Source organism: Rhinolophus hipposideros, assembly GCF_964194185.1.
Source record: "Rhinolophus hipposideros genome assembly, chromosome: 7".
Taxonomy (NCBI): Eukaryota; Metazoa; Chordata; class Mammalia; order Chiroptera; family Rhinolophidae; genus Rhinolophus; species Rhinolophus hipposideros.
Window position 1 is genome coordinate 79402488 of NC_138053.1, and position 60948 is coordinate 79463435.

The 60948-nt window shown below is 40.7% G+C and overlaps 1 protein-coding gene and 1 pseudogene across 5 annotated transcripts; one reads left to right on the top strand and one right to left on the bottom strand.

Moving 5' to 3' along the window:
* Nucleotides 1-31881: 31881 nt before the first annotated feature.
* Nucleotides 31882-48321, bottom strand: SUB1 (SUB1 regulator of transcription). 4 transcript variants are annotated; one of them, XM_081054261.1, is made up of 6 exons: nt 48233-48279; nt 47359-47550; nt 45573-45645; nt 42889-43011; nt 36560-36668; nt 31882-34884 (listed from the first exon to the last, which is right to left on the bottom strand). In XM_081054261.1, the coding sequence occupies exons 3-6, from the start codon at nt 45642-45644 to the stop codon at nt 34805-34807; spliced, it is 384 nt and encodes a 127-aa protein (XP_080910387.1). In that variant the 5' UTR covers nt 45645; nt 47359-47550; nt 48233-48279; the 3' UTR covers nt 31882-34804. The 4 variants fall into 4 exon arrangements, with proteins under 4 accessions (XP_080910387.1, XP_080910386.1, XP_080910385.1 ...); XM_081054260.1 differs by lacking the exon at nt 47359-47550 and having other exon boundaries at nt 48233-48321; XM_081054259.1 differs by lacking the exons at nt 47359-47550; nt 48233-48279 and having other exon boundaries at nt 42889-43005; nt 45573-45789.
* On the top strand, nt 37025-37472 carry LOC308500096 (enhancer of rudimentary homolog; annotated as a pseudogene). Its single transcript has one exon. The product of its transcript is annotated as an enhancer of rudimentary homolog (transcript).
* Nucleotides 48322-60948: the final 12627 nt, after the last annotated feature.

A 60948-nucleotide genomic window follows, 5' to 3' on the forward strand; every position in this document is an offset into this window, starting at 1 on the left:
CCCAAATGTCTTCAAGCCATGCCTCACATCCCACTCCAGCCCTACCAGTGCCCTTACCCTTAGGTCAGAACCCCAGCAGGTTTATGCTTTAATTGGCGAGATAACTCTTCACCCTTTACCCCTCAGCTGTATCAATGCTGCAATTACAAAAGATCCTTCAAAGCTGTCTTTGGTTCCATAGGTGTATTCTTAAGTCTACGTTCATAGCTTTTCACTTCTCTTGTATCATCTAGGGTTCTCAGAAGAAGCCAGGTGACTCCACAATCTTTACAAACACTTGGTCACTACAGAGACCAAGTCCCACAGCTACTTGATCTCCCCAGGCCTTGCCCTCCACCTGCACTTCTTGATATCCTTCGGTGATAATTTGAGTGGTCACAATGCCGCCATAGGTCATGCATTACCCACGTCCCATTCTCCCCTCCTCCTGTCAAGGAAGTAATTTCTGTGTTTCTTCAACATGTGCACAACCCAATCCCCAAATCCTGTTTCAAGCATCTGTTTTCTGAGTATAAAGTGAACTAATATACGTCATAACTGGGTGTTGTCCTTTTGTCAATAAACCCACAGAGAATGCCCGAAATAAAATACAGATTACAACTGTTCCCTCATTTTACATAAACTGGATCAGATTACATCACTTTTCACTCTAAAATCTCCAGTCTGTCTTTGGCTGATTTCTCTTCTCTTCCCATCCTTACTGGACTACTAATTAAGCATTACCTTGGGGGCGCTTCATTCCTTGCTTTCCACCTAAAACAGAACATCAACATACTTCTTCAAAGTCAATGTTTTTTATAAGAACAATATGGGTGGATTTAATTTCTTTTCTCTCGTTATTTTTGCATACCCAGCATGTAGCTCAATGACTGTCACACAGAACACATCAAAATTATAATAACAAAAATAATACTTTATATTTTGAATGTTTCTGTACATTTTATGACGTATCTCACTTAATCTTCACAACAATATATTATTATTATTTCTATTATTATTATTACTATTACTACCACTATTATTCCCAATTTACCTGTGAGGAAGCTGAGACTTAGAGAGTTTAAGTAACATGCTCAAGGTTACACACAGCTGGTAAGTGAGAGAACCAGCCCTATGTGACTCTAAATCCCCTAGACTCCAAGGCTTCTTTCAATAAATGTTTATAGAATGAAGAGCCAGACGAGGAGCCCCAATAAATCCTACACATATGACTTCATTCCCACATTATTTTTTTTAATTAAAGTTTATTGGGGTGACTATTCCCAAATCATTTTGTTGACTCCACACAAAACTTCCTGTCGTTATCAATAACCAGACTTCACTCTTATGACTGCATCAGTGGTTGCATGTAACAGAAACCAACTCTGACTATATTAATCAAAAAACAAAGGGATTTGTTGAAAGATAAAGGTTAGCCCATAGAATTAAAACAACAACTAGTTGACACATCTGGGAAAAGACAGAATCCAGGTAACAACCAGGAAATAAAGTAGCAGGAACTAATAGACAGCCTCTTTGGGCCTCCACAATTGGCATGAATCAGCTTCAACTATTTTCAGTCCTTGTGTCACACTGCTTCAAGCTTCAAATTCCAGTGAGAGTCTGACTGACATCGTTTGGATCCCCTGTCCAGCCCTAGGCCAGTGAATAAGGGTGGAGGAGGGATGGGACACAGTTCCACCAGGACTGCATTCAAGAAAGAAAAACAGAGGGACAGTAATCAAAAGTCAGCTTCATGGCTGATAGTCAGGGAAATAAAAAGCATCTGCTGCAATGACTTGAACACATTCGTGATCAGAGGAGAAAGATTATACTATTGAAAATACTCAAGGAAGCCCACTGTAGAGGCAGTTTCTAAAGAAAAGTTCCAAAATGTTTAAAGCTGTTTAATTAATAGGATCTGTTTCTTAATAGAATCGCTTTTAATTTTAAAAAATAACAAAAGATTTTAGAAGAAAAGCTCTCACAAACCATCTAGTGTTATCTTAGATTATTTTTTACCACAACTTTACTTAGATGTGTACAAACATAAAATTAGGGGTGGAAAACCTTTGGGATTTATAGCATTTATAAAATTATAAAGCCACAACAAATTTTAAAATTCAAGTCAAACAAAATGACAAAAGCAATATAATTCAAATTACTTACATAACTTTAACTTGCCAGATGATATTTTTCTGGAACTGAGCTGCTGTTCCCAATGTGACCGCTGTATTACAGGCATTTTGGAGTTCAGCATTGCGGTACAATCGCATTCCTTGTGATGACCCAATTCTCCCACTACTTTTATCCCTTCAATCCACTGGGAAACATTGGGACAGCAGGGCCAGGTCATGACTTGGGCAAGCTTAATCATTTGCACAATTCAAAATGAGTTGATAGATGGGTAACAACAAAAGAAATATTTTTTTAGAGGTTTCTGCATCGTATATCATTTTAAAATATCGCCTTGTCTACCTCATAAGAGGGAAATTAGAAAATTTTAGAAATATCAGAAAATCTGTGGATCATCCCTTGGTTAGTTGTGAGTTGGGGGTGGAGGAAATCTGCAGAAAGTGTCAAGCATATCAGGGTCTTCATTTTCTAACGGGATAAGAGCTAGCTTATGAGAATCACGGGACAGAGTATAATGGGTGGGGCTATGGGCTAAATCTTATGCATGTCCTTAGCCATTCGGAACTTCAGTTTCTCGATCCAGGTAAAAAGGATGATAAGACTTCCATATAGGAGTTGGACTTGGTTTCTTTTCTGGCTGTAATGCAGGGTCTCTAGTCCTGATCCCCGCACAAGAACGCAGGATATGGTGAGGCCAAAAAGGAACAACAGAGCCATGGATTGGGGAGTCATACCACTATCTTCTCGATGGCGGCTGGGTGAGACACAGGAAGTAGGATCTACACAATCCACAATCTGCCATCCACGCTTGCTAGCCGCAATCCGCCGTCTGCTTCTCCGCCAACAAACCAATCCCTTTGCATAGCCATGACAGTTATATTAGTGGCTAATGGCTAACTACTAACAGCTGATGGTCACCAACCAGCCACAGTGAGTGGCCATCTGATTACAGCTGATGGCCATCTAATAACTGAGCCAGCACCTTTCCATGTGAGGCCGAGAGCCTGGAAACTGCCCTCTGGGACTCTGTCCCCACAGTGTGTGTCCAACATCATGGGGGGAAAAGCAAAACATAGAGAATAAATTAAAATGCTACATCTTGTCTTGGATCCCCTCCTTCATCTGCCTTTAGGGCACATGGCCTAGCACACCCCACCACCACAGGAGGTTTCTGAACACCCCCACTTGCCAGCATCCAGGCCTAATGGACCTGAGGCCTCAGAGAAAAAAAGGACTTTCTTCCACCACCTCTTCCCAGGACAAATGGTGGTCAGACTGTATATTCCTTTCAAGGGAAACTCCAGCCTCCACCCCCAGGACTGTAGTATTGTTCTTTAGCCCCAAAAGATATCAGAACACATTACTGTATCAGTATATTTGCCAAGTGAGTTATTCAAGCTTTTATAACACCATGTGGGATCAGCCGTAATCCTATCCTGGTCCCTTTGTCTAAGCAAAGGTCCTTGGCATAGCCTCTCCTCCAGCATAAGGAAGAAGATTGTGGCCTGTGGGTGTTCCAACTCTTGAGGGTCTCTGCTTCTGATATGGGAGCAAGAACACACATAGCTCCAGTGTCAGAAGCAGTGACACACAAACACCACAGCTTGGATGTGGACCTAGCAAAACCTCTGCTAAAGGAAAAATAACAGCAGCAAGGCAGCAGTAATGGCCCTATGTGCAAAACAAACCATTTGCACATATGGTTTGCAATATGTGCTCACGTCTCTCCATTCCAGAAGAGGGCCTTTGCTCCACCTTTCACTACTAAAGGCCTGTCCTGACTAATCCCCCTGGAACAAAGAGCAGCCCACTCAATGAATTAAAAGTCAGGAGACTGAATGACAGTTTTTCTAGTTTCAGCTCATCCAGTGTTCAAACGTTGTAGAGTGTACTATCCATCAGGATCACTTACTGCAATCCAACAAATATACACGGATTGCCTACTATGTGTCAGGAACAATGCCAAGTCACGAAAACAAAAATAATTATGGGGGGGGGGAGCTCCAGCCTTAAGAATAAACATGTATAGAACATCAGTCACAAGTTCCTGATAAACAAATACTAGCAGCAAAGCTTTACTGCTATACGTCTCTTTGGCAAGCCTGAGAATTTTGATTCCAGTAAACCCAAGTCATTCCTGATAGGCATATTTAGAAAAGGAAGAACGAGGGTGGAAGTGGGATTGTTGAAAATAGAAAATGAAGGTAAATCATAGGGTATTTCTGCAATGAAGCCGTAGGAGGATAAGGAAGCTGACAGAAGGCTACTTCCTCAGGATTGTACTCTGCGGTTGCACAGAAGGAAGGAACTAAGACATACATAAGAGGGCTTGACAGCCAAGGCTGAGCAGAGACACAAAGTGCCCTGGGAAGGCCTACAGTGTAGCACGTCTTCAAATCAATGCTATTTTTAAAATGGCTTAGCATTTATTTAGTGGGGTTAGAGGTAGGGGCTTTTTATTGTTAAATAGTACATATAACTTCTCCTCCTTCCACTTCCCTTCCCTTTCCTTCTTGAATAATTCAGGCCTAAAGCAATCAGGTGAGGCAAAACAAGGTGGGCTACTGCACCAGACAGGAAAGAGCCATGGTGGCCACAGCAGGGTGTCAGAGCTCAGTAAGGAGAACAGTGTTCACACATGGGGACCGCCCTGTGGGGCATGTCAGAGCGCTAGCATGAAGAGGAGAGCGTCCCCACAGGGGAGACACCAGGTGGGATATTGGGGCAGGGATGAGAAGGATGTCTTTGTGACAAGGCAGCCCAACAAACAGTGACAGCACCTACGAGTAAGGAGGACATCTAGGCAGGAGAGATGATAGATTGGTTACATACCAGGGGATTGATCAAAGGAGTAAATAAAGTGAAGATAATGGAGCCAGGTTTCTCATGCAGAGAAGATTGGAGAAATAACACAACATGATACTTGCAGAGTAAAGACTGTGCAAAGTACTATGTGACTAGAAAAGAATGGGCAGGAGGACTGGATTAAAGTTCTCAGTGGTGGTTACTTTTAAACATTTATTTATGGCAGAAATGTAGAACTGGTGAAGTTGGATTCTCATATCATTATTTGGATAAAGTTATATTCAGTATTCAGTATTATCATAGTGAAGAGATAATTCTGTATTCATTATAAAAGATTTACCTAGCATATGTTTCCATCTAGCTCCATAGAGAAAATTAATATCTGTTGCACAAGTCCCTGGAGGAAAAAAATTCGGGAACATTGACTTTATCCTGTAAGTTCATGCTGGAATTATCACGTTAGAAGCTTTTAATAAGAATTAGTGCTGGTATTAACGTCCCTTGTCCCCTTTTCAAGTGGAATTATGTTAAAAGGAAAACAAGAGATCACAGTCTCATTGACCATGTTGTTTAAAAAGACAAGGAGGCAAATTACTAATCATGTAATTATTGACAAGCTTGAAGTTTGAATGCTAAATCAATTTTTAGTTTGGGTACAGTGTTGAAAAATTATAACTCATTCATTGGCTCGGTATGTAGTTTGACTCCATAATGGGACTATTTCAAACTTCTTTTTAACATTAAATTATAGAAAACAATTGCTTTTAAAAGTAATCCAATAACTACACTATAGCTTATGCTTAGATTTTTAAATTAATTATTGCTTTATTATTAAATATTTCAAAATATACAGAACAGTATAAAGAATGATATAATAAACACATGGTCTCTACCACTTAGCTATAACAAATACTTCAATGTTGCTATATTCACTTCAGTTCTTTGTTTTTGTTGTTGTTAAATAAGTGGGATTTACCAATGTGGCTGCTGTTCTATGGGGCCTTATCCAATGTCAGTCCCTTTCCTCCAATCCAGAAGTAACATCTACTCTTCTGAAGCTGAAGAGTCCATCCCAAGCATATTTTTATACTTCTATGTCCTATGCATATAAACAATACAATTCAATTGTTTTCACTTTACGTTTTGAATATTTTTCCATATCAACATACATACTTCTAACTCATCCATGGTGATTACCGTAGGGTCTATCAATAATGCATTTATCCATTCTGCTACTGAAGGAAATTTTCGTTCTTTGAAATTTTGCACCATTACAAAAAGACTGTGATGAATATTCTCCTGAATTTTTCCTGGAGCACAGATATGAGAGTTTTTCCAGAAAGATCTATCATCCCATTTACTTTTCCATAAAGTCTGTTTAACTCTCCTCCACAAGGGAGCAGCTCTCATCCTGCAGGTACCCAGGTGGGTGCTTATAAAATCTGGAACAGACCTATGGAAGCACTGTGGAAATGATGTGTGCGTGTGACAAACAGCCACGGCTGCTTGGAGACTCAAAGGTGAATGTGATAGTGATGGTAAGCTGATTAACAGCCCCCCCCCAAAGATTTCCACATCTAATTCTTGAAACTTGCCAATATGTTTCCTCACATAGCAGAAGGAACTTTGCAGGTCTGAGTAAGATAAAAATCTTGAGAAGAGGTGATTATCCTGGATGATCTGGAAGGGGAGTAGGACCCAGTGTAATCACAAGGGTCCTTATAAAAGGGAAAGCAGGAGGATCAGAGTTAGAGAGACACCGGAAGATGCTAGACTGCCACCTTTGAAGATGGAATGCAGGTGGTCTCTAGAAGCTGGAAAGGAAAAAGAAAGGGATCCTCCCCTAGAGCCTCCAAAAGGATCGCAGCCTTTCCCACACCTTGATTTTCGCCCAGTGAAACCCATTTTTGACTTCTGACTTCCAGAACTGTGAGATAATAAATTGGTGTCTTACATCACTGAGTCTGTGGTAATTTGTTACAGCAGCAGTATGAAACTAACAACAAGCATGGTGGATTGGGATCCACCTTGTGGGTCATCACGAAAGAGGAGGCTCACCCCTCCTTGCTGATCCTCCGAACCAAACTGGCTGGTTATGCAGACTGACCTGAAAAAGGCTACCTGGCAGAACTGAATCCATTTACACTACAGTGCTCCACGGCACTATTGGTAGTTTGGTAACCCATTCAGGCAAATAGTCCGAGACGACCTTTAGAAGCGGTGGGTATAGTTGGTTGAAGTAAATCAGTGTGTTGTATGTGTTGACTTGCCCTTCTGGGAAATGGAGGCAATTCTCTCTAGCCTCACTTGGCTCCATAGTCAATCCCTGAGTTTGGAATCGGAGGCACTGTTCCGGGTCCCCCGGGACTACATCTGAGGACTGCTCCCTGACCTGACCTCACCCGGCGGGCATCCTGCACTCCAGCCCCAGTGGATCCATCCAGACCTTGCTTCACGCTGGACCTCCTGCCTGGTTGGACTCCCGCCGGTGTCCCCTCACTTAGATTGGACCTCTGGATGTTGACTCCTAGCCTGTTTCATCTGAGCATGTCTGTTCTGTATGACAGCTTTGTATCATGCTGCTCCGTTCCCTGGACCTCTGACCTGGTCTTGTTTGTCCTCCAGCCTGGCCTGATCTCGGAGACCTAGACCTTGCCCTGACAATCACTTCTTGTTCTAACTCTCTGACGTTTATACAAAGCATACTTCCCAGCTAGTTCTTTCACTGCTTCGTTTAGCATCCCCATTACAAACAGGGTCTTTCTCTTCTGCAACCTGAGCTGGCAGCTCCCCATACACATCCCATTCAATCCTAAAATATCCCAGGGTGTGTCCGAGTATGGAGTATCAGTGCCCGAGGCCTCCTCTGGAAAACACACCTTCTTTCATCCGGAGAAGTGATCCCCATCACCCCCTTCAGACCATGACGATATAGTCGTGCAGCTAATCACTGTTCTCTACTCTCCCAGCCATAGCAGTGGCCGTGAGCCGAGCTGATTAGAATACCCCACCCACCTGCTCACCAAGATTAGGCACGTGACCTCACCTCGGGCTAATCACAGCCCTTCTCCAAATTGTATTTAACAGAACATGAAGAGGGAGGAGCCCTTTCCTAGGAAGAAGGTGAGGGGGCAAGCTAAAAGGTGGAAGCCAGATCTCTAATCCCATAAGGAAGGCTGATTAAAGAGAATAAAAGAGACTCAAGAATCACACGAAGAAAGTAAACTTTGACAGCATTTAAATCCGTGGAGATGCACAATGCATAATGGCATAGAGTCAGACTGCTTATGTAACCTTAGGAAACAATCTCCTTGAACCTGAGTTTCCACTTTTATTAAAAAAAAAAAAAAGAAGGTAATAATAGTACCTAACTCGTGGGGCAGTTGTGAGGATTGAACATGTTGAGCAGTGCCGGGCGCATGGTCATCACACAATAAATACTATTATAAGCCACTCCAGTTGTTCCAGGCTATCCCCGCCCTTGTCCTGACTTTGACTTGGTTGCTCGAGTGAATGGTTTCCTTTTTGCCTAAGCTACGGTTTGGCCTCTATTACTTGCAAGCTGGAGCATCCTAAGGAATACACCGTAGTTTGCCGTGTATAGTGCACTCCCATGTATAATGCACATCCACATTTTTGACCCAAACTTTCAGGGAAACGGAATTAGTACGACCCATGTATAATGTGCATCCTTATTTTTCCCTCAAATTTGGGCAAAAAAGTGCACATTATACATGGCAAAATACGGTAGTCATTATTGCCCTAAAATCCTGAATTCCATGAGATGCTCTAGGAGAAAAAGTTTCCATAGATAAGTTTCAGCAACTCTTGGATATTCATTGTGTTTTAATTTGTATATTGCTTCCCTCTTTGATAGTCTCATTATAGTCTAATATGTTAAAGGCTCTGAATGACCCTACAATTAAAAAGCCAGTTGAACTTTAGTCAGCCTAGCACTTCCCAATCTTACTTAATATCGGTTCCCATTTTCTTTCCTGGTATCTTTTTTTCTATTCTACAAAATTAGCATTCCACAGAATATACTTTGGTGTGATGAACAGAACATAAAGATGAGAAAATTGAAGAATCTCCTGAGTGACAAGTTGAACCCAGATCTATTTGAATCGAAAACGTATGCTCTTTCCACAGTTCCAAACATAATGCATACACAAAACACAAGTATCATTAACCATTTGGAAAGCAAGTGTTAGACATGCTGGTTTTGATTTTGCTTATCCGTTTTCAGGGTTTCTTTCCCAGAGAACAAAGTCTTAAGTGCTTGCTCTTGAAGATTCACATATCCCATATAAAATTAAGTAGAATTAAATCTTTTTAAGGCAATTTTGAATAAAAATTGTCAGAGACACGCAATGGCCTCTTCTTTGAAAAACTACAAGAAAGAAAGTTTTTCTTTTCTGGTTGCCAGCGCCAACTGTGGAAGAAACACTAGCCTGGGAGATGTTTTCACTCTAATTCACACTGTCAGATACCTTTGTCTTCATTTGTAAGATGGCCAAATTATTGCACAAGTACTCACATGTCCCTGGGCCAAATTCTAGCTTCTTGATTATCCAAAGCTGTGTGTCTTGAACTGTAGGTCAAATCTGGGCAATGGATATCATCATCCTCATCAGTAGTAATAGTATAGATTGACATTGATTGTAGGGCCCTACTAATTGTCAGAGGGGACTTTTGGACCATGGGAGAGACTGGTTTTCTCTAGCAGCCTTATAATCTAAATTAGACTGAGTTGTATAACAGTTTTAGGCATCTGATATGAGACTTGCCAAATTTCATGGCTTCAGGCACACGGAATGCACATCTCTGTTCCAGGGAGGCTAAATATTTTTCCAAATCAGTAGATAAAACAAACTCCCTGACCTCAACTTACTTCCTGGCGCCTGGAGTCCTGAGTAGCTGATGAAGAGTGTCTGTCTGCTATCAAGTGACAGGACACATTCAGACTGGCTCCTACGCTCAGGACCATGTGGTACCTGATCCCGTCTCCATCTTCGGAACTAAGATTTTGGCCACAACTTGAAGATCTAAGTCCAGAGGGCAATGGGCCAGGGGTAGATACCATTGAATCAGCCCTGAAGGGCAACTGTGGCTTCTCAGTGTATGAGGCAATGTGCTACAGCTGGAGGCCGGTGAAAGCCAGTGATCACAGACCCTGGGCAAATCATGTCTCGAACGTCATGTCTGAAATGAGAGGTGGCTACAGCACTGTCTGAAGTAAATACTATGCACAGATTTTAGATCTTACAGAGCCAACCAAGGAGGGAGTAAATCCATCAAAGGGAACCTGAAGCTTCTGACCTAAGAGCTTGGCTGAGTGGACACCTTAATTATTCGACAGTGACATCTACTGACTGTGTTACACACTGCCGCTTTACAGGTGAAACAAGAATTAGACAAATTTTGAAGACTCATTGGAATGCTAAATGAGGAGAAAGTTTTCCTATGGATGGACTAATAGCTGAGGAGAGATGGCAGAAATTAAACAGCGTTATAGAGTTTCAAAGACAATCAAAATTAGTTTCATAATATTACAAAGTCCTTTGAGTCTTATCCAGGAGAGGTGCTCTAAATCCACTAAACACTGTATTAGAGCCTTTCTAGCTCCATCAGCCCATTCTGACGGCGCTTACCTTGAGGTTTTCCCTTTCTAGTCAATTCCATTTACTTTTTAGACTCTTCTGCATTTGCACTGATGTACATATGCTTGCTTTTCTCCCCACTTCTCCTCTCTTCCCTTATTCTCTTGAAAAGGAGCCATATTTAATCAAGACAGGGTTCTTATCTCTTCTTTCTACTGAGTGAGTCATCTAAGTAACTTTCTTTCTGACCTCTCCTGCTGAACCTGGGCAACCACACAGCCATAGTCTCCCTCACATCCTACGTCACATAACCATACATCAGCCACGGCTCAGATCCTAAAAGATGTACAACTCCACTTGTTCCAAACTTGTTCTAAACCTTGCAGCCACCCTTCTCCCCATAAAGGCCACCAAGCTGGCCGTGTTACTGAAATGGATTCCTTGAGGGAAATGTTCACCCCACTATAGGTCCTAACTGTATATCCTCTGTTGGCAAGGAGAGCATCACTTCTCACTTCTGCATTTCTCAGGACCTATCTAGTGCACAGCTACACACCAGGTGGCCCTTGATAAATGCTTACTAAGTGAACGCCCAGGTACTCAAAGTTAGAGACAGGGAAATTTAAAATTTTCAAAGCAATACTGAGTCTGTCTTCCTGGTCTTTTCTATCGTTGTCTTTTAAAACAAACACACACACACACACACACCTCCTTTTGAACATGTCTCAACTAAGATCATAGCACTGTGCTCAGTTTCTGTCATTTTCTCTTTGAGGAAGTGGGCTACATCTCTTCAAGGGAATGCTCAAAGGAGAATCCTGTGTGCTGAAGGTCAGGAGCTGAGCTGGGGATAGGCATCATCTCCCAGATCTCAGAATGGGGATCTGCTTTGAAGAATAATGGCAGAACGCTGAGACCTATAGATTCAATTGATTTAGACAAATAAATGAACCCTCTGCTAAAATTCTCCTTTCCTAGATGAAAACATTTCCTATCAATTTTTATTTGCTAGATAAAATGCATGTGTGCAAAATAGTATTTTTTTTGAATGTTGTAACAAAGATTAGATGCTAATGCTTAGGGGTAAATAATAGTGTTTTAGTCCTTTCATTACTGCTGTGTATCTATGGGGGAGTCTATCAGGATTTAGGATCAGTTTTCGTGTTGTGTGAGGTTGTGTACTAATTATGAAAAATCTTTCTGAGCAAGATCTGATGTAATTATTTGGTCCTGTCTCTTTTGACTTCTTCATTGGGGGCACTGGATGTCTGTCATTTGGAAGGAAGAATGGTGCAGGAGTGAATAGATCAAAGTTTAAGGCAGAGGTCATATAGGTCCCAGATAGAAAGATGACATGTGTCATACAAGAGACCTGTTTGCTGCGCCATTTGTCACACGGGGCGGCCTGCGGGGTCTCTGCTCCCATTCCCCACATAAGAAAACAGGATGTGGCTAGGCCAAAAAGGAACACCCATGGAGCCATAGATAGGGGAGTCATACCACTATAGTCTCGCTGGAGGCTGGGTTGGAGACACAGGAGGCAGGAGCCACACTATCTGCAACCTGCTGTCCACTTCTCTGCAATCTGCAACCCACACTCCACCATGCTAACTGCAGGCTACATTTGCCAGTCACCATCTTCTTTCTAGCCCCCATTTGCTGCTAGCATAGCCACAGCAGTTATGTTAGTGGCCAATGGCTCACTGGTTACAGCTGATGGCCAACTAGCCACAGCTGATGGCCATCCAATCACAGTTGATGGCCATTTTCTACCCGAGTGAGCACCTTTGCATGTGACGCAGAGAGCCTGGAAACTGCACTCCTGGCTCTGTCCCCACAACATGTGACCCATTGTTGTGCAGGAGACCCTGCTCTCTGCACCATGTGTCATGCAGGGACTCATGTGGGGTGTCAGGCGGGGTCTCTGGTCTCACTACCCACATAAGAACGCAGGATATGGTGAGGCCTAAAAGGAACACCCACAGAGCCATCGGTGGGGGAGTCATACCAATATATTCTCGCTGGTGACTAGGTTGGAGACACAGGAAACAGGAGCCACACGATCCGCAATCCTCACTCCGCCACTTGCTGGCTCAGCCACCATCTTCTTGCTAGCCCCCATTTTTCTGCTATTGTAGCCACGGCAGTTATATTAGTGGCCAATGGCTCACTGGTTACAGCTGACGGCCAACTAGCCACAGCTGATGGCCATCCAATCACAGTTGATGGCCATTTACTACCCGAGTGAACACCTTTCCACGTGAGGGCGAGAGCCTGGAAACTACACTTCTGCTTCTGTCCCCACACCCATTTATTCCACCCAGGGTGCCTCCCACATCTTGGTGATGAATCTGAGCACTGGGGAGATAAAGGTGACGCACCCTTTAGTCACATCCGAGAACTCCCATGGATGGCTCCCAGCAAAGGGCCGTCCTGTTAGGAACTGTTGTGTTCTGACATGGTTATCATGTTGGGGTTCACCCTCCATGATTTCCTCTGTAGAGGAGGAGTGGTCACTGCTGGGGTAACCAGTTGGGGCAGGGTGGGGGAATGGGAAATAGAAAAAGGAGTTTGGTAATTCTCTCTTGGGACAGAACGTGGAAGGTTTAGGTATCTGTAACACTCCCAGAAACTAGGGAGCAAGACAGCTCACGCCAGTGGACCATAAAGGGAAGATTTGGCCAAAGGGTTAATGTCCTTCCTGTTGCATTCAGTAATTCTCTGCTTTCTGTTGCTTCCTAGCTCTTAGGAAAGCCTCTCTGAAATGATATAACCTTGGCTCAGCTGTGCTACAGGGCATGAGTGGAAGGGTCACATTTCCCTATTGAGGCCAGTTTTGTTAAAAGGGAAATGATACACCCCACTCCCACGCCAACCCCCATCCAGGGTGGAGGTGGTGGCTGGGCTGCATATGAGAGATCTCCGCAGCACTGCGGAACTTGGAGGGCAACCAACAGGGCTCTGGATCCAGCTGCTCCTCCTTTCCAGGAAATTCTCTTTCCAGTGTTAACCTTGAGGAATCTGGTTATTGACTTTTTTATAAAATTGGGGGTGGAGGACAATTACTTATAGGCACCACTGTTTCCTAGACGAAGTGATCTGATATACAAAAGAAGTTGTTGACTGAACTATGTCCCCCCAAAATTCGTGTGTTGAAGCCCCCACTCCTCAATGTGAGTGTATTTGGATATAGGGCCTTTAAGTAGGTAATTAAAGTTAAATGAGGTCACATGGGTGGGGCCTTAATTCTGTAGGACTAATGTTCTTATTAGAAGAGACACCCGAGATCTCTCTCTCCCTTGAGCGCCCAGGGAAGAAGCCATCTGAGGACACAGCCAGAAGACAGCCGTCTACCAGGCCAGGAAGAGAGGGCTCTCCAGAAACCAACCCTGACGGCACCTTGATCTCAAACTTCTAGCCTCCAGAACTGTGAGAAAATAAACGTCTGTTGTTTAAGCCCCCTAGTTATGGGATTTTGTTATCACAGTCCAAGCAGACTACTACAGAAGGCTAAGCCACTGGCTCCTGGAACAGTGTTGCTCCTGGCTGAGGTGCTCTGTAAACTTAATGTATCCATGGGCCAATGCAAGTTTTCCACGGGGAGACAGGCATCTCCACAAACTTGCTAATGGTTTGGACAAAGTACAGTACATGCTCCAAGGCTCCAAGGGGAAAGGGATTCCATGATCAAAAGACAATAGCACCGTTGTGGTTTAACAAAATTTCCTTTTGCAGAAAATATCTGCATTCTGAGAGAGAATTTAATTCTTGTATCTGTAAACACCTTGGTGGCATTGTATGGTCTAACTCAGTAAGCTATGTATTCCTTTTTGCATCCTGTGGGGGACTTGCAAATGCTTGGCATGTTGCCTGGCACACACTAGGCCTTCAGTCATTATTTGTCAACTTCAACTAAACTTCAGAAGAAAATATCAATGACTGCATTTCTGAATTTCAAACTTGCTGAGGGCAAGAATGACAGTGTTGATTTTATCCCTATATCCCAACCTTACAGCACTTATTGGAGGGTATACAACCGTCATTCAATAAATGTTGGCTTATGCAGTGAAACTGAACAAGACAAAAAAAACACAGCCCTGTCACGCAGGGGACCCTGCTCGCTGCGCCATTTGTCCTGCAGGGTCTCCGCTCCCACTCCCCGCCCAAGAACGCAGGACACGGTAAGGCCAAACAGGAACACCCACGGAGCCATAGATAGGGGAGTCAAACCAATATATTCTCGCTGGCGGTTAGGCTGGAGACACAGGAAGCAGGATCTACATAATCTGCCTAACAGTAGTCCGCGCTTGCCAGCCACCATCTTCTTGCTAGCCCCCATTCCTTTCTGCTAGCATAGCCACAGCCGTTATATTAGTGGCCAATGGCTTACGGGTTACAGCTGACGGCCAACTAGCCACAGCTGCTGGCATCTGATCACAGTTGATGGCCATTTACTACCCGAGCCAGCACCTTTCTATGTGAGGCCGAGAGCCTGGAAACTGTTTTTTGGGGTTTTGTCCCCACACTCCACCCCTACAGGGTCTCGCCTCACAATCTACGCGACAAGCGTCTTCTGCGAGGGGCCCTGTGCAAGGAGCCTGGAGGTGAATGCAATATCCTGGACACAGCCAGGCTCTCTGAGTACAGCCAGGGTTTCTCAGGGCACCACCAGTACTTCTGGGCACAGCCAGACATCCTGGGCTTCTTAGGGTACCACCTGTCTCCCCGGGCACAGCCAGGTTTTCTCAGGGGACCACCACAGTACTTCTGGGCACAGCCAGACTTCCTGGGCTTCTTAGGGTACCACCTGTCTCCCCGGGCACAGCCAGGTTTTCTCAGGGGACCACCACAGTACTTCTGGGCACAGCCAGACTTCCTGGGCTTCTTAGGGTACCACCTGTCTCCCCGGGCACAGCCAGAGTTTCTCAGGGCACTGCCACTCTCTCTGGACACAGCCAGACTTCCTGGACTCAGCCAGGGCCTCTCAGGGCATTGCCACTCTCTCTGGACACAGCCAGACTTCCTGGACACAGCCAGGGCCTCAGGGCACTGCCACTCTCTCTGGGCACAGCCAGACTTCCTGGACACAGCCAGGGCCTCTCAGGGCACTGCCACTCTCTCTGGGCACAGCCAGACTTCCTGGACTCAGCCAGGGCTCTCAGGGCACTGCCACTCTCTCTCTGTGCCTCTCGGGGTACTGTGCTGGAACAACAGCGGCTCACATCAAGGTGCTTACATATTATCAATGGCGGCCAGTCAAGACACAAAAGCAAACATCAAACCAGTCCCACTACATGGTGGTATGTTCCCAAACAGTCAAGCGTCCATTAAATCAGGGATAGAAGGCAGTTCCTCATAGTCCATAGTCATTCGCCAGGGCTGTCCTGGGGGTGAGGGATGACCTTGACCTCACCCTCATCTCCCACGGAGGACTCAGCAAGCGTTTCCTCCTGGGACTAGAAGTCCTGCATCCGGGCTGCCTCAGCAAACAGTTCCCAGCCCACAGGGTGGCAACAACCTTCGCTTTCTCCGGCCTCTGCTGGTTGGGGAACCATCCACATCTTTCCACCCCTCCACGGGAATCGAGCTCTCCGGCAGCTGCTCCTCCTGGTCTTCCTCAGACTGAGCTTTCTTACGCACAAACTGCTCCACTGCCCTTCGGAAAGCTTTGGCCAGCACCGTATCCTGCCGACTACGCCATGTGTCACGCAGGGGACCCTGCTCGCTGCGCCATTTGTCCTGCAGGGTCTCCGCTCCCACTCCCCGCCCAAGAACGCAGGACACGGTAAGGCCAAACAGGAACACCCACGGAGCCATAGATAGGGGAGTCAAACCAATATATTCTCGCTGGCGGTTAGGCTGGAGACACAGGAAGCAGGATCTACATAATCTGCCTAACAGTAGTCCGCGCTTGCCAGCCACCATCTTCTTGCTAGCCCCCATTCCTTTCTGCTAGCATAGCCACAGCCGTTATATTAGTGGCCAATGGCTTACGGGTTACAGCTGACGGCCAACTAGCCACAGCTGCTGGCATCTGATCACAGTTGATGGCCATTTACTACCCGAGCCAGCACCTTTCTATGTGAGGCCGAGAGCCTGGAAACTGTTTTTTGGGGTTTTGTCCCCACAAGCCCGTTGAAATATGTGCTGAAAACAGAACTCTTTCTCATTTGGATGAAGTTTGCTCATGTTTGCCTCAGTTTGACTAAGGTTTCTTAGTCTGGTTTGTTTTTGTTTTGTTTGTTTGTTTGCAACATTCCTGGCATCATGTCAGAAAAACATTATAAAACAGTAGTCTTAAGACAATCAGCAGAACATCTGAGTCATAAGACAGGACCCAGGAATTTGAAATGTAAATAAACCACTTTTTTCTTGAAGTATCTGAACCAAAGATAGATAGTACATATAATCTAGTAATACAGATGGTTAGGAAGACTGAAACTTTTATTTCTTTCTTCTTGCAGTGTTGAATTAGTAAAAACAGATACTTTCTGCATGATGCACTTTACTTTTGATCATGTGAAAACTGTCTCTAACCTAAGTGAAAACAATGGGTTGAATTGGATATGCAATAACGTTCATCACAGAACAGCAGGTGAGCTCAATAATCAAATGATTATTCATTAAGGTAACGGAAGTCTCTATAACTAAACTAAATCATTCCCCCCATCCATTCCTTTTATTGAAATGTTTGTATTGTTATTTTGAGGTATATTCCTGTGCTTTAACTTTGGAGTCGTACAATGAAGATTTGTGGGGGCAACTAACAACAGCACGTGCACTGATACATGAAACCACTTTCCCTCTCCTTGCCGGAGATGAGTCGTAGCACTTATGAAATGTTGACCCGATGAAACTTATGATTGGGGAAAATCATTGCCTCTAATTCGGGCTCCTTCACATTTGGGGGCCAGTCCCCACCATTGTTCTCTGTCAGCCTGTGTGTATATTGGAAATGTCTCTGAGTTTTGACACTTTAAAAAAAAAAAAGCAAGATATTGTTTGTTTGTTTTTACTCCTACCATAATCTTCTTTATGTAGTCTGCCCAATTCTAGATGCTCACATCCAAGTTCTGTCCTCTTACAGCCAGCATTCCTACATTCTCTCTCCACCTGGAAGCAGAGGCCACAAAAGCTGTTTCGGGTGCAATGGTTTGGTCCATTTGTAGAATTTGAAATTTGGTGGTTCATGGGCTACATCCAGTTTTCACTGTGTTTAGGTTTGGGGGGATGTTATTGGCTTTTGTTGTTTTCTTATCCTACATAATGTTGAATTTTTAAAATTCATTATCAATATAAAAAACTAAATTTAAAAAAAGAAAGAAAGATCTGGTACCTCTGGGCCTTCATTTCCAAGTGGCAACCATTGGCGGAAGCCGAGTAGCAGACGCTCGTTGGACTTGACACGGTCCCCACTACTCCCATAGCACAACCAGCTCACCGTACTTATTTTCTTTACCTGTCTGGCTCCTGAAGGCCTTCAAGGCTTTGACTTCCTACTGCTTCAAGGTGGTCACGTGAGCACGTGACTGCCTACCCCACATTCGCAGGGTTGCTAATCTAAACCTGCACTGTCCAAAATGGCAGCCACTAAGCACAGGTGGCGACTGAGCACCTGCAATGTGGCCAGTGTGACCATGAACAGATTTTTTAAATTTAATTTTTGATAAATGTTTAAAATGACGGCATAAAGTTCTATCGGACAGTGCTGGTCTAGACCAAGAGAAATGATAGATTGAAAGATTTCATTACCCACATGCGAATGTTGTCTTCTCTTATTTTCCTTAGGATCAGAGCAGGCGTCTCCATCGTAGGTGCTCTTTCACAGGCCCTTCTCTACCACAAGGACTCCACCTCTTCTGAGCAGACAAGTGGATCAGGCCCAATGACTCAAAATCCTCTCGCTTCTACTTCCAATGAGCAGCCCACAAAAAATCACAAGGCTGTCATGTTGAGATTTGAGAGGTGACAGAAGTGACCAAGTCTCAGAGCAGTCCTTTTCTATCTGCTTGCCATTTTGCCTTCAAGTCCCTCACGACTAAGAAAGATATGTGTCGGAAAGCACGGAGGGTAACTGGGAGACAGAATACACTGGCCCCTCCTCACTTGCTGACCTAAACTGTGCTAACATATCTTCTATGGACCAGCTTAGAAAACAAAGTAAACCTTTAAGAGAAATGGACAAGAGGCATTTCTATGAAGGGAGGGAAAAGTTGATCTTAGGACTTTTCCTAGGAGAGTCTGGGGTCTAATCAGGAAGGCAGGGACCCTTGAGGAGCAATAGCAGGAGAGGGGACAGTCCCCAAGATGTAGAGGGGTATTTCAAGAGGAGAGATCAAAGGCAGAAGTGCTTTACAACCCTGCCTGGACAGGACGCTATGGTTTCCTAAAGCTGGTGGCTGCTTGTGCTTCCATCAAAATGCTTGGAACAGAAGCTCTTTCTCTACTGACCCCTTCTGCTCCTAAAATATGTCTCAGACAGATGCCAGCCAACACTGACTTGGCAGACAAGCTGGTGAATACTGGGAATGTGGCTGGTTTGATTACCCACTTGTCTTACTATATTGTTCCAAGCTCCCAGAAGGAGAAAAACAACAGTAATCCTTTAGACTGTATTTACTATACACGCTCATATATGAGAAAACATTCATTTCACTTCCATACTATTACTAATGTCATCTTCTTTCCACACATGAGAAAACTGAGGCTCCAAGAAGTTAAGCAGTTTGATAAAGTCCTCACTCCCTGGTAAGGGGTGGCAGATCTACGTAAGACTGAAATCCAGGTCTCCTCGCCCCAAATCCAATGTTTGTCACAGTGAGGATATTATAAAGAACACACCATACAAGTAAACAAAGCTAAGCATTGGTAAAACATGGAGCCATTTCTGAAAGCAAACGCCATTGAAAGCATTCTAAGGCATTCTGCAACACATTGGCGTTTTGAAAGGCAGGGTTGGTCCACGTCAAGCACCAAGGTGGACGTGTGGCTTCTGCACTAACCACTGAGCCTCCACACTGCATCCGAAACCCCTGGGAGCTAAGTCTCCCATTGCAGACTTCAGGCAGGTCCTGCAGCTCTGAAGCAAAGCATGTGCAGCAACCTGAGTTTCACGTTCAGAGGCTTTCCGCTTCGCCTTAAAACATTCCAATTGCAGGGCTGAGAATTCGCATTTAATGAGTTCATAGATGCAGAGAACATTAATTCTTGGTGCTCTTCAGATCCCACATCCCCACATGCGGAAGAAACTTTGCCCTGTACACAGGCTTGTAAGTGTGCCATGGATTATACCATCTTTGAGGACTTCCACGAAAAATTTCCCGACTCTAAGACTTGTGAGACATTGAAAACTGAGGCTCTGTTGCCAGAGGCATCTGTGGAATTTTGTTCTGTGGAAATAGAATTACAGAATTTTCAGGCGAAAAGAAACCTTCCAAGTCCAGTCCTGCCAAAAGCAGAGCCAAATTTCAATCACCACTGACAGATACTGCATCTATTAACAGGCTGCTCCTTCCCATCTTGTATCTTTCAACTCCCCAAACAGACATGTAAGAAGAAAATACATAAATATTTTCCTTACTCAATTCTCTTCTTCATCTTTTTATTGTATTATTTTTTTCATTTTCGAAACTGCAACTATGCCAATAATGCGTAGGTTTTCTCATTCCCAACATTTTCCTGTTGGAGAAGGTGTTGAATAATGTAATTTGACACCAAATGGCGTGAAAATGTATAGAATGCAGTGAACTTTATTAGTTTACCATTAATTTGACTTTCACTTCCAGCCTCTAAATGCAGTAGAGAGTACTATTAATTGAGTAGAAATTTAGTTTGATAAAGAGCCTTTGACTCTTAAAGAATTTTTTAGTAATCATGCATTTCATCAAACTTAAGGAGTAAGAATCATATTTATTTTACAGCTTTTTTTATTTCAATAATACTGAGTTCCAGAAACGGGACTATAAGATATAAGATAAAAATCAAATATTAAATAAGCAGGTGACATTGTTTCCTGGTTTGTTCTTGTTTTTTGTTTTCATTTAGTTTTCACTGAGTATTGCCACTTCAAAAATTTTTACCCAAGGTCTAATTGTAACTATGCTACCACATTCTGGAAAAATAACAAACAGCTTATGAACTTTGAGCAAATTATTGAACCATTGATTTCTAGCCAGTCTGTCAAAAGCACAGGTGACAACCCAGACTTGCTTTCACCTGAAGTGGCGGGGTCAAGGGAGAGGGCAGTCGATGGTACTGAGCCCTTAACCTGTAGGATCTGCCACTAACTCCAGGTCGTGTCAGAATTGAATTGAATGATAGGACACCTAGTTGGTGTTCATAGAGAATTGGAAAATTGCTTGGTGTGGGAAAATTGCGTGGTGTGAGAACATCTTTTACACCAGTGCGGATCAAAGTGTGGTACTGGTCCCAAATCAATTAAGTACAGAAATGGAAAGCAGGTGCCTAGAAACACTTACAGGAACTGGACCTTGAAGCAACATCCAAGCATGGGGTCTGTTGCAAAACTCACAGACCATTCAGTGTTGTCCGTCTCACATGGTGAGCTGCATGCCTGAGGCAAGCAGTTGTGGACAGCAGGACCACTTTACAGCATGTACTATTTTACATTTCTTTGTCAACTATAAACTAAAGCATATACAAAGCTTAGAAAACATAAGCCTTTCTTTTTATAACATCATTTTTACACTTATTTCAATTTTTAACCAGGTTAATGTTTTTAATTTGTGGTTTTATACGACCAGCTCAAGTAGGGAAGTCATTTATGTTATTTATTTTTACTGTTTTAAAGAATTTAATAATGTTTATAATCATAGTAGACATAAGCTTTTGGCAGTTTGATTACTTTCCAGTTGAATAATCATATATTTTTACGTGTTTTCTTAAGTTTGAAATAATTTCAAACTTCCAGAGAAGTGGCAAGAATAGTACAAAGAATCCCCACATACCCTTTATCCAGATTCACCAATTTTCAACATTTCATGAGTTTGTTCTATAATTTTGTCTGTGTGTGTATACAAAAAATTTCCCCCTCAATCACTGGAGGTCAATGTTCCTTTATCCGTTACGCTCTTGTATTTCCCCTTGCAAATCAATACAATATACTGCTCCCTTCACTGAGAAGGTTTTGCTATTTTAAAAAGTCAGATGATCGTAATGTTTATTGACATAGCAAAAATTGTGAATGACATAAAAGCTAATGCTTTGACATTAAGAATATTCTCTGTAATACGTGATAATCTAGAAGCAGATCAGAAACAACTCATATTGCTTGCTGAGGTATAATGGTGACGGAAGGGAGAGCTCTGTTGAGAATGTTTGAACTTAGGAACAAATTCTTAGTTTACAAGTGGGTTCCTACTTTTTAAAGATGATACTTGAATAACCATATTTACTTATTTGCCTGATAACTTCAGTATTTTTAAAGATTTTAATACTTTCGTGCAACATGTTCTCTAAAGGCAAATACGATCTAAGGGCAAAAACCAAAGTTATATTTTGGAAAAGCAAAATTTATACAGACTGTAATAAAATTTACCATAATTTAACAACAATTACCAATACTACAGATACTAGATAGAGTGCTTTAAATTTCACTTTCCATCAAAAGATTAAAATGGATCTGGAATTGATTTCTTTTATCAAAAGATAATTTAACTGTAACAACACAAGATAATCTGTTAGAACTGACTACTCATGAAGATTGAAGATGACTTTTGAAAATATGGCCTCACTTGCTTTGTTTTGCATAAAAATTAATATCCTGAACAAGCTGCAATTTCTGTATTTTCTCCCACTCCCACTAATATATCCCTGTGAGCTGGTTTCTTGACTGTGTTAGTTGTTAAAACAAAATGTTATCCCGTGAGTAACATTGTCATCAATTCAATCTACATTAGATATTTTAACAAGCAAGAAAAAAGTTCATTTATCACATTAAAAACTTATTATTTACACGTAATTTAAATATCAGTATATATTTGCACCAAATAGTTGATACTGAACTTAAATATTGGTACATATGGTGTTTGTTCAAAACTGTGTTTAGGAAATAAATGAACAAACAAAACAGAAACAGACTCACAGATACAGAGAACAAACTGATGGTTGCCAGATGGGAGAGGGCTTGGGGGGTTGGGTAAGAAAGATGAAAGGATTAAAAAGTACCAATTGGTTGTTACATAACAGTCATGGGGATGTAAAGTAGTACAGCATAGGGAATATAGTCAATGATATTGTAATAACTATGTCTAGTGCCAGGTGGGTACCAGCCTTACCAGAAACTGTGTTTTGGCACTTAATATGGGGAAATAGCTATTTCACTCTTTTTGTTTAGTTTTGTTTACTTTCAATGAACAATGTGTAGTTTTTATTTCCTTTTTCCCTACATTCTGTTTGTTCTGATTATATTTGTTATTCTTTGTCTGTTGACTATAATCATAAAAACTGAGACTTGTATTTTTTGTGTATATTTTTATATAATTTTTCTAATAATTTTTTGTTTTATTTTACAAAAATATTGGTCCACAACCATTTGGAAATGACACGTCTGACAGAGCATTTGAGCTGCACTGCTGCTCCCTAGAGAGCCACTAGGTGGGGCCCACGGATCTTCTCTCCCAGACGCTTGCAGGACCTTTGGAATAGCACCTCCAACTGAGAATAAGGCACTTCCTACACTACAAACTTCTCCAGCACAGTCCGGCAGATTTGTCATACCTTTCCTATTTGTCAAGCCAACAGAGAAGGCAATTCAGTCTCCCTTGTATGGGACATTTACAAATATTAAAGTTGACGTATACAAATAGCAAAAAAGATGTTTTGCAAATTGTTGATAGGCTTTTGAGTAAATAGAAGCATCTCTATACACCAAAGCATTGCTGCCATGAAGAAGACTCTATTTGAGATCCCTATGTCTAACATTAAGTTGGTACAAAAGTAGCTGTGGTTTAAAAGGTTACAAATAATTGCAAAAACCCCAATTACTTTTGCACCAACCCAATAATAATTATAGGAGCCAACTATGTCCAGGCCAAATTACAAAGGAAATCTATAAATCCTTCTCAAAGCCCACATCTCCCAGAATCTGCAGGGACGTGAAATGGCAGAACAGAACTCTGAAAAATAACTGGCTGAAATCAGTCCACAGAACAGACTCAAGAGGCCAGAGGCCTTGCGTGGACCGCTGTCTGAGATCCACAGCCAACAGAAAGACAATCTCCCTACATTAATATGCCTGTTTTTAGAGGCCACCTTGCACAAGGAGAACAAACACACTAAATCACTGAACAAAGTTCTTTGCAAGGCCCAAGACAGGTTTGAAGACACATTCACTTGCTCTTCTTTTGACTTTAATCTTCAGGGTCAGAAAACAGACCTCATCCCCGATAATCTCTCTGCTAATCCTACTTGCCCATTAATCAGGTTCCCAATTTAATGGAGAAACTGTTACTATCCCATCGTCAAAAGGTGAGAGGAAGGAGCAGTCACTGGAACCCAAAAAAAAGAAATTCACGTAGAAGTCACCTTGAGGGCTGGCCCAGTGGCTCAGGCGGTTGGAGATCTGTGCTCCTAACTCCGAAGGCTGCTGGTTCGATTCCCACATGGGCCAGTGGGCTCTCAACCAAAAGGTTGCCGGTTCAACTCCTCGAGTCCTGCAAGGGATGGTGGGCTGTGCCTCCTGCAACTAGCAACAGCAACTGGACCTGGAGCTGAGCTGTGCCCTCCACAACTAAGACTGAAAGGACAACAACTTGACTTGGAAAAAAATCCTGGAAGTACACACTGTTCCCCAATAAAGACCTGTTCCCCTTCCCCAATAAAATTTAAAAAAAAAAAAAAAAAAAAAAAAAAAAGAAGTCACCTTGAAAGCAGTAGAGATGAGAAACACAGCCAGCCTGAGGAGAGCCCACTCCACCTCCCTCTCCTTTCACCATGGGCCAAGCCCAACCAGAAACTAGAGAGCACATTGATGTAATCCAAACACATCAGCCTCCCAAAAGAGAGAAAAATGTACAATGGCTCTGATGGATCTGGTGGGGTAGACAGAACATATACACAGCACCACCCAAGTCTTCTTGCCTTTAGCATCCTCTCTGGTCCTTAATCTGCTGGACAGATTGCACCCCCAGCATAGTGTGGACATGAAGTTCTATCACCCAGTATGTCATTGCAAGTTGGTATCCATTTTCTCAATACTCCCACCTAAACCTCAAATGTTAGCCAATATTGGTGTTATCCATATAATTTATTTCAGAGAAAACTGAGGGAGACAAGAAATAATTTACACAAAACATTGTTGTGACACTCCTGACTTCTGTGAGGCCTGTGTTGGTCACTGTGGCTGCATTTTCCCACTGCCCATTCTGCGTAGCCCTTTACCTCTCCCAGCATCTTGGCTGAACCAGGGTTCTTTACCAGATGGGGTGTCCAAACTCTTCTTTGTGAGTTATTGCAGTTTTTCACTCACCAGGACAACTGGTCAAGGGAATATAAAATATCACCAATAAATCCCCTGGTTTCCATAGTTCTCCACAGCCCAGTTTCCTCCAGACCATCAAAGATCAATCAACTCAGTCCACACAAACACTCTGCCTATTGGTTCAGTGGCCTGAGAAGCCCAAGATGGCCAAAAGGCAATCACCACCGCCAATTCATTGGAACCATTCCTCCCCTCCACACCAGGTCCCCAAAACTGACATACTTTTCAAAGAATTAAAAGGTTGGAGGAAGGTGTCCTTAAAATGGGGAGATCTGGCAATCAGCACCTTAACTAACCTAGTGATCAGACTGAAGCAGCCTGGCCTGATACGCCTGATGGCGTGATGCAATAAGCACGGAACCTCCCCTATGCAGTGTTCTTGTAAAGATATTTAACCTGAATTGAGCCATGAGAAAAGATAAATCCAGGATATGAGACATCCTACAAGACACTTAGACTCTTTTTAGAAAATCAATATTATGGAAAACAAAAATAGTAGATAATTATTCTAGATTGAAAGGGACTAATAACCAAATGAAGGCAGGAACTTTGATCAGATAGTGCATCAGGGAAAGAAACAGAACATTTGGGGGAACAACTGGGGAAATTTAAATATAAACTGAATGGTAGGTAAAATTACTGACTTTTTCTAAGTTGTGATAATAGTGAGATTAGGTAGAAGAATGTCTTTATTCTTGGGAAATGCATATTGAAATTCAATGACTGTCTCAATGAAAAGCGTAAGCACAATTGTTTGGATCGTGAGCTGAACTACTGTTTTTCCATGGACCACCATTTTTACTTTCAAGAATGATTGACAAATTATAAGTCTGAAGATATGTGGATTTGGCAGCTATTTCTCAGAAAGGAACTAACGGAGCCAGACACTTCAAGGAAAACAACTGACAGCATTTGCTGCCAATGGTGGAATTCAAGCTTTCAAGCAAAAATTACATAGTGCGACTAACCTTTAAGAAAATACCACTTGTCAAGTTCTGTGGTTGTTATCAAAAAAATAACCACAATTATCTGAAAAGGCTATTAAAATACTCCTCCATTTTCCAACGACAGATTTCTGTGACGCTGAATTTTCTTCACATACTTTAACCTAAACAACGTATCACAAAAAATTATCTGCAGCAGATAGTAGAATCCAGCTATCTTCTATTAAAGAGATTGGTAATAAGTAAAATAATGTAAGTCTTCTAACTTTTTTTTAAACTTTTATTTAAGTGTGTTTTCCAGGACCCATCAACTCCAAGTCAAGTAGTTGTTTCAATCTAGTTGTGGAGGGCACAGCTCACAGTGGCCCAAGTGGGAATCGAACCAACAACCATGTTGTTAGGAGCACCATGCTCTAACCAACTGAGCTAACCAGCCGCCCCTAATTTTTTCGTTTGTTTGTTTTGAAAAATGTGATTATTTTCCACTAAAAAGTGTTATTTTAACATGTCTTTATTCCTAAGAAATACATACTGTAGCAATGAAATGTCTAGTTTACTTTCAAATAGTTCATCCAAAAAGATGCATGAATTGTGTCTATATGTGTATGTTTATATATGTATATGTATGTATATATGTATGTTTATATATGTATATATGTATGTATGTATCTGTAATTTACTTTCAAATAATCCAGCAAGAGAAAATGTGAAATAATAGTTGAAGGCTATAAAGGTGGTCCTTTTACTACTCATTCAACTTTTGTATAGGTTTGAAAATTTTTTAAATAAAACAAGGAAAGGGGGCATCAAAACACAAACATCCCAGATTTAAGAGAGCAGGGCCACTCCCATCTATGACCTCATGGGTCTAACACACTTAGGAGCTACTCCCACAAATGCTCTCCAGACTCCTCCCATAGACTGGAAGTCTTAAAATTCCTTCCTTTGTTCACAGGCTCTCCTCCCGGAGCAGGCCCTGTAACTCTAACAGGGAAATACTGGCATCTACTTCTGGTTATGGAGCTGGAGGCAGTAGCAGGGAGTGTGGCCTGTCGCTGCAGACAATGGAAGGCCAGGCAAATTGAAGTTCTCAGCCCCAATGTCATCTCCTCTCCTCAGTGCCCTTAGAGATCTAGCAGGACTGAGCATTTCATTGGTGCTCAACTGCTCTGTGACCACAGGAGATGAGATCCCCCTGCAAAGCTACCATGGAGGCGCTCTAGCTCTTCACACGTCTTCCTTTTATGTTCATAATATTTACTTTTTCCTTCTTTTGCACTTTTCCGGCTGTCAGAAATAAGATTCCTGCCAAATATTTAGTCACAACTCACCAGAATGATGAAGTGCCACCGCCATTTGGTCTGTCAATCTTGCCCTCAGACTGTACACTTCATTCCATGCTATCACGCTGACTGATTTAAGTCGTTGTGACACCACCATAGACATTCCTCACGTTCTGTTGTCCCTACACTGACATTAGCTCTGTCCTCTCCAAATATATGTGCCACCTAATCCCAGAATACTATCTTAGGGGTCAGTTTCCTGGGGCCGTTTCTGGTACCTCTGACTGTAGCAATCACAGTACCAACAGAAAGCAGATGGCACACTCAAATCACAACTTGAGGAGGATTTCATTAAGACCATTTACAAATATGAGTGGAGGATGGGAAAAACGCAGGGATAGTTAACCCATTAGGCCCAAAGGGACAAGGTTAAGGGAGCGACTACTGGAAATCAGGAGAGAATTGGGTAGAGGTGCCCTTAAGAGGTCACCTTTAGTTGGGGGACACAAGATCACCTTGACAAGAAGGAGGGGAGCCAGAGGAATAAATATCTGACCGCTGTTCTTCTCTCTCCAATTTTCTAGCGCGGCTCTGAACTGGCCAAACTCAGCCAGCAACCAGAGAGCAGAGGAGCTTGTCGCTGTGTCCACACAGGCCAGCCCACCAGGGCTAGAGGGTGGGAAGTGATCTGGAGAAGCACCAGAACGCAGAGTGAGCCTCGACATTGAGTAGCAGGAGATACCTATGTATAGTTCCAGTTTCACTACCCATTACAAAGTTGGGAGGAGGGAAGAGAAAAGGGTCAGATTTTACATAATTCTCTTCTTTTTCCCAGTATTATCTTCATTACTAGTTATGTTTTTCCTACACAGTCACAAAGGGTATGGTGCCCGGAAACTGGTAGAGACCAGGCCAAAGGAAATCCTAGTCCCTAACTCAAGAATAGTTTAATCTACCTCTATTTTCAGTTCTGGCCAGTAGCGAAATCCAACTGATGAAATCAACAAAGACGTTTTTAGAGTTTAGCCTTGATTAAAGGGTTCAACAGCCACCTAACCCTAGTATGCTACCACGGGCTGGTGACGCAAGTGTGGACAACTGCCCTTTCTGTTGCTGCTGGGAATATGAGAAAATGGTTTTAAGAAACTCTAAACAAGATTCACTGGGTCAGAGGCTAATCCTAGCTTATGACGCCAGTGAAAACCAGGGTGAGAGTTACTTCAGTCGAGTCCATTGCTGAAACAACAAACCAAGTGAATTTTGCCATTGTCCAAGGTCTATACGCTTACAGGAAAAGAGGGTCCTTGGCTTCACACAAGAAAGAATTCAAGCCAATACAGACTTTAAAGTGAAAGTTTTAGCAGAGAGTAAATAAGAAAGGCCACCCACAGATTGGGGGCAGTCTCTAATCGCTAGTGGGAGAGACTCCCTCCATCCACCAGGCTAGGGTTTCTATGTTTCTTGTTTCCATGGAAAACTTGGTATGGGGAACCTCTGCAAGGTACAATAGGGGCAGGTATAACTTTAACTTTTGTAAGCTACAGTCTGTGGCTAGTATGTAATTGGTTTAATTACAGGAATGGACATAATGGAATCTCTGCTCAATAGGCTTCAGATGGTCTGTTCTGTGTGATTAACATCTGCCCTAGTTCTGTGTCTGGCAGCACGCAGGCAGCAGGCTTGGAATTCAACATCTTAGTTTTTTCTTTTGTAAAAATGGTCCTCATGACCCTTGCCTATGTTAATACCATAGGACATAGTGAGGTAAACATGGTCTCAGGTTTTGGAATTAGCCAGATGTGGACTCAGATTGTGCCTCTACCACTTGTGTTACTACAACCAAATCAACTCATCTCTGGAAACCTGCTTCCACCAGTAAAATGTGAGTATGAAGAGTGCATTTCCACGGCATGATAAATATTAAATGGGAAAATAAGTTAATCCACTGGGTAGCTGATAGTAAGGATGGTTTACATAAACTTATAGCACAGTGCTTCTGCCTTTCCTAAGACATTTCCAAAGACGTAAGAGTCTAGCCCAAATTCTTTTCAATACTTACAGGACAGTTATATTTGAGTTTTTCCCCCCTTGGAGATTGCTAGCGTTGAAAAGGTCGCAAAACTCAGACTTTGGTGCATTTTTAAATTTTAGTTATCATACCCATCAAGCTTCTGTAAGCAGTTTTCTAAGGGCTTGCTGACATTGCTTTGAATACCTTTTACAGCAAGAAACAGTTTCCTTTCTACTTAAAATTTCAAGAACCAGTTACAGGACTCCAATGTGCTGAAAATGTTCTCAATTGTTTCTAAGGGCTTTCTCTGTCTACCAGCAGTTAGTAACTCGATAGTGAGCAAGAAGCATTTCTCCATATTCAGGGGAAAGAAAAATATCTGAGTGCTTAGATACGAGAAGACCTTTGTTTCTGAATAAAGAAATTTAAGGAAAACGACAGGGCGTCTGAAATTATTTTTCAATTAATAATATAGTCCTCAAACTTGACCAGGAGAAAACTTTTGATCCTCAATCAAGGCTGAAATCTTCCAATACCTCAAAATCTTCAGATTTCTGTTATATCCCTTTCTCACTACCCCTTTCATCCTTTTGTATCACTCAAGTGTGAACAAATGAAAACGTCCTTTCTCCTTTCCATCTTCCAAGGCCAGCAGTGACTAGAGGAAACAAAGGTCAAGCCTGACAGACAATGAACGAGAGGCTCATGACTACAATGCTCAAATGCACTGTTGGACAAGTCCGAGGTCTACATGTGACAAGCACAGCTGTCGGCGGCAAAAGTGCTCTGAGAACCACAATGATCAGATTCTTGGTGTTAAAATAAAGTAGGTATACATTTTTTTCTTTCAAATTACTCACAGTTCTGGTAGCACTTAGGAAGAAGTCACCAGAAAACAAAAGTGGGAAGTGAGTGTAACCGTAGCTGACACCAAAGGTCAACTTAAACATGTACTGATCACAGCCAAGTCTGCACTGCCACTTAGATACTGCACTGTGTTCAGTCACACAACCCGCCCTTGGAGCCAAGGTCCTTCCACAGCCACCATCCCATTTCTCTTCATCCTTCACAACCAAGCTGCTGAGACTCCACTCATTCAAAAACAGCCTCTGCCTTCCCCACCCTTCTAAACATCACCACTAACCTACGAATTACCCAAATTTCACTAATGTCAAGGTGGTAAAAATCAAGGAAAAACTGAGGAACTGTGTGTCAGACTTAAGACGAGATATAACAACAATCAAATGGGTTGGAAGCTTTTCCTACAGATATTGGAACAATTGGCAACATGTGAATGGGGTCTCTGGGTGAAAGAATATGTGGGAGTTCTCTGTACCATTCTTACACCTACAGTGGCACCTCGGTTTTCAAATTTGCTCCACCCCAGGAGACCGTCTGAGTTCTGAAACATTCGAAAACCAAGGCAGTTACCCCATAGAAAGTAATGCAAAATGGATTAATCCATTCCAGACCTTTAAAATCAACCCCTAAAACTGCAAATTTAGCATGAATTTTATTATCTAATAACATAGATCCATAAAATTTACAACGTTCGTTAACCGAAATGTTCATCAATGGAGACGTTCGAAAACCTTGGTACCACTGTACTTATTTGGAAAATAAATCCAGAGTGGGACCTATTAGAAGACTTGGGCTTAAGTGGGAAGAGGGTCAAAGTGGAGCTTCATTATCACTTTCCAAGACACATGAGCTACTACACACACATTTTAGTTAAGTTCTGATTTGGATGGTAGGAAAAGCACTTTGTGATAGTGTTTCTTTTACCAAGGAAGGTTATTGTAGTTATAGTACCCTACTGTTGAAATTCAGGATAAGTGATTTTTTTTCTGGCCGTTAAAGAAGTGGCCTAAATCATTTCCAAGCTAAATTATTCAGCAGAAAGATAAACTATTTAAAACTATCAGGAGCCAAAGAGGGAAATTAAAAGAGAGGAACGTTTCACTTTCATTAGAAACATTAACAGGTCAGTGTTAATCTACGATTAGAATGGCTGTAAAAGCATGTCTGGGAAAGTTTGAACTCTGTCATCGACTTAAAGCAAGTGGTGGGAAAAAGAAGTTATCTTTTACTCAGATGGACATTATGTCTTGAAAGAGCTGTTATACAGTAAATAATTCCATATAAATTTTTAATGTTTCATGCTTTCCAAACCCCTTTTCTATCCTTTTTTTCTACACCTTTGACCATTCTACAAAATTGTAAAGTCAGTGATTGTATAAATTTCAAGTACTATTATTTTCTTTTTCTTGACTGGATTTTTGAGTCAATCAGTTTTACTAAAACACAAATTTGCAGTTAAGTGAAGCAAAATAAGAGTCATAAGGCATCTAGTATACAGCTAAGTATACCAAGGAATAATCAGACTGCAAAACATTCATAGGGTAAACAAATGAGAAGACAATGTATACCTTAGTATTTGCATTTTTCCATTTGGATCAGGTAGACCACGTGATCCCAGACGTCCTCAGATTCAACTTGCTACGGCTAATTCATATTCCAGAAGCATTCACACAGAAAGGCATTCTATTTGTTAGTAAAACCCATTCAATGAATAACGTAACCATTCATCTTCAGGTTTGTGAAACTGAGATGACACATAGTGCACATTTCTTATTTTTATTTCAACATTTAAAACATTCACAGATGGAGCATTATGTTCACTGACATCTCCATGGAAGATGTACCAAACAAAGCATACAGCTATTCCACAATTACAGAATTACATTTGTGACTATGTGAATGTTTACCCCTAGAGTTTATCTGCAAAAACATCACTTAAAAAAAATATATACACAAAAAACGTTTGAGTGTTTCACTGGATTAATTCCCATAAAAAGTGAATAACAAAGAATATCAGGAAAGGTACTTAAAAAGATTAGCCAGCACTTTAATATTTCACTTATATAGTACTCTTCTAACATACCTCTACCAGGAACAATTAATTCTCAATTCTTTTTTTCTCAATAAACGAGGCCAAGATGTACATAAGATTTTATTTTCGTAAGCCTTTTTTCCCCAAAACCATTATATAGACTAGGTTGATCATCACGGGATCTTGACTAGTTAATGAGGTAGGATTATTCTTCAAAAGTTCTCAAGCATTTATGAAGCAAAACAAAAGAGAATAATCAAATTATATAGTTTTTCTTTTTCAGTGGTTGTTCTTTTAATAAAATGCCAAGGGCACTGGAAATTATTCAAATGCTGCTTGTACTTTGAAAGACAAAGCGTAAATAAAACCCCATTAGAAAAGCCCTGCTAGAGTACATTCAAGGCTGGCATTAATTAAATTCATTTTGGCATTACAAGGGTGGAAAGGGCTGACCCAAAATGCCAAGCTTTCTTTCTGAAGAAATCTTACCAAGAATAGCTTAAACAGATAACAAAAGCACCTATCTTTTCTTTTCAGTCCAAGTTAATTTGGTTGATTTTAACCCAGTTCTCATCCTTTCCTATACACAAAGATTAATAATTTCTATATATTGCATATCCATAATGTTTAAATGAATTTAGCAGTCAACTTACCAAATTCTTCCAGAGAAACACTCCTTATGTGAAGGTTAATGACATAAACTAAACAGTTAGAAAATGCCTAGGTAATAGATTTCAGCACCATCTCTGTATTAGCAGATTGTTTCAAACTGCATACACCCCTTAAATTCATATACACCTAGGAAACGTAACCATTATCCCCTCTCTATCTACACCAAAATCAAAGTTCTATGTTCTAACTACCCTTCCTGTATAGATAAGGAATACTTTACAAATCTCCCCAATTAATAGGACACATAGGTTTCCAAAACAGGGATAAAGTTACCAATCAAGTATTATTTGTCTAAAATATGTTATTTTGAACACTTTGGTACCTATTATTTGATGAAGGCTAAAATAGCAGAAGAGAATTTATTTCCCCAATTACACACCTATTAGGGTTACTGCTAAAAATACTTAAAATCATCTTTAAAAAAAAAAAAAAAGTAAAAAAAACCCTTAAAACAGAATAGCTGCTAAATACTGATAACTAACTGTACGTGGCCTGGCAGATGGTTTCAAAACCCAGTCTTTGAAATTCTACTGTAAAAATGTTCTAGACATAGTAATAAAACTTGAAATATATAGTGCAACTCTCTGATGTGGCAGTAACCATTTGAGATCAGCTACCAAAAATAATTTGTCAACAAGATGTTTTTACACGTCTTTAAACCTTGTTACTATTCTATCTAGAATTGTGTCCTATCAATGTGATCAAAATATCATGTTATCATTTAGTTTGTAGATAATTCCTTTGTCTTCACTGTCTTCTTCAACTTCAGTGATAGCTCCCTTACATTCTTTTCCTAAGGCACACCACGCCCTCCTTATTGCTGCAAAGCCTCTGAAGTCTGTGCCTCTGTCTGTCTCCTTTGTCGTTATGGTTCAATGAAAATCATTTCAGAGTGCCTGCTAAAACTTAGTAACATTAAAGTCCAGTAGATAAACTGCAAAAGAACCAAGTCTACTGAAGCAGAGGCCAAAAAAGTATAGCTTTTTCCCCTAAAAGCTGACCACATTACCTATGACAGTAAAGCTCAGTGATATCTCTAGCTATATATAATCCATACTCAATGTTATAAAATAAATGTTAGGCCAGTAAGCTTTCACAATTTTTATTAAATCCTAGTCTAATTTAACAATATCTGATTTCATAGACATCATCCTATGGTGAATATGTTTAATAAGTGAAAGCAAATCAGACATCTAAGTCATTATTTTCTGCAGACCAAGCAATAAGATAACAACTACACAGAACACTACAGGTAATGACATACACTTACTTGCTCAGAGTTTTCATAAAAGCCATGTGGTTTATCAAACTATATCTCCTAATATTTAATACAGTAGAATTAGTGATTGTAGTCCTCGTGTAATATTTTAATTACAAGTACCTTATTGAGATATCTAACATTTCGACAGTTGCATTGACTTTCCAGGTTAGCATAATATACTCAAGAAAAAGAGCAAAAAGTGAAATGACAACTGAACATGACAAGTTATTAAAGGAAAATAAAGATAAAAAGGAGAAAGTAAAAAATATCACTGGGGTAGAAAAATCAAAGTCTAGACATTTGGTTGGAAGAAAACAGATGAACCATGGATTTCACAAATCAAAAGTTTATAAATTCAGTACAATACAAATCCTTTTGAATGTAAAAGCCAAGTTGAAATTAAGTGTCTATAAACTGATAACTTTTGGCCTTAAACAGTATCAACTCTTCTGATCAAAGAAGGCCACAACAGTTAAGATTGTATTACTTGATTTTATTTTACACTAGGTGGTGGGCACAAAGAAATCTTCCTTAATAAAGTTGACAATTAGTTTCATTCAGAACATTTTTAATAATGAACATTAAAAAAAAGTATTCTTACAAATTCTTCTGCAATCCAAATATACAATAGCTTGGAAAACAACGTTTAGAAAACAAAAGCCAATGTAAAAAGACAGATTAAAACAACTAGAACAGTACAGGTTTTATATGGCTCTGATTTTACAGTTTTCTTACTGCATCATCAATGTCAGAAATCTGTTCCTTCAGCTGGCTCCACTGCTCAGGATTTAAAGAAATACCTAAAACAAAGTTTTAAAAATCAAAAGTTGAAAATCTATTTAAGCTTTTTTGAGGACTTTCATACTTCCAACTAACATACTGTTTTATCAAAATTGCCATTTTGAATAGCACAACGGTATAATATTGAGAATAAAATCTCTTAATTTGTTAATTACAGACTCATCGTGATTACCTGAGCATATCAATCTTACATCCAATTTTACTTCCAACATCAACACTACATCCTGCATAACATATTATTCCCAGTGAGAACAAATAATGAAGATGTATCTCACAAACGATTGCAAACTAGCAGGCTAAGTGGCCAGGTCCAGATTTGGTGTGTGACACCCGGTTTCTATACCCAGTTGGTTCCAACATTTGCTCAAAATTTCCAAAGGAAATGAAAGTGAATGAATGTGCTGAGTTCTTCCAGAAGCATTCATTTCACTTTGGAAAAATCCCTGGAATATGATCCATACAGGACTTCTCAGAATGTACATACTGGATAAGAATGCATTCTGAAGTCATGCCGTCAGGATTCAAATCCCAGCTTGACTGGGATTTGTATGACCTTAAGACAATTGCATTACCTCTGAACTTCCATTTCCTCACCAGTAAAATGGTACTTATTCAAATGGTTGCTGTAAATGGTTAAATTAGCTGATCTGAATTAAAAGTTTAGCCTATAACCCGGCACGTAAGTAAACACTTAAACTGTCAGCAAATGACAAGTCTTTCCTATTTAAAATATAAAAGAACTTTGTACTTTAAATTTCCAATATTTTAATACCTATTTCTAGAGAAATAAACTAGAATTAAAGAATTAATGTATTTCTCAGAAATACTGGTGGGAGGCCATGAAATTCAGAGAGAGGAGGAGAATGTACAGGGACAACACCTAAGCAAGGCTTTAAAGATACCCAAATGGTTTTAGTAAACGTTTACAGGAACAAGAAATCTGGCATTGGCCACAATGGAACACCTTGAATGACCAATCCAGAAGCAGCCAGAACACGAAAATGTTAAAGGGTATGAAAACACAGAGATTAAGTTCAATAAGCCTAAAAACTGCATGAAGCAAACAAGTGGTACCTTTCAAAACAACATGCAGGCAGAAGAGAAGACAATAAGGAGGCATTTTTTTCATTAGCTAAGGATCAACCTGAAGCAGCAGCTAACTACCCAAATATACGAATTTATGTTGGTACACAAATAATCTCTAGCTATTTGGTGCATGAATCAAGTATGCTTTTATGATGCTGACAGGCTTGGGACTAGATGAGGCACAAATATAAGATGACGAAAGCCCACTTAAAAGATACCATCCTAAAGAATATTCAGGATGAAACACTGTAAACCAGGCTTTTCCATTTGATTTTACAGCTTTCCAGAGAGTGCCTAGTCATCACGTCAGAATGTCAATCTGTTTTTTTTAAGTTACAGTCAAATAAATTAGCAGCCAATTGGAGTGATATTAGGGGTATTATTTTTTCTGAGTTGCATTCCAACAGCTAAATTTAAGACAAAGTAACTTACGCATCATATCAAAAAACCTACAGAAAATAGTGAACCAACTGAATGAGGATCTTTCCAATGCTCCGCAGATATTTCAATTTCAAATAAAGTAGGTTATTTAGATAATTTTTAATTTAGCCCCAACATTAGAACCAAATTCAGGAAATTAAATCTCACCTTTTCTTCCTGGTTTCATTTCACCTTCTGGATCCATCCAATATTCTCTAATGTCAATTAGGACTTTCCCTTTAAAGTCTCGAACGCTGACGTACCTCATCTTTCCAATCTGCAAAAGAAACAAAACATAAAACGGTATTCATTTCAACAGTCATGTCCATATTTATATTCACAACTTACTACATACTCTGTCTACCCTGAATCACAAAAATAACTATTTTCAGTATCAAAACTACAACCAGAAGAAATGTCTCCATTAAAAAAATCTTTTGAAAAAGGTGGAATTAAATAAGCACACCTCACATTTCCAATCATTTTATATTAAAAGAATCTTTTTGTAAAATAGTACAACCATTATGGAAAACAGTATGGACATTACTCAAAAAGTTGAAAAGAGGACATATGATCCAGCACCCCTCTTCTGGGTATGTATCTAAAAGAAATGAAAGCAGGGTCTTGAAGAGATATTTATTTGCACACTCATATTCATAGCACCATTGCTTACAAATAGCTGAGAGATGGGAGCAACCCAAGTGTGCATCTTCAGATAAAGAAAATGTGGAGTGCCGGCGGCAGCTGCAGTGAAAGAGTTTGGCGCGATGTCTCACACCATTTTGCTACTACAGCCCACCAAGAGGCCTGAAGAAGAACTTACGCCGACTATGAATCTGTGAACGAATGCATGGAAGGCATCTGTAAAATGTCTGAGGAACATCTGAAGAGAATGAGTCATATCAGCCCCTCTATCACATATGGTATCAGCCAGTTGTTTGATTTTATAGATGACCTGGCAGACCTCAGCTGCCTTGTATACCGAGCAGATACCCAGACATACCAGCCTTATGACAAAGACTGGATTAAAGAGAAGATCTATGTGCTCCTTTGTTGGCAGGCCCAACAGGCCAGAAAATAGTTGTGTTAGAAGCGTTAAGCGATGGGGTGGGTTTGGAACACAGGTGTGCACAGCGTGCTGTCATGGAAGCTCTGTATTATAGTAATCCTGTTTCCATTTTGATACACTCTAGCAGGACTGAATGTGTTAGATGAAAAGTGAGCATCTGGTTCAATCTGAAATCCCCATCACCCCCCCCTTTTTCCCCTTCCTTTTTTTACTTAGACATTTTTATGATTTTGGTGGAAGTTGTTCTTTGTCAGTTAATGTTGTTTCCAGTCCTTCAAAAATTGTTCATGCCTGCTTTATAACATTCACGGTACTAACCCTTCCTCAAGTTGGAGTGAGGGGTGGTCACACAGTTTAATTAGTTATGTCCTCAAAATAGTCTTGGTGAAAAACAAACAAATGTTCTTTAGTTAAAAAAAAAAGAAAGAAAACATGGTAAATACAATACATACAATGGAGTATTATTACTCAGCCTTACACGGGAAGGAAATCCTGTCACATGCTACAACATAAGTGAGCCTGAGGACATTATACTGAGTGAAAGAAGCCAGTCACAAAAGACACCATGTTTCCCCCAAAATAAGACCTAGCTGGACAATCAGCTCTAATGTGTCTTATATTAATTTTTGCTCCAAAAGACGCATGAGAGCTGTTGTCCGGCTAAGTCTTATCTTTGGGGAAACACAGTACGTAATTATGATTCCACTTATATAAGGTGCCCACAGTAGTCAAATTCACAGAGACAGAAAATAGAAGGGTGGTTACCAGGGACTGGGAGGAGGGGATAAAGCGGAAGGTATGTTTAACAACTGTTTAATAGTTTTGCAAGATGAGAAAGTTCTGGAGATCTGTTTCAGAATGTGAACATACTTAACAACTACTGTACGCTTAAAAAATGGTTAAGATGGTAAATTTCATGTTGTGTTTTTTTACAGTAAGTCATTAGAAAGCAAAATCTTACAGTAAAAACTACAACTAAAGGAATTCATAGATTCAACTACATTGCTTTAGCAACCATCCTGAACATAAGAATCCTGAGCTCGTCAGTAACAACAGGAGAAAGCTTTTCCCTTTAGATATCCACTTCAAGTAATATCTTGAATACGCTTCACTCAGTCTCAAATTAAGAATTTAAAACCATCCCCAGAAAACTATTTTTCATAAATTTTATACTGCTGTTCACACAAACTACAAATTCCACAGGAAGGTAAAGGCTTTAACAAAGTATCTGCAAGCACTTTCCAGGAAGTCTTCTGCTGCTGTAGTATACTCATAGGGCCTAGCACTTAAACTAAGAAATCACTTTCTGATCAAAACCTATAAAAACCTCTATCTATTGCTTACTTATTCTAAAACTACTCTTCAATCTTAATGACAAAACTAGCTATGATTTTTGTGCTTAAAACACATCATCATGTAAAAGTTCTGGGTTTGGCTCCATCTCTTTCCTTACCAAACTGTCTTTTATTGGGATACCAAGTATGGCTGTAGTAGAATCACAGTGGTGCTGACGACACAAGCACACATTTATGGCTTCCATATTGCCTACATCTTCTTAGAGTTTTTCTTGTCTCAGTTACGTCTTATTCATTTTCCTTTAGTTTTTCATTCCCAAATAAGTTTCTTGTCCTGCTAGTGTGCCCCCTACTTCCAAGGGCACACTAAAAGAGAGAATTATTTCTACTAATAAAATTCACATTGCCTCCTCTAAAAATCACTCGTGATTTCTTGGTCAGCTTTAATGGCTTATTTTTTAATCAATCTTCTTTGTATCCCCTAGTATCTATCATACTGAGTTCCCAGTAAAAACTGTTTTAATGGATGAATTGAATAAGACAAAAATAAATGTCACAGTGAAACTGTCAGTAGTGGTTTATAATACTAATTTAATAACTCTAAAAAGTGTATAAGTATCTTAGGTAGCTACAGCATTGAACTAAACATTTTTAACTTTAGTTTTTATAGTAAGCCCATGAGCTAGTTGAGTAGATAAAATTAAAATATACTGAAAACTAATAAAATAATATCGATTAGGTTAAGTCAAATAAGAGTTCAGTGTAAGCTTAAGCAAACGGAAGAGCTTTTATTTAGATGGTGGAATTTGACCTTGAAATATGACAAGTCATTAAATAAATAAAAGGGAGAAAAAAGTGACAAGGACATAGAGGGGAGAAAGAGAAAGACACAATACTGGTGAGATTTAAGAACAGGCTGAATAGACTGAACTATACTGAAGAGGACTTTTAAAACTAAGGAGAATTCTGAAACCTTTATAGGTTCTTGGACCATAGACAAAAAAACAAACAAACCCAGAAGCAGAAAAATATTACTACTACTATCTTCTGCAAGGCTCATATGCCTGAGAAATCTGAAAACCAACAACAGGGTCAAACCTCTAAAATCTCACTAGAAAAATGGTATTTAAAAAAATCAAGACTGAAAGCAAACATTTTTTAAAAAAGAGACAAGTATAATACATTACAAGTATATTAATGGCCTTTACCATTCTTATATTAGAAATAAGCACTCAATTATTTTATGTAAAGTACACAGTACAATAAACACACAAGAAATGGTTAGCTAACTACTTTAATTTCTACCTTTGCTCCCTAGAAACTTCTTGGAAGCTCCCTCATCCACAATTTCAATGAGATGAGTGAGTTGGAAGTATTTTTGTTTGCTAACGATTAACATAGTAAGGGGCATTTTCTCCCTCCCAAACATAGCTGACTATCCACATATTCAAAATTTTGTACATCTACAATTTGAAGTCCCTAATCACTTTTCAAATAACTTGTGTTTATATACACTAAATAAGAAACTAAAAAACTCAAAGTAGAGAAAAAGTATAAATCAGTAAACTGATTCTCTAAAATTTGTAACGTTTCAGACACCACCAGCACCAAAGAGCTGTGGTTGGAAGGAAGGGAAAATCTGGAGACACACACTAATGCAGCTCCACCAAAATTTGAGTCTATTATAACCTAAAACTAACTGCACATTTTGTATACTATCCCTCAATATATCCGTGTTCATTTTAACGTAAGTTTTATTAACGCAAATCTCCAAATAAAGATGGGCCCTACAGAAAAATGCACCATGTTTATCCCATGACTTTCATTCTCCCAACCAGAGCAGCAAAACCACAGCAGTATGTATAGTCACTCCAGAGCTTAAGTAATAGTGGCATTAGAGGAAGTAGAGAAAGAAGGATTGTCCCTAAGATCAGGAACAAGACAAGGAGGTCTGCTCTCACCACTGTTCTCACTCCTTTCAATACTGTACTAGAAATGCAAGCAATAAAGAAAGAAAAAGAATGAAAAAGATGACATAAAACTCAACAAACAATCATATAAACATAAGTCTCTAAAAATTACATAGGAACATTATAAAGTATATATATAAAATTACGCACATTTGTATTTTGTTATGTAATATACATCTTTTTCTAGCAATAAACTGGAAAAGGAAATTTAAAAATTTATGATACAATCAAAAAACAAAAATACTTAAGAATTAACAAAAGATTGTGCAAGGTCTCTTGCACAATCTTTTGTTAATTTATTCTTGAAACAAAAATTCAAAATAAATCTAAATAAATGGGAGAGACATACCATGTTCCTGAATTAGAAGACTCAATACTGTCAAGTTGCCTCTTCTCCCAAAATCAATCTTAGCTTGGGACCCAGCAGATACATCTGGTATTTAGCCAAAAGGGAATACCCACAAACAGACTTGTACAGAACAGTCATAGAGGAGCTTTATTCCTAATAGCCCAAGACTAGAAATAACCCAAATGTCCATCCAAAGTGAATGAATGAACAAATTATAGTATAATCATACAATGGAATACCACTCAGCAATATGAACAAGCTGATACTCGAAAAATTATGCTGAGCAAAAGCAGCCAGACAAACAATATAGGCTGTATGGTTTCATTTATATGAGGTTCTAGAACAGACAAAATAAATCTATTTAATAGTTATAGAAATCAGATCAGTGGTTTTCTAGGGCAGGTAGTAACTCTAAAGGGAGGCTAAGAGGGAACTTTCTGGGGTGATGGAAATGGCCTCACTACAGGAGTATTTATCACAGCTCATCAAATTATACTTTGTGTGTGTAGTTTATTATATATATGAATTATATTTCAATAAAATTTATTTTTAAAACAGGAATTTGCCCAATAGTCACCTCCTCTCCCTTGAGAAATGAATAAAGCAGAGAAATTCTTAACCATCCCCCCAAAAAACCAGAAAAATAATGACATAGTAGTGTACAGATATAATAATTAAAGTGAAACAATAAAGATCATTGCAATCACATGTCATAGGAAGAAATAACAGAATCAAATGACAGAATGCATATAATTTTACATGCATATAATCTGGAGTTCAACAGGAAAAAAAATAGCATGTACATCACACAGAACAGTAATTCTTAAATTTTTTTGATTCCCTGTCCCCTTTGGGAATCTCATGAAAGTTATGAATAATCCCTTCCAAAAAAAATTTTCAAATAAAAAACTAACTTCATGGACTCCCTAAAGTGCATTCATGAAACTCCATCCACCTCACCCCACCTCCACAGGTTAAGAACATCTGACTCTGTAATGACATAATTTAAAAGCATCGCGTTTATTCTTAAATCATCAAATCAACTAAGGTTGTATTCTTGACCCTAGTGATAACCTACGGAACCTTTGACCCTTATGCCTACCTTTGGGAAAAAATAGGGATCAAAGTCCCCTGCCTCAACCATCCTGCCAAGACAGTTCTCCAGACCATCTTTAATGTCACATAAGTCTGATCTCAGGTAGGTTAAATCCCTATGAAACCAAGTTCTGAAAATTCAGAGCTGAAGGAACCAGACAAAACCAAGCATCTAGTAGTATTTCTTCTCTACCAGGATTCTGCCCAAATCATTCTCGCGTTTAAAAGGTTAATGCAGTGATTGAATTTCCCTTGCTTTACCTCACTATTCAACCTTCTTCTCCACTATGGACAGAGAGGACCTACTTTAGTAAACCCACTCAACTTTTCAGTTTTTACCAAGCCAAAACTAGGCAGGTCATACTGCTGTTTCCTCTCCAATAATACATCCATACTTCACAGGCCAAGAGACCTACCTCCTCCAAACTGCTTTCTAAATGTACAGTTCTCAATTTCCTCTTTTGGATTTCTATAGCTTTTAAATTCACATTGTTTTAAATGTAGCAAAACTACAGACTTCTAGATTTTCACAATAATCTAGCATCCTATGAAGTACTTCCATTTCTACTAACTTGTTCTTATATTTCAATGAATATCCTTAGTCTAGAGGATATAACAAACATAAAAGATTATGCATTATCAGATTAAGGAACTTTCATCCTTCTTCAGACCAAGACAGATAATAAAGCCTCTGGATCTAAGAAAATAACCAACTTTACCTGAAACATGTTATCGTCTCTGCTGCTGCTACTCTGCTTAGAAGATGCCAGGGCTCTTGAAGTTTCACCAGTTTTTTGCTTCTTTACAGGTTTTTCTGGAGTAACTTGCTTTTTCCTCTTTAACTTGAAAGAAAAACATGAATATGGTTGAAATTTGCACACTTAAGAATAAAACATATCTCGTTTGTGGACAAAAAAGGGGTTCACTGCACGAAAAGTGCAGTGAACCAAAAGTAACCTCACAGGGTAATCTGATCACAAATTCTTAACTGGGCAGATCTTGATGGGTAGTCACACCCCAGGCATCTAACTTTGTAGTGTAAGGTTTATCTTTGCCTTAAGCCCTGTTCATTGTTTTTGTGCATCTAGGTTAACACATCTTTGAAATGCTTTTTTTCAGACCCCTGGAAAGATTACCCACCCTCAAGAGAACACATGGTCTAGTTAACGATCCTATAATCCAATCCCTGCCTTGCTTTCTCTCACCTTCATATAATCTTCCTTATGTTCCCATCTTAATTCCAAATGTACAAAAGAAACTGCAACACTGTTATTCTCCAGGGCATCTGAGGTCTTGCTTCCCAGCAAGGTGATCACTTTGGCACAAATAAACTCAAAAATTCTCTACAGGTTTGGACGTTTCTTACGTTAACAGGTTCAAAAGATCCCATTACTTTTTAAGACTTAAAGAATCAAAAGTCTACATTTATTCATCAAGAAAAAAACAAATATATACGTGGGCAAGTTTCACTTGACAATACAACTTTGAAACTAACCTAGCACTGGTATGTAATAGTGTTTTCAAACTGTTCTCAGGAGCCCCAAAATACTTCAGGCATTAGAGTGCAATTAACCTGAGAGAGTTATTTTATAAACTAGGATCTCATATAAGGTTTGTTTGGGAGAAACAAAAAAGGGGAAGGTGGGGTGCGGGTAAAGGTAGCCTGCTGCGTTTTGAAACCACTGGCCTACTAAAGCTACAAAGGGGATATACTAATTAGGAAGAATACAACCAACTTATTCCATTCTAGGATATGATTATTTATGCTCTACCTATTCCAAAAGGGACTTAAACTGGCTTTAGGAATTATGTGTAGGCAAAACTAAGAAAGCTATTTTGTACTGCGAACTAGAAGCCAACAACTCAAGAACATCTTCACCACACAAAAATCACTGAAGATAAACAGCAATGTGTTAGACTAGCATTCAAAATCAAAACAATGTTTTAAAAGCGGCATTATTATAAATGCTTTTTATACAGCCTCATTCTCAAAATGAGCTAACAGCCCATGAAAACCAGTAGAGTTCCCAGCCCAAACAGTAGAGGGCAGTCATGTTCCTTACTGGAAAGCATAAACTATTTTAAAGTTTTACTAAATTAGATGTAACTAAATAAAATATAGTATACACAAGTATATGAACAAAAATAATGTATTTAACGTAAGTACTCATAGGATTAATAGTACTATTTGGGACAAATAGCAAAAATTAACTCGGCTCAATAAGCAAAAGCAATTATTCTTTACGTCAGGGTCTCGATATTTCCTGTGGACTAACACACACCTAGCACATAAAAGATCAATAAAAATTTGTTAAATGAACATATTCAAATGCTATATTGGGTTCAAGTAAAAAATTAAGAAATTTCCTTCTCGAATCTATGTATGTCCTCGGAAGCCTTGCTTCAATCTTCCAGGTGATAATACATTCTGTATTTCCCTATCAAGATCCATCGTCTCCAAGATTCTCCCATAAGGCCTCTTGTAACTAACTGCCAACTAAGCTCAGAAACACAACTATGTAAGTTTCTAGGAGATAAAGGACAGTTCTGTGTGGAAGGAAGACCTGGCAAATGTGTGAGGTGCGCGGTTACAGGAGCGCAGTTGTCAAAAATGGGTAATTTCCTATTAGCTTAGCTGGGTGTTGATTTAACCCAAAGGCAGGGGACCACAGTAAATAATATTCTAACTTAAAATGTACCAAGCCTTCAAATATATGGTGATGGAAGAACTGACTCTGGGTGGTGAACACACAATGGTATTTATAGATGATGTTATACAGAATTGTACACCTGAAATCTATGTAATTTTACTAACAATTGTCACCCCAATAAATTAAGAATAAAGAAGCTTCCAGTAAAGGAAGGCAGAAGGAATCCATCAAAGTGCACAAAAATAAATGTGGAATTATGTAATATTGTAAAAAAAAAAAAAATGTACCAAACCTACATTTTAAGTAACTCTTGTGGGCTGGATAAACATCAATGGCTGAGAAGGCTGTCAAAAACGACCTCTGCATGCAGGGAGTTCAGGTAATTTGGATCAACTACTACACTTAAAAGCCCTACCGATTAGGCAGACTTCTAAATAATGGCAAATGGAGGCTTTGGCCTAATTCTAATGCTACTCCCCCAGCGTCTAAGGCAGTGGTTCCACAGCTTCAGGGTCCTCAACAGACCTGTTAAGTCTAAAGATGTGCTCAAGTCTGATTTAGGAGCTAGAAGTGCGCGTGTACATACACTCTAGGCATTTTAGTCAAGCAGTCCAGGGGCCATTCACACTTTCAGAAACACCCGTCCAGGCTCTCATTTAAAGAGTCTGATATGCCTGCTCCCCTTCAGAACTAAATATGGCAATATTGCTCAATTAAATATCACGGAAATGACATGACGCAGTAATAGTCACCTTTTTGTCAACTTCACTGTCAGAATCACTGCCAGAAGAGCTTGAAGAAACAAGTTCCTTTGATTTAGGCATTCTGAAAGAAAAATACATTATGTAGATAATTTATGATTGTTCTATTACCTTCAATTTAACTCTCCCCAATCAAAAATTTAAGAAGTTCCATGGTTCATTCTACCATTGGGTGGTACTGGAGTAGTTATACTGAGCACATGCTAGAATTTACACTCTAACCTATGCTCTTCCAAGTTGAAAATAACATGCAGAATAAAGTGTTCTGAACCCAGCAAGGAGAAAGAACTAAATGTCATACACATCTCACACTCCTACACCTCTTTCTCAAAACCAATGGGTCTTTTTATACTTCATTTTAGCGGGGTTAGATGTTTATGGGTAGGGCACAGTGCAAGCAGCAGCTGACAGCAATCACAGAAATATGAATAATTCCTCAGTGCTGCTATTTTCTCACTGATGAGACCTAACATAAAATTATTCACTGCAGGAAATGACAACATTCACACAACACGAGGAACAGATGCGCCATACAGAGGTTGATATCTAGTTAAATTGCCATTATAATCCTATTTTTTCATATTTTATGTACATTAATTTTCTTTGACTTTTTGACCACGCCCTCAAATAACAAATACTACTAATTCAGAGTTCACCGAGTTATACATAATTCACACTTCATTATATTTTACACTTATTTTCTACTCTGGAATACAACTAAAATTTGAAGTCTTCTTATGGGAGAAACAAAACCTTTCCTCCAATCCCACCTGAGACTCTCGTTCCTTAGGGCCCCCCAGACAGAGGTACGTAGCCCAGTGCCTTCCTTTCTAGTGGATTTTACTGCATCCCTGAGTCCAGCAAGGTAGAGAGCCATAGCATCTACTTCTGCAGGGATTTTTTTTTTTAAAGCCTAAATCCCAAATTTCAATTCCAAGGCATGCTGTCTCTCTTTTCAAGGCACTTAACAACATGAGGTTTTTTCAAACACTTATTATCAAAGTATCTTTAGCTCTCTATCTCCCAAGATACGAAGTCATATTAATTTTTGTATGCCCTAAAGGGCCCAATATACACAACACACAGTCTGTAAATATTTGAATAAAGGCAGGAAAAAGATTTCATTTTTCTCCTCAAAATAATCACCAATAACGTAGCACTGTAGACTAAACGTGTGTTATCTCCGACACTGCATGTGTTCCGCGATAGGAGGTCAAGGTTAAAAGAAGTGGGCCGTCCCAATCCTAACCACTAAATTCAGAACTCCCCAACGACGCTGAGCCGCCGCCATGGTGACTGTAACTGACAAGTTCCTGACGGGAAGGATCCACTTGGAACGGAGCAGCGGTACCCACAGGCACTTTTTATACATCACTCCTGCCATTGCTCCATTTTACAACCTACTCTCCAAATCAGTTTAGTAGTGTTAAAGGCTCCCCGCTAATAATGCCAAGACACTTTCTAAAGGTGATTAAGTTGGACATAACCGATTTTTCACTTTCAAACAGTCAAGCGTAACTATACCATCTGTTAATAAAAGCTGCCTAGGGGCCCGAGACCGTTTCGAAGAACCACCTCCTCTTGAACCCAAGAGTCCATTCAACAAGAAAACAAGATAATGGTTAACTAAATCCAGATTCTGCACTTTTGACAAAAAACATTATTTTTTTTTCCTTAACGGGCCTTTACTGTTTCCTCCCCCCCCCCAAAAGAAGCACGCGTCTAATTCAGCCAAATGACGTTAAGAGCGCTAGGGTAGGATATACACAAAACGCACCTAAAAACAGCGAATGTCGGATGATGGCGTGGGGGAGGTATCGGGAAAGACGCGGTGAAAATAAACCCGGATTACCGGGCGCGTGAATTCGGCCCGACACGAGGGGTTTAACAAGCGCCGCGCCCGGGGAAGAGGGTCGCGCAGCGCCGGGAAGCCTGCGGGCAGCCGGGGCTGGAGGCGGTTAGGCCTGGGCTGGGGGGGGGGACACGTCGGTCCGAGGGGGCGTGCGAGGCGGCGACGAGCGGAGGGACCGGGTGGGGAGAGGAGGGACCAGCACCCAGCGCCATTTTCTTCCCTCGAAGCCTTCGCCACCCCAGCGCGACCGCCGTCCCCCACCCCGGGCCCCCACCCCGGGCCCCCGGGCCCCCGCCGCCCGCCCGCCCTCCTCCGCAGGCTCCCGCCCCCTCGCTCCCCCGCGGCGCCTCCCCACGCGGAGGCAGGGGACGGGGACTCCAGCGAGGCCGCGCGGAGCAGCGGGCCCAGCACGCGCCCCCTCCCGGGCCCCGGCCGCCGCTGCATTGTCCCGGGGGCGCCCCGGCCCCCTCCCCGTGACGCCTCGCGCCCGGCCGCGCCCCGCCGCCCGGGGCCGCCGCACCCGCAGCCCCGAGGCGGTTCCCAGGGGCCAGCTTTGGCGGGGAGGGGCCTGCAGCGCAAAGGATGCGGGGTCGGTGACGGCAGAAGGGATCGGAGACGCAGGCGGGGGTCCGGGGAGGCCGAGGCCGGTAAGGGGGAGGTCAGGCAGCGCCGCCATTTCCCGCGGCCGTGGCCCACGAGACGAGCGGAGGGCAGCCGGCAGCTCGCGGCCCAGCGGGGAGGGTGGGGGGTCGGCCGGATTGGGGGTTTGTGGGGTGGGGGCGGGGTCCCGGGTACTCACGCTCCGCTCCTGCAGTCTAACAATCTAGTGCTCGCTCGCTCGCGACTGACAGACAACCGGACGTGACGGAAGTCAAGAGACGCCGGCTCCGCCCCTCTGAAACACGTGACGGGGCGTGGCTTAGCCGCCGAAACCAACACCGAGACCCTTTCCAGAGCCTTAAAGGAACCGCCCCTCGTCCTGAACGGATGCCTCGAAAGTGAGATGTATTCAGGATTGGGTCAGACCTGTGAGTGAATGAGGGAGTAAATAAAACATGAATAGCGAGCATTGAGCTTTGCACTTATTCCATAAATGTTTCTTGTATTAAAGTGAAGTGTCCATGATGAAAAAGATCCACACTTCTGGCCCATTTAACCAGAAATGACTCCCACCCCCACTCCATTTGACTGGCTGGTAAAATCCAAAGGAAGGGACCTGAATGAAAAGAGACAGCCAAGCAGAGTAAATAGCAAGTGCAAAGGCCTTAAGATCCAGGTAAGTCTGAAAAACAAACCCATCAGATGTAGAACCCCATTGGAGACCAGGGGTTGCACATAGGTGGGGCCCGTACATCAGCTCCCCAGGCTCCGTGCCAAGGCTGCCCAAGTTCTAAGAAGTGCTGGCTCTGCATTGCTGCAGAAGCCCAGTTCTGGCCTTTTTCCAAGATCCAAGACAATACTACTGCCTCTTCGTCCTCACCCATCACTACTGCTACTGATGTCTGTGCCCAGAGAAATGGATCTGAAAGCTGGGGGGAGGAGGTTGTTTTTCCAAGATCACTATACAGGAAATAGTGCAAGTCTATGTAATTATCAAATGAAAGCTACCACTACAAATACTATAAAATTCCATGGAGAGCTGGACCTCTAGATTGGAATAGGGAGTACTTCAAAGAGGAAGACAACCTTAATTTTGACCTCAGGAGATGCGAGCAAATATTTGGAGTGGTAAAAAAGGAAGACTCTGAGCTATACAGGACCACAAAATGAGTAAGGCACATTAAAAGGCTATGAGAAGTCCATCCTATGGGTGTAGAGAGTTGGCACAGAGGAAGAGTAGGACATTCATCTGGAAAAGTACAGTGAAGCCAAACAATAAAGAACCCTAAATGAGATCCAAAGCGTTTGAAATTTATCCCATGTGAAAAAGAGGAGAGTGGGGTGTAGAAGGGTTTTGAGCTAGGACAGTGAAATGTTTAGGAATATCCAAAGTGATATGAAGATTAGGTCAAAGGAAGAAAGCAGAACTGGCAGCTGGGAACGCTGTAGAAGGGATTGCTTTAATTGCCAGGGCGAAAAGTGATCAATTCCTAGAATACCAAAATGACTGGCATGTGGACTTCGTCTCAGCTGAGCTCTCTGTGCATAGCTGGGTCCACAGAAGGAGCACTAGTAATAATAAAAAAGAGAGCTCTGTTTCTAAACTTAAACTCACTGGGTGCAAGCAACTCTGCTTTGAGACCCATTCGCCTGCGTTGAATGCAGAGGGAAGAGAACCGACCTTCCTTCTTTGTCACTGATTATGGTACAGCTGTGGAATTGTGTGGGCTCAATGCACCTACCAAAAATAAACACCTAGGCTTCAATGTGCAGCAAGAGAGGAGGCCTTACCCAGGAGAGGGAGGAGGCCACAAACCCCAGCAGAGCAACATTTGGTAAAACCGGTGCTCATCGGTAGCCATCAGCCCCAGGTCAATCTTGCTCCCTGCAGTAGGAGCTCTGAGAATGCATTCTCATGGCCGCCATAGCAGAGAACATACACGGTGCAGAATCCCAAAATATGAGGAGGGACAACAGATGGCAACGTTGAAGTTGAATTATGTAGAAGCTCAGAATTGCAGGCCTGTGATGCCGTGGAAGGCTGGGAGGGGGGGCGGACCTAGGAGGAGTGGCAGTACAGGGGATGGGGGGGAAGGGGTAATAGTTGAGTCCCCCTTTATGGAACAGTTAGATGCTCGGTTCCCATCCACCCCACCCTCATAGAAGGGAGTTATGTCCTCTCTGGAAAAATTGGAGGGGGATGATATATGTGAAGGAGTTGAAGGGCAAATAGAATACAGAAGACTGAGTCAAAATCTGAACACTAATGTGAAAGCATTCTTCCCCAGACTCTTACCCCGTCTAGCATTATTTGACTTGTAAAAGATTAAATGCACATAAAAATACAAATTAATTCCTTTAAAAAATTTTTCTGAAAGTCTGAATCATAATGAAATAAAAATCACCAAGAAAACATACACTGACACAAGTTGTCTCGGTCCTCCTGCACACCTCCATCTCTCTGTCTCTGTCTCTGTCTCTCTCTCTCTCTCTCTCTCTCTCTCTCTCTCTCTCTCTCTCTCTCTCACACACACACACACACACACACACCTACCTAAAGAAATGGTTGGAAAGGCAAAAGTTTACTTCCATCTGCTTAGAATCTTTGCTGGGCCTCAGAATTAAACTCACATTAGACAAATAAAAAGGAGAAAAGCATACAAATTTATTCAATATAAGTTTTATGTACACCTGAAACTAATATAAAAAATTAATTAAAAAGAATTATCCAGCCAAAAAAAAAACAAAAAAAAAAAGTTTTATGTGACACAGGAGCCCTCATAAGGCAATGAAGACCCAGAGAAGTGGCGAAACCTAAATGCTTTTATAAGAGGTTGAATGGGAGGTAGTTATGGAAAAGTAAATTATGTGGTGAAGGATAGGAAGATAAGAATTATTTGAAGAAGGGCTATTTGTAAGGCATTCTTTCAGTCTCAACTTCCTGTCTTGATGATAAGAATGTTACTTTCTTTCTGGTATAGGAAAGACGTTTTCCCTATCAGAGTTTTATCTCCTGATTTTTAGAGAGAAAAAGGGGAGGAGGATCAGAGTGCCCTTTTACCTGCTGGAGTTTTTTAAGTGCCTTTAGCTCAAAAGTAATTTTGATGTCAATGTTGAGGCCTATTATGAGGTGACATGTTCTGATCTCCTTTAAAATCATGCTTATCATTCAAGGTAACCAAGCACACTTAAATGAATATAGTGTCCTTGGCATCTCATCCCTTGTCCCTTTAACAAAAGGTGTCATTAAGTTTCTGTGTCACTGAGGGAACTGGGCGGTATGCCTGTGGTAGGTTTGGGTTTCGTTTCTCTAAGCCTCTGAGGGAGAACTGTTAAGGAAGTGTAAATTTTAGAAGCAGGGAGATGTAATGCTTTGCCTGCAAATTTAGTTGGCTCATTTTTCTTGGGTGGGGATACTTGGTGAAACTATTAGCAAATCTTCGATCATACGTGATTTTTATTTTTAAAAGAGTAAATATAATTCAAAATATCAACAAAAATAAATTTTTATATTTGACTGAAAGAGAAGGAAAAATTTTATTCACAGAAAAACAGCACTGCAGTTGCTTTTAAATATGAGTTGCTTTTTAAGTAGGAGGGAGACGTATTTCACATGCATGTGTACAGGATGGGTAGGAAATTGCTCCTTTTATAGGAAAATTTCTAGAGGGAACCTTTGGATGTTAAAGAACCCCACATCTGACTTCAGGCCTTGGTCTGGAAGAAATGGATGATACAAAAAGGAAGCTAAATAAATGAACTGAATTTGAAGTATCCAAGGTAAACCAGAAAGGGCGGCGGTTTGGGGAGCAAGGAGAAGAGAAAGATTGAGGGAAACAACTCAGTAACTAGGAAGGACCAAAGCTTGAGGAAGAGACAGCTAGTGAGAAATTCCTGGAATCCTGGCAGGGTTGCCGGGACTTTTAAGTGGTTCCTTCACAGGCATTTTGTTGTGAACATCCTCCATTACTCATTCCTTCTAAAACTTCACAGAAAGGTTTATTCAAGCAGCAGGATATTATTTTGAAATGTTACACAGTGTGGCTCCTGTTCCCAACAATCCCTGCTTTCTCACCCTTACCCTTTTCCCCACTCCCCATTTCCTCAGCTACAGCATTCCACAAGGAGAAGGAAGTTATAGTAGCGCAAAGGGGTCAAATTCTTGGCTTTCAATTTTTGAAATATTAAGATTCCAGGAATAAATTATGGATTCAAAATAATATATAATTAGTCAAATCCTGTTCTTTCGGCCCTTACCCTACCTTTCCTCCCCAACCCCAACCCCCAGATAGACTAGAGAAAGGGAGAGTCAGAGAGAAATGAGATGAGACTTCCCTTCAGGGTCTTGGAAAGGTAGCTCTGTTCCTGTCCCCAGAACAGCCCTGGGGGCAGATCCCTGGAGAATTTGGAGATCCAGGAGCAAAGTAAACCAAGTGCCTTGCTTTCCAGTTGGGCAAGTCCTTGGAAGTCCTCTGTACCCCACAAGGTATGGGTAGAGATGTCTGTGTGGCACGTGAGGATAGCAGGCCTAAGGCAGCCTCATTGAATCCCAGGATTCTGCAGGTGCTCAACTGGCCAAAGGAAGCACAGATGTGACCCTGACAACCAGGGCCTTGCAGTCAGGGCAAGGAGACCTCACCAGCCATGATCTGAATAAAGTGGACAGAACAAAGGACATCTCAACAAATACCAGTATGAAGAAAGAAGTAGGATAAGAACCAGAAAAGATAAACTATTTTCCTTTCTTTCTTTCTTTCTTTTCTTTCTTTCTTTCTCTCTCTCTCTCTCTCTCTCTCTCTCTCTCTCTCTCTCTCTCTCTCTCTCTTTCTTTCTTTCTTTCTATTTATTGGGAACGTTGGGGAACAGTGTGTTTCTCCAGGGCCGATCAGCTCCAAGTCGTTGTCCTTCATTCTAGTTGTGGAGGGCGCAGCTCACTGGCCCATGTGGGAATCGAACCGGCAACCCTGTTGTTCAGAGCTCGTGCTCTAACCAGTGAAGACCAGCATGGGTAGATGGGGGGAAATAGGCTATACCCCCCCACCACCCTTGGTGCTCTGACACCATATAAGGCCACCCACCCCTGCCCAGAATTTAGAAGGAGAGAAAGAGGGAAGGGGAGAAATCAGGAGTTTAACCTGAAATTGGCTAAGATGAAGTTTCTGCCACTAGCTGCCATGGTGATCATTAAACACAAACTTAAAAAAATCAAGAAAGTCACATTTTTCCTGAACCTGAATTTGTAGTACAAGAGCCATACCTGTAACATACAAAAAGGAGGGAACAAGAGATAAAGGAAGAGCAGCAGTGCTATGTGTCAGGGATGGAGTGGGCACAGGGGGAGGTCAGTTGCCCTGGGCTTAGCATCCAGGCTACAACAGGGAAGCAGACCAAAGCTTAGAATGACTAGAATGTAACTCCATCCAGAAAATTTGTGGAAAACTTAAAGGAGAATGCTGGAGGTCTTGTGGCACGTGAAATGGTAGCAACAACCATTTCATTTGAATATGAAAGGATTTGTTGGCTCTGGATGGATAGAGGTCTTTTGGACACCTAGCATGGGGCCATTTGAATCATACACGCAAAAGAAAAGGCAAGTGAAAAGGAGCACTGGGCACCCTCCCAAGGCAGGGATCCTCCCAAGGAAGGGAGAGGTAAAATGTAATGGGGGTGGTATACTCTTTCTCTAACAGGATGCATTTATCTTCACAGGGTATGAGTTACATCCCTCAGACGCAGTGAATGAGAAAAAGCTAAGGGTGAAAAAGTCATGTTTCACAGGCTTTGAAGAAAATGGGAAAAGTACTTTTCTTTCTCCTTTTTTACCCTGCTATAAGTCTGGAGAGTTAGGCCTAGAGACAGAAAGGGAAGGAACCAGCAAGAATATTTTCCTATTATTAGATGGACCTGACTTTAATGGGACATAACACTAGGTCAAAAAGCCACCAGCAATCAAAAGCAAAGAGAGCAAAATTCCTCTGTCAGTAGCTGTGGGTAACGTTGGTCATCTGGAGACCAAAGTGGACAAATTGATATGAATGGAGGGGAGAGAGAAGGAAGGGCTGTATTTCCTCCCTAATGGAGAGAGCTATGACCTACTTACTAAAATTTTCTTCTATCAAACAAGCTGCTACAGGCCCTGTATTTATCTGCTGAAATTAGTTTTCGTAGTACAACATTAAAAAGTTAATAATTTGCAATTCCTAAAGTTGAATACTCCTTCTCACTCAAGTAATTATAAATAAAGATGAATTATATGGAAGGGCCTATGCGATGAGTAACAGAAGTATATTTAAGGAAGCTATCTAAATACAAACTGCTATGCATTTTTCCCCTAGGGTGACTTTGCTGAACTTTGTACTAGAGCTATTCTTAGATCCAACTTTCATCAGAAATGCTGTCACCTAGAAGAATGCATTTTATAATGGCAAAAATATACATTCCATTTTTTCTAGGTGAGTAGCATAATTCATCATACTGTCCATACCTGACTTATTTAATATTCTATAAAATAGTATAATTAGTTACTAGTAACTATGCTATAACTTACATCCAAATGAGTGTTTTTCCCTTCAAAAGTCATCTTCTTGGAAGCTACATAATCATCACGATGACTCTGACGTTGATCAGTTAACTTTTAGGACTCCGTTTTGATTATAGCTGTCAGAGCTTGAGGCGTGCTTTTTAAATGTCCCTCGTGACAGGAAATCTTTAGCTCTCGAGGTCAATTTCTATTTGTAAAGATCAAAAGAAATGGTAAGATCCATGATCAGTAATATGAGTAATTAAGAATATTCATAAAATGATATTCCTATATGGATCACTAATTGGCCCTGGTGGCAATTTAAACAAAAGTTGAGTATAAATGTGGTATCAATGTTTGAACAAGTACATAACGTACGAAGGAGACTACCATAAAGGACAGTCCTTCAGGTATTGCACTGCTGAGGTAAACTTTTTCAGAGTGCTCAATACCTAACATCCATCCTATGTTGCTATGCCTGTGATAGTCAATGAAACCCATATGAAAATTCAATGCAAGTATTCTCCTCTTTAGCTGGTGCCCAATGCTAGTGTCTTCCTGCCTGGTTGACCATCAAACCCCTAGGGAGACTGTCCAGAAACATAGCATGAGCTGTATCAGTAACAGGTTAGGTATAGTGATTGAATAGACAATCAATTACTGTCATGGTCTCTGCTGAAACGAGAACTCAATCCACCAACAGCCCTGCAAAGCTGGGGAACCAGAGACCACAGGGCTGAGTGATGCTGCATTGAGAAACTCAAGTAATTAAATCTGGAAATACCTCAGAATACTGGAGTTCAAGATAGCTATGTAGGATATTTGACTTTAGATCGTCACAGAAACCAACAGCTCACGGTCAAGATGACAATGCCACTTTATCTCATTCAGAACTGTGGTCTTTTAGCATCACTGTATCTTTAGTAAACACATGTTATTCGAAAGCGATCAGCTTATTACTTCCAGTTTCAAAAATTTAACTATGATCAACGGACCAAGACGAGTGCGTAGATTCTGGTATTTCTGTTTTTTAAGAAGTCAACTTTTTAGTAACACTTTATGTGGACATCCTTGTCCCTCTGTGACTTCTGCTAGATTGTCAGGCCTCGACTGGAAAAATTAAATAGTTTTGTTCATTCACGGTAGCTCTTAGGTTATTATTGACTTTGTGTCCTCAAATACGACAGTGGAAAGTTATGCAGAAGTAAGTGATCTAAGTCAGACTGGGACATAGAACCAAATAAGGAAAACATGAGCCTAAACACAGAGGGACATAACAAGGTGAAGAAATCAGCACCATCATCTCTATTTTAATTATTTTGGATGAACAATTTTCCTCACTCTATTTAAAAGTCTAAGTGGTTTAGAAATCATTAGTAAGTGATTTTTTTTTAAATTTAGTATCTGAAAGAACTGAAACTTGGGCAGATGGGTGGCTCAGTTGGTTAGAGCGTGAGCTCTGGGCAACGGGGCTGCTGGTTTGATTCCCACATGGACCAGCAAGCTGCGCCTTTTACAACTAGAATGAAGTCAATGAGCTGCCGCTCAGCTCCCAGGTGGCCGGATGGCTCAGTTGGTTGGAGCGCCAGCTCTCAACCACAAGGTTGCCGGTTCCACTCCTCGACTCCCGCAAGGGATGGTGGGCTGTGCCCCCTGCAACTCAGGCAACTGGACCTGGAGCTGAGCTGCGCCCTCCACAACTAAGACTGAAAGGACAACAACTTGACTTGGAAAAGTCCCGGAAGTACACACTGTTCCCCAATAAAGTCCTGTTTCCTTTCCCCAATAAAATCTTAAAAAAAAACAAAAACTGAAACTGTTAGAATTGTTAAATGAATTCCTCAACAATACTTTCTTCTACCCTGCTTTTTCACTTTTCTGCCTTTCCTTGATTTTAGCTGTTGCTTAAAAGAAACTTCTAGAGACCCCTGACCACATTAGATTCTGCTAAAATATATCCTCAGATTACTCTTCCTTTGCTCTGAAGATCTGGATTTTTTTTTTTTAATGAAGTACTTCTTCTATGAGTTTGAACAGTTCTTCTCCAGGAGACTTTTCTAACAAAACTTGTTCATTTTAAACACTCTATACAAATTCATATTTCTTATGTTAGTTTTGCAAGTTCATTAATTCTTTAATATTCTGATCTGAGGCTTACCTATAAATTAGGAGTCCTAATTCAAAAGTACAAATGTCTTTGTGTCAACTCTACATAGAAAGTGGAAATTTCTTCATCATAAAAAAATATCAAAGACTTGTTGCTGTATAAAGCAGAACCCTAGATGTGCAGAGAAGATCATATTTTATTGTGTTTTGAGGGAGAAAGGAGGTGAAACCAGGAAGTGTATCTCAACAGTGATTCTTCGAGAGTCATGCTTTGTGAAGAGACACAGAGAATGAATAGCTGGTCCTTCTTTGGGCCCTTTGGTGCCTAGTCTAGCAGGTACTAACCCCTTTGATCTGGAAAAATCAATCAGTAATAAACTTAGTGAACACCTACTATGTGCAAGTCACAGAACTTGACTCTAGAAACACAGAAATCTGATGCATCATCTATAAAGTACCTACTATATGCTAGGCACTTTACACATGTTACCCACTCAGTGTTCACATCAACTCTGGGAGGATGCTATTTTATCCCCATTATACAAAGAAAGAAACTGCAGCCAGGTTGGCAAAGGGGAGTTACCCAAATTAGTGGGTTGAATTGTGTCCCCCCATAAAGGTTTTTCAAATCCCATCCTCCAGTACCTGTGAATGAATCCTCATTTGGAAGTAGGATATTTACTCATGTAATCAAGTTAAGATAAGGTCATACTAAATTAGGATGGGTTCTAAATCCAATAACTGGTATCTTTATTAAAGAAAGGAAAGGGAGATTTGGGTACAGAGATACAGAGACTGGGGTAGAACAAAGGGTCTACAAGCCAAGGAATACCAAGGATTGCTGCACGTCACCAGAAACTAGAAAGGATTCTTCCCTGGAGAAGGGAGCATGACCTTGCTGACATCTGGATTTTGGACACCTAGACTCCAGAACCATGAAAGAATAAATTTCTGTTGTTTTAAGCCACCTGTTCTGTTGTTTTGTGGTCATTTTGTTATAGCAGCTCTAGGACCCAAAGCCACCAGCAACACACAGCTGGTGAGCAGTAGTGCTGGAGTTTGATCTTTATTGTCTGCATTCCAAATATCAAACATAACACAGAGTCCATGCTATCAAAGAAAGTTTTTGTTGCCACCTGATTTCAAAACCTATTCATGGCTGCTCCAGATTTCATAAGCTAAGTAGAAATACTGAGCTGACTGGATTCAAGCTGAGGGTTACCAGTGCCCAAACTCTGCGTTATTTAGTCATTCAGAGAATTGATACATGAGGAGCTGTATAGAGTGATGGAAAGAATGCTAAAAAGCTGAATCCAGAGACCAACAGTGATAGTGACCAGAATAGCGTTAGCACAAGTCATTTAGCACAAGTCATTTCATCTGTCTCCGTCTTGCTTTCCTTCTCCATCAGAGATCAGACTAAATACTCCATGTGATTCCATACAAGTAACTATATAACCAGTTGGTTGGACCCCACCATGGGCTGTTTTTATTTTCACTTTTGTTTGTTTGGAAGTTTTATTTTGATTGTTCGTTTTGTTGTTGTTGTTATTGTTATTTTTTAATGTTTTGCCAGCGGATTGGTCACATCCACATTTAAAGGCCTCTTTTATCGTACATTCTCAGGCATCAGGAGTTAAAATAAGGGAACTATTTTCATTTCATTGCAGTGCACAATATTTCTTGCTTCTTCTGTGTTCACAGCAGCTCACATTTTTAAGGAAGGACCCAAGCTGGAATGACACCTTTGTTAGCCACAGCAGGTGCAAAAGAGAACTGGGCTGTTTTTAAATATGAGCAATGATCCATCTCCAAAATAAGTATAGTACACGATTAACCTTTTGAAACCATCCACCGTGTAGAGTAACGAAAATACGAAATTGCGTTGTTTTCCAGGATGAACTTGCTTTAAGAATGTAAAGTAGGCAAAAATGCATCTGCTTCTACAGCTGTGACTCTGAACAGAATCAGGCAAACTCCCACAGTGACACATCCTGTCCTATCCGACAGGTGTAGGAAGTAGGCATTCTTAGCCAAGAAAAAGAACTACGCTATTTTCACTTTGACTTGCCCTTCTTTGTGTGCACCCCAAACAGTGCTATTTATAAAAGGTTTTGAAATAAAAGATTAATACTTTTGAAATAAAAGGAGGAGCTTTCAAGGCACCCTCCTAAACACTGGTTCAGTTTCCTCTCTTGCCGCCTCATGAGCTGCAGTGACTGCCAACGGGGAGAGGAAGAAGGTCATTGCATGTGAGAAGAATGTGGAAATTGGAGCTCTTCCTTCCAATCTCCCCTGTGAGTTCTCTCCCAGAGGTGGAGGTGGAGATCACCTCAGCCTCACAATAGCTTCCTGGTGTCTTTTTAAATGCACACCCAAGAATGCTATCACCGTTATTGTTGTTGTTGTTGTCTTTTTATTATTGTGGTGTTAGAGAATCTGATTTCCTGAGCTTAAATGTGGGATATCTGTGATTATACACACACACACACACACACACATACACACATTAAATTAGGTGAACAATTGTTGGATAAACAAGGAATGTTTCTTTAAATTTACAGGAAATGCCAATAAAATTAATAACTACTAAGTGAGTCCTATGAGGCAGATACTTTCAGCCATTTTGAGACAAAGATTATTCATTCCAAAGATAATTACAGTGACTGCTAATTGGTTAGAGGTTTCTTTTGGAGATAATAAAAAAGTTCTTGAATTAGTGATGATGGCTGCACAACTTTGTGAACATACTAAAAACCACTGAATTGTACTTTTAAAGGGTGAATCTTATGGTATGGGGATTATATTTCAGTTTTTAAAAAGCTAGTTCAAGAGTGGCTAGTATATGCCAGAGATCCTGTGCTAAGCACTGGATTTAATAAAAAAGAAAAGAAGTTGGCCTTATTGAGCCTCCTATTATGTGTCAGATTCTACGCTTTATCCTTTGTATTCATTTTCTTATTTAATCTTTATAACCTCCCTAGTGGGGAGGAGTATTGGTACCCCATTTTATAGTTGAAGAAATAAATTTAGAGAGTCTTTTGCTTAAAGCCACATAAAATTTTGTATTCCACATAAAATTAGGTGGAATCATATGAAACTGCCATTTTGTAGCTACTTTTGTGTTCAAATGTTAATTTCTTACCGCTCAATCTAATAAGTAGCTAGATCTGCCCAAGTTCTTAATTACACACATCAGAAAACCACTGTAGTAAGATTAGGCAGTAAAGACTTACAACGTGGTAAGCGCCTAGTTCCCTGAATGAAATGAGTACCAGAAGGGGCTTGGTAGGAACAAGAAGTAAGCTTCTATTGTCTGAAGCCATAAAGATTTCGAGTTTCATGTGTTATAGTACCTAACACCACTTAACCTAGCTAATATACCAGGGCTATTAGACTCCACAGCCTGTGATCCTACCCACTGGTAATTTGCCTTTTTCAAGCTGTTTAGGACCTGGTGATAGATACGCGTACAATGTACTAGAATACTAGAATCAAAGATAGAAATGGATGAGTTTAAATGTTGAACAAATAATGAATGATAGGGTTAATGAAACAGAGAACACAAAAAATAGTCGTTAACCAAATAAGGGGCATATTCTTCTCACAAAACAAGAAGCCGGGAGGTATGAAGACCAGGTCTGGAACACCAACTCCATGATTCTGTTAGGGGTCCAAAATATGTCTACCTTTCCACTTCACAATCCCTAGCATATAGTATTCTGAGAAGAAAGGGTAAGTAAATCAAAGAACAAAGGTGCAAAAATCAACCTGCTTTTTAAGCGTTTTCTCTGAAGTCCTTCCAAGAAATGATCACTTGGCAAGAACTGGCAGTGGCTGCCTGTAGGTTCAAAGGAGACTGTAAATGTGATTATTCTTAAGATGGTCACATTTACCACCCTATTGAAAATTAGAATTCTGTTCTTAATGAAAAGTGGGAAATGGCTGTTAGGAAGACAAACTGATGCCCTCTGCCTCATGTAGGAAGAAAGTTCAAAAGCCTGGATAGACAGAATATTGGCAAATGTCTACTAAAGGGGTCAGCCAGAATTTGAATCCAGGTTTAATTGCTCCAGAGCCAGTATTCTTAACCCCTGCCTATGCTGACTCCTTCCCGGAGTATAGAGTCCAGAAAAGCAGGTGCACTCTTTACTGTAATAGAAGGATAGTGTAATCGTTTCTTATGGTTGTTATAACAAATTACCACAAACTTGGTGGCTTAAAGCAACACAGATTTATTCTCTTACAGTTCTGGAGGCCGGAAGTCTGAAATCAATTTCACTGAGCTA

Coding starts and splice junctions, on each gene's coding strand:
- SUB1 (XM_081054258.1), bottom strand. CDS start 45,662: ATGTATTTTTCTTTCAGAATGCCTAAATCAAAGGAACTTGTTTCTTCA. Junction 36,669..42,888: donor GAGACGATAACATGTTTCAG/GTAAAGTTGGTT, acceptor TTTCTTTTGCAG/ATTGGAAAGATGAGGTACGT. Junction 34,885..36,559: donor AATGAAACCAGGAAGAAAAG/GTGAGATTTAAT, acceptor ACTTTGTTTTAG/GTATTTCTTTAAATCCTGAG.